We start from the raw sequence: 59,670 nt of genomic DNA, 5'->3' as shown, positions 1-59,670 counted from the left end.
GGTAGGGTGGGATTTTGGTCCAATACAAATTTTGGAATTAGGAATCCTTAGGATTCAAGAGTCCTAGGATTCTTGGTAGCCAAACAGACCAAGGATTCATGATTCCTACCAAATTCCACTTTTGATAGGATTCCTACTTTGGAATCCTGCAACCAAACACACCATTACTAATTTCCAAGTTGGTAAAACTGATCCATGAATGGAGCAACCCTAATTCAACCGATGGAGAAAGGTAGAGGCATAAGTTTTGTATTTAATTTCTGGATTAGTAGTGAAGAAATTCAACAGATTAACATATCTAACTTTAAATTTCTAGATGGAGCAACCCTAATTCAACAAAACAAATTAAAATCAAAGATACGCAACATAACAAATCAAAACCAGGAACATGAGAACATCTTCTTCCTATTTGTGTTCTCTCTCTCTCTGTTTAGAAATTTACAAAGTTTACATGTGTTGATGTGGTTGAACTTGTTGTTTCATCTTGAGAGAGATCCGATGTAGACATAGGAGATTTTTTAGAGTAAGGAGAAAGAAAGAGATTAGATCTCAGTTTTGCTTCAGAACAAAAATGGAGTTTGGTGGTGAATAAGAGATACGAGAGGAGAGAGAGCGCAACTTCAATTGAGGGTGAGAAATCAATTTTACCACCTATTTGGTAGTAAAATAATTAAGGTTATTTTCTTACCTCTTTTTTAATGGCAATCTACTTTCTCGCTCGTTAGGTCTAATCAAACAGCGGAAAATCGATTTTTTTATGAAGATTGTTCTTTATGAAATTTTTTCCTACTTGACTTTCTCACGTATCAAACAGACCCTTAGGTTTTGTTTGATATAACCTATTTTCACATAATGGGACACTACTACTTTTTGTTAAGGTATGGGACACTACTACTTCAAAGATAAAGATAATCATCTTTCAAGGTCCGGTCTCCTCGTTTCTATAAATTGTTTTTCCATATTAACTTTTTTGTGGTATTGGTGGTGAATCTAACAAGGAAAAAAAGTCTAATAAGCTTATACATGTAAAGTCGAGGGAGATGATAGTGTTGTTGTTGGTTGGTGACCATGGCAACCGTCGGTAATGACTACTAATGGTGAAGAAAATAAGATAAAAATGAATTTTTAGAAGCCCACTTCGGTTGTCTTGTCACATGGATAACATTCCACATGGATTATATGTATGTATACACGCAAAAAGCTCAAAGATCAATACGCCATACGTATGAAATGTGAATATATAATAGAATTGACTTCAATGAGAAAATTTGTTTTAATAGACAAAAGTTCGTATATATATGGTGTGTACCATACTACCATGTAACAAGAACAAGTAGTATTCATGCATATACGACCACGAAAGCTTCTATGTTGTTTTAATTTGATTATATGTCTTGTGGAACTACCTATTTTCTATTGTGTCGCGAGTTGTCCAACACTGATTGGGTAACAATCTTCGGAGAAACCAACCCCAAAGCTTCTATTAGCTACGATGGCGTTAACAGCTTGGGTTGGATGGAATGCGTCCCAGAATACGTATTTATCTCTGTTCAAACATGGCTTCTCCAAAGGAAGGCAAGTTAGTGCTCCACCATATCTTCCATTACCACAGCAAGCGTGGTTCACTACTTCAAACCCTAAAAATCAAAAAACAAAAATTCGAAGAAAATAGTTAGTCTCCAATTTTTTGTCCTTATAACTATTTTGATAATTTTTCGCATCTTCTACGTTTTTCAACAATATCTGTTTTGAGAAAAAGACATTCATAACTAATGTTTTCCCCATATGATGGTAATTTTGTCTGATAAAATAGTTGTATAAGATGATAGTTAAAAATATTAGTACTAACCGTATTTCGAAGGATTTTGAACCATCTCAGCTACCACGCCATAAACGTTATGATATACAAAGAAAGAGCCCGGGAGTGAATCGGTGAGAGTCTTCGTGAGTTGAAGGAGACGAGTGTTGAATAGTCTAACCATATCGTTAACTGACTCGATGCAACCATGGTTCCCACTTACCATGGCTAGTTGACTTGGTATGCACCCTAGTGGCCCTACTGCTACCAACACCACCTTTCTTGCACCCAAATCATACAATCTCTGCACCCACATAGTTCAATCCTTTTAACATAAGTCAAACCATGTCAATCGAAAATGTCAAATCGGCTTATTAGTATCTAAATTTTTTATTTTTAAAAAAATGATATAGTATTCTACCGACTCTCATATGGTCACGTTGCGTCGTTTGAAGACAGCATATCAGATACATATTATGCTGCATATTCGAGGGACGGTAGGCATGGGACACATGATATGCAGCAGACAGTAAATTGAAAGACTAAAAACTGCTTCAAGTTTCAATGAAGGAGATCCTGTCCTGTGTATAAGATAATGGTTGGTAGTAATTTCTTGCTTTTAGTGTAAGAAGCAATAAATATAACCCATGCATCCTCAACTATTATTAGTATATTTTTTCATATTTCATTATTTAAAAAGTCTTTTTTTCCGGAATATACAAAAGCAAAGCCACCTCTTTTAGTTGACTTTGTAGTATCATTCCATTGTCATCAATATAGAAAAATATTAGAATAAATTCTAACCAATCAACTTGAGAATCGGCTCGTTTATCTTTTGTTATTTAAAGTTAGACGTCTTAGAACGATAATTTTATACTTACAGAAAGTTGATTAGATAGACATCGAACGAGGAGATCCGCAAAGGCTTCGGGGGTGAAAGTTCGACTACTTGGGTAGAGATTAGGCATGAGATAATTGTTGATATAGTCATTGCTCCCGATAGTAATGTAGTATATTGATTTGGAGATATAGTTTGTGAGTTCTTCTTGGCTATTGAACATACTTGGTAATTGTAATCTTACTGTTTTCTCAAACAATAATATTTGTGCATTCATTGATGCCCTAGCTGCCTGCATTCAAAAACTAACAAGTAACTTTACGCTTGATTTTTTTCTCATATGTGAAGAAAAATCTGATTAATCGATTCATTAATGAAATCGTGGAGTATAATTTTTGAAGTCTTAATTTCCTATGCTCGCTAAGGGCCGAAAATCACGTAAGGCATCATTTCTGGGAGAAAAAAATATGTAAGTCCTTCATATGAAAATTTGCTAGAATATATAAATGTAAAGATATAGGAAAAGTCATAGAAAAATTACATAATTTCCTCCGGTTTCATCGAGGATCCCAGCGGCGGCAGATGCATAGTTGACACCATTCAAAATTTGTGCTCCTTTTGTCGTTGGATTTAGATAAGGCGGTATCAACGGTAGCCCCAACATTTGTGCTAATTAGACGGAAAAAATTAGGCAATTGAGGAAAGCATTGTCGAGCTAAAAGGAGAAGGAAAAAGTAAAAAAGAGTCGTATGGTGTATGGATATACCACATATATCATGTTGTTTGATACGAAAAGAACACATTTCTGTTTCGAGTTGAGAGGAAAATATAAAAGCCTAAGGTAAAATAATAAAGAGCTTACCACCATAATCCACAACGGTATAACCGTTGCAAAACCGACCAGTTGGATAACCGAAATCAATCCCATAAGGGAAATAATTTGCTCTAGCAATGGCTGGTATGTAGTTATTGTTTCCATTATCAATCAAGGAATCTCCAAAGATGAACATAGCAGGTACTAACTTTCTTGCATGGGCACCTTTATGAGTTACACAAATAAACATTGTTACTAAAATCCTAAAATACCCAAGATCCATTTTTAAAACCCTAATTTTCTCCATATAAAAAACTTTCACAAGAAGGTCTTATTTTTGTTCTTGTTCTTAGTTCTACATGAGTGCAAGATTTATAAAGAAAACAAGTACTCGAAGGGAATTGAAACTCAAGTTGAATTTAATGAAAAAAAGAGGTAAGGTAGGTAGGTGGAATTACTACAAGTTATTGTGATTTTTTACTATGTTGCCAAAATGCTTTCAGTTGTGGTAGTTTATAGGGTTGTACTTATGAAAGTTCATGTTTCTTTTATTGGGATTGTTGCTTTTATTGTGAGAGTTGAGGTTATGTTTTGAAAATTGATTGAGCACACATATCTCAAGGAATTTAAGTACCCATCACATCTATAGGCTGCTACTCTAGAAGAATTACTCAAAAGCTAACTAGATTAGTCTTGGCATAGATGGTTTTCTACATTGTCTTTTGGGCATAGGATCACATGTACCCTAACTTTTTATCACAATAAATATCTCTTCTTTCATAATTTGCAAATTTTTGGACGTGGATCAACAAACTTACAAGAAAAGCGGCGAGTGGCTAAAAGAGACAACTTTTGAACTCGACTCTATGGTAGTTTTTTGTCAATTAACCATGGTATGTCTGTTAGAGACTGAACGTGCGAGATCAATGTTGGATCCACTTAAAAGAGATGTATCCGATTAGAAAAAAAGACTATATCTTTTTACTTGAGCATCAAATTAATCGAAGAGTTGTTAAATTGTGCGATCACAAAAAAAAATGTACTTCCCATGAAAGCTCACACCTTGAAGATTGGTTGGTGGTTTTGCCCTTGTCCAATTCGGTTATGCCACATAGAAGTTTACTTCATGTACCCTAGTCAATTGTTTTACATGTGCAATAGTATTTTATGGGATTGAACATGTGCAATTGGTAATAAACTAATTTGAGTAAAATTTATCACTTCGCCAAAAAAGATGAGATATTGCTACTAGTGCAAAGTTTGGAAGAAGTAAGAATTCTCAAATGATTTGATTAAATACCTTACCCACAATCATCTTGTTTTTCATTAGTCTTTTCAAACAATAATACTTAAAAGTATTCGGTAAATTTGATCTTATATTGGTCTTGATTTTCCAATTCAACTATATGTATTTTCGTCTGCCATCTGCATTTTATTATCTCATGACCAATTCGAATGTTTAAAAATTGTGAATTAAACAATGTCTCACTCCCTTTATTCTTTTACTAATCAAACATACATAACATCAAATATGTCAACGAACTTTGTCTGAGTGGTAATTAACTAGATAAATTTTTTTCATATTAAGAATTTCTTCACACAGATTCAGCAAATAAATAGTCAAGAAAAGACACTATTATGGCAGAGTAATTCCACAACATGGACTATGAAAATGTGAGAACGAACTTGTCGGCCCCACAGAAAAGTTGACCAAGTTGGGTTTGAGTTCAAAAAAATATCCATATCCATTGACAGTGATCTTCAGACTTCCACTGAGAAGAGGAGAAGACTGTCGCATGATTTTGCAGATGCAGTAATTGTTAGGTTTCTATACTTTAATTGCAATGTTTTAAATCCACATCCATCTTCAACATTTTTTGTGGTTGGAAGTTGAATCTAAATATTAGAGTTTTTCATTTTTTACTACTTGGAGTACTGGTAATTAATTCTTTGTTACCACTTAAGAGCTTCCACAAAATAAATGCAGGTTACCAATATTATCCACACAAATAATGGTATAGGAAAAAAAAAATTCTACAGAGAGAGAGAGAGGAGAGAGAAAATAAAATTTTTTTTTTTTTTAATATTTGAAAGTCGTCGGCCGGAAATTTGGCCGGCCGACGACCACTGCCGGAGAAGATGATGATGTGGCGTGATAGGTGACTTGGCAGAGAGAGAAAATGAGATGGAGGAGAGAGAGTAACGGACAGTTAAAGATAACGAAAAAAAAGGGCCATACGAGAATATTTGCTAAAGTAGGGGGCCAGGCAGGAAACTGGTCACAAAGTTGGGGGTCATTTGAGAAATAACCCAAAAAGAAAAGAAAAAAAGCAAGTGTACCAGATGAAGAGATGATTGGAGATGTAGATCACTAGATGAATGAAAGGGGCCTAATCTAGCCGAGGTTTTTTCAGAGAAAGCAAAGTAAACTCATTGATGAAAGAAAAACAGAGGTGGTAGCTAAGGAAGCTACTACACCCTGTAACAAACAATAAATAAGAAGATAACATTACAAAAGGCGTATAGCGTGATTATGATACCTCAATATTTAACAAATTGACTAACATGTGTGTTGCTTATCCATTCCTGATTTGAGATCCAAAAGTAAATTGTGCTTGGGAAGTTTTATAGGGTGGTCATTCTTGTTAAAAGGGTCCTCCATGTGAATTCGGTACGAGTCCACCAGAATCAGAGTTCGGTACGAGTCCATGAATTTACAAAAATAGACTACTAGAGTGAATTTCGACGGGCTCAGTACCGAATATTATCTTATGAATTCGGCGGGCTCGTACCGAATATGCTCTTGTGAATTCGGTGGACTCGTAGTCTTGTACCAAATTCACAAGGAGTGACCCTTTTAACAATAATGGGGGCCCCTATAAAACTTCCCATTGTGCTTTGCACCTTGACTTACTATATTCTCCGTTGGTTATTCACTATCATCCAATAAGATGTGATTTCTCTCTAGCCAGATTATCTAGATGATGGCAGGAGGGGTACACAAATAAACAAAAGACTTTCAATCAATAATCTTTTTAACTTTTGGTTCCCTAAGAACTTGAGTAATGATGTGGACATTAATGGAGAGAGACAAATTAGAATAAATCGAATCTCACACTTTAGTTGTGAGTGGGCAAATCAGAAAAAGATGAGAAGAAGTCTCACAATTCAACTTACAAAGAGAGCGTTTGTTAAGAATAGTAAACCTAAGCTCAATTCAACTTACAAAGAGAGCGTCTGTTAAGAATAGTAAACCTAAGCTCTTTTTAATTATCATTCTATCCATTGTTGAGACTACATCTAGCATAATAGCCTATCCAGAGTTGCACGGTTTGTCGTTTTGAAGATTGTTCTAGGCTTAACATTTTGGAGGAGATAAAGGTTGTCCGGTGCAAGTTTTGTTAGTTCTTTTTTGTACTTTTATATAGTTAGAGACTAACAGAGTTGTAGGCTGGTTAGCCGAACACGCTTTATATTTAAATAGTAATTACATAGTTTTGATGGTATTTTTTTCATTCCTTGATGATGGATTTAGGAAAGCTAAAAAGTAGTTATTAGTGGTAATGGTATTGATATATTTGCTAATTGGCCAAAAAAAAATTTCAAAGTTTCAAAGTTACATTTTCCTAGTGATCATATCTAAGCCAACGCTGTAGGAAAATCAAAATAGTTTCTGCAGTGTGAAGACTTTGTCAAAAACTGGTCAACTTTAGTTATAAAGTTGACCAGTATATTTTCTAATTGTTGGGGGGAAAATAAATTTGTTGACCATTTCTTCTCCATTACGGCAAGGGTCGCCGGAATCCGGCCACCACCATCATCACCAGAATCCGGCCAACACCATCATCACCAAAATCCAGTCATCACATCTTTGATGTATCAATGCCAAATGTAACGACATACGTAGATCGTAGTCGACTTCCAAAAAAAAAAAAAAAAAAAATCCAGTCATCACCATCATCATTTGCATCTTTCTCTCTCCCTCTCTCTTTATCGTTCTCACTGCCTCTCTCTCACTATATCCCGTTCTCTCTCTCATTGTATCTCGGTTTCTCCGATCACCAAACCTTAATACTCTCTCTCTCTCTCTCTCTCTCTCTCTCTCTCTCTCTCTCTCTCTCTCTCTCTCTCTCTCTCTCTCTCTCTCTCTCTCTCTCTCTCTCTCTCTCTCTCTCTCTCTCTCTCTCTCTCTCTCTCTCTCTCTCTCGCAGTTTCAGAATTCGTGGTCAGTCGGCCCACAAAATGTCTCCGATCACCAAACCTTAATACTCTGTCTCACATGCACTAAAAGATAGAAGCATACAAAATTTGACAATGAACTGGACCGCTCTCTTACTTGAGTAAGTCATCATGTCTCAAATTAAGTAAAGATCTTTTGTAGACTTAACATTTCCCTCAATCATCGGCTACTCTACTTAGTTAGAAAGAGTGTCAAACCTGAATCCTCCCCTCTAGTTTACCATTTACACCTAATGTAAATGTCTAATGTGAAAGCAGTACAGAAAAAGCACTAGCAATGTCCTTTAATATTTGTTTATGTGGGGACTGGGGTTTCAAACTCATGGTTTAAAATAAGCATCAAAACCCTAGGTCACTTTAGGCCACCAAACATAACCCTCGTAGTTTGCATGCTGCATGGGTAATATACTACAGATACCTTAGCCTAATATTTTGAAGCCAACCCAAAAACACTAAATTCAAGTCTTGAATCTTTGAAATGTTTGTTCTTTTGAGTCTTTCTATGTCTTATTAACCCTAAAATAACTTGTAAAGAAAATGGTACAAGTACAGCATATATTGGAACCCTAGCTTTGACTTGGGTTTGGAATTCCTAACTAGCATTTATTCTATAAATTTCACTTCCTTGTTTCACTTCCCCATCTTAATTTCTTCTCTTCTCTTGTTAGTTGTCACTTAATTCTCATAAGAAAGATGATGAATACTCAAAAGCTTTTATGTCTTCTCCTATGGCTTCTCTTCACTGTTAATCTTGCATTAGGTATAAAACTCCATTGAATATACCAAATTAAACCAAACAACATTGTATATGTATCATGTATATAAATATGCTCTTGCTTCTTTTTCTTTTCACTTTTCGTTCGTTTAAGTATTCTCGTTGCAACTACACAAATGATTAATTAAATGTTCTTCATCTTTCTTTGCTTCCTGTCAAACAGATGCACATGCCACCAGCTTGGGAAATGGAGGAAGAAAACTATTAGTTCATAATGGCCATGTGATTCAGGTAACTCCACTATATGGGAGTAAAGATAGGGAACAAGAATAACTAGGCAGACTCTGAACAAAAATCTTAGGTGGCTTGTTGTGGTTCGTGTTTCCGATGATTTTGATAAATTAACCGGCGAATCACGACAAACCATATAAGATTTCTGTCCCGAGTTTCTCAAGTTTTTCTGGTTCCCTGTCATTACTCATATATATATATGGATGCTCTCTCTTCTCTCTCTCCATGCAAGACATGAAAGTTACATTTTCCTAGTGATCATATCTAACAGTTAACCCTTATTATCTATGCCAATAGAAACATCTTGCCATGTTGAAGCCAAGAAGTAAATCAGTTGATGATATCTCAAACACCAACCAACTTAACTATGATCAAGAGACCAAGGTTAACTCAGATAATAGCAACTTCAAAGTTTCCCATAGAGATCCTACTTCTCAAAAATTTGACTCACAAAAGATATCCCCAACTACCAATAAGTTTATGACCTTGATGCATAAAGATTACAATGGATTCCGTCAGCCACACCGAAAGCCTCCTATAAACAACCATGAACCCTTGGATGCAGACTATACCCCGATTCGCAAGCCTCCAACAAGCGACAACAATTACGAATCCTTAAACGACTATACACCTCCTCGCAAGCCTCGTCGTAAACCGCCCATTAACAATCATCAACCATTGGATGAAGACAATGGGAAACCCTAAAGGATATATATGTATGTATATATATATCACAATTTTGCTCTACAAGGAACTACAACTAGAACTAGTCCTACTACTTTGTAATTTCTTTTTTGTTTTTGTTTTTGTTTTTCTTCCTCTTAATATAGAGAGGGTAATCTACCAAGTGTTTGTTCTTGTTTTTTTTAACTATGTAAACTAGCTTTGTCTAGCAAGTAAGGTCAAGATATAAATCAAATATATGATTATATATATATATATATATATGTAAGTCCTTGTTTTCTTTGAATTATGTAACTAGATTTATCTATGGAAGTGTTTATCACTAGTACCATATGCTTCTCTGGCTATTACTACTATTTTTTTTCCCTTTTGACCTTTTTCGACCAACACACACTACTGGAAGTATTTTGAATATGGATCGACCTGATTTGTGACCAGCGAAACAACTTTCTAACCCATACACCAAATTTTTGGCCCGATCTTTTTAGCTTATGTTTGCCCTGGTCTAATATGTTTGCCCTGTCTTATTAGGGTAGTTATCAATGTAAGGTTACCATGTATTTTCGAAAATGGAGGAGAGACGATGAGGCAGGATTAGGATCTCCGGTGAACTATATAAACTGAATCCCTATAGATATCTTTGTAGGGAAATGATAGAGTGACTTAGAATTTGGTACAAAAGCGGTCCTCACCGTAGTCAAACTTGGAAAAAAAACCTTGTTTTTTAGTGAATTCCACGTCATTATGTCATCCTCTAAAGTCATCATCTAAGTAACTCTAGCATCTCCCATCTTTGTAACTTGTTCTTCTTTTATAGCGAAATCATTGCGCCATTGTTCGTCGTGGAAGAGGCCAAATAAACCGAACCCGGTACATTTCTTGTTTTCTATGTGATTGTTAACTTTGTTCATTTATTGGTTGCTTGTTCATCGTCGACATAACAAGCACAAACGAGAACAAGAGATAAACACGAAAGACTTGGATAACAAATTAGCAAAGCAGAGAACTAAAGAAAGGAAAAGAAACCTACTACTATTTTATTTGTTACATACAAGGAAACTTGCATAATTCAGCTCAGCCTAAGAACAAAAGTAGCTAAATCTAGATACACCAACAAACACCAATACTAATTAACATGATTTAGAAGATCATATACAGCATTAACCTCACAAGGGTTCTACAATTCTATTTTGATATACAATTGTTATTTCAATTTCCCATACATATTCAACTAATTAATTCTCAAAACAAAGTAACTTGGCTGTATGATTTGCTCAAGAAAAAGCTCACCTAACCTGGCAGTAAGGATCTTCTTCCTTCATATATACATAGAGTGATGCTGTCTTGCCTCCACTTACACCACCAGTTACACCTCCTTCGACCATCTCACTGTTCGTTCATTAATAATTTTTTGTTATAAAGATACGCGTGTCTATCTCGAGAAATCTTTTGAGAATTTCAAAACTAACACATAGGTACTGGACGGCAACGTATCATTTTCCATATATTTATGATCTTTACCACGCATCAAAAGCCCTTATAACATACAAATAGGAACATTTAAGGGTCAAAAATTGATGGGTCGTGCTTGAAGAAAGAGTGGGGTCATCGAGGCTCAACTTTCATGTGACTCGAGGACCCAAAACCTGCAATGAAGTTTTTGAACTTGAAAACTTGAGGTTTTGCACAAAAGATAAAAAAGTTCTTGAGCAAATCAAGTATGTTACCACTTACCATTTGAGTCTTGGCTGGCGAAAGACGGATTAGCACCTAAATTCATCACTGCATGATGGAGTTCATCGCCCCATGCATTTGGCATCTGTGATGATTCAATACCTCTTGTGAAATGGTGCAAAGTAAAGGAAAAAGAATAAATAGTAATTTTCTTTAAATCATTTCCTCTGAATTTTATAGAAGTCTTAGCCAAATTGGTACACCAAAAATATGTCACTAGACTGTAACGAGATAAGAAACCACAAAAGCAACTATAGAATATACTTTCCTATTTACACGGTATGTTTTTAGGCCCACCTATCAAAACCCAATTAGGAACTAGTCCCCTTTTCCAATACTTATAGTTTTAACTCAACCCGAGCTCCCCGATCTTAATGGGGTCGAGTTAACCATATTGAAGCAACTGGATTACTTTTCCAAAGCAGATTGAATAAGAAGGTTATTGGCATAAAATCCAAAGATAGGATCAAGGAATACAATTTTGGTTTTGATTGAAATTACATTCCGTCCGGAAATGGAAGAAGAAAAATCTCGGTTAGTGTGGAAATTTTTACAAATCCATGGAAATGATAGAAATATGACGAAATTGTATATAACAAGATTATTAAACCATAAAGAAGCATAAAAATGATGTATATAACGGATTAACAAAATCTATTAGTTTGAGGGGATATTAACAATTACACAGTTACGCCCGGGAGTAAACGGAATAACTTCTTGACAATTACACCCAAAAGATAGCATTCTTACTGATAATAGTTAATAGTTAACAAACTCTGTTACTTTGAAAAGGCATCGTCAATTACATAGTTGTATCAAGGGTGTTACTAAGATAAAATCAGTTTAGGTAGTTAAGTCAAAGGGTAAACCGATCAAACAGATTTAGAAAACATTGAAAACATAATATATGTCTTTAGTTTTAGTTTCTCTGAGTTTTTTTTGCTAGATTTCCTTTATGTCGGTCTAAATTTCCATCACATCGGTGAAAATTTCGAAATTTCCCCCATGTCGGTGGAAACTACGCACAAAATAGTTGTAAGTGCGATTTCGTGCACCTAATCTAAATTTCCGAAATATTTCGCGAATTTCCACCGAAATTTCCTTCCTTGGATAAGATCTATGTCCAGGAGTCATTATGACTTTGCTGACATACAACTATCACATAAGATCCTAAGTATCATACTGAGAAACTTTTAGAGGAGAAAGAATGTGAATGAGGCAAAAACTTGTACCTGATGAGTAAGTTCCTTGTATCCAACATTCAATGCTGTCAATTCAGAATTAATGGATCTCCTGAGCAGTTCTGACGGGTTACTAACATCGGTAATTCCTAACTGAACTAGTCCTTGTTGAGATGGATGTAGCTGAGGATGAGGGCCATAAGGCATATTCATATTTGATAAAAACCTCATTGTGGATGGACCACCTTTTGATTGAAGCATCTGTAACTAAGAAAGTAACAATAAGTTAAGAAAAGAAGAAAGAGGGAGAACTAATATATTTGTGCATGCCGGTATGGATCTCACTGACCTCTTTCGCGAGGAGACCTTCAAAATTGAATTCAAGCCGTGGATTGACAGCTGCAAACTTCATTGACAAAAACTGAAGCAAGAAAAGTTTTACGTTACATTAAGTTACCAACTTTGTAACATGTGTGTCTCTCCACTGTGGAGACCAGGCTTCCGATCTTACTGTACCAAAAAAACGATTGACTTTGTAAAAGGTAAAGAATGAGTTTTTATAGCTTCAACCAAACTAATCTGGTTTTTAGACCAATTTTGAAAACTGACCCCTGCCTTAAGCTCAAAACTTTGCCCATCTTGATCACATGTCGACCAGGGTCTAGATGGTATAAATGTCGAGTATCACGTCTTATGGTGTCATGATATGGTGGAGATGTGCTAGATAGTTTAAAGCAATTAATTTCAAGATAATGTGAATATGAATATCATATAAACCAATTAATAGTTGAGCCATGTGAGGATGGCTACTAATATTCAAGCCAAAATTGACCAAACTAGTGTCCACTAACTACATATTGGGTTAAATGTTTTCACTTTAACAGAGACAGAGCCAGACAATAACCTAGACTCCTAGATGGTACACGAGTATATGCAAAATTCACAGAATATCAACCAGAGCTTCAGTTTCCAGAACCGGTTAGATAAACACATGGAGAACTTGTCAAAAACATTGTTCTTGAAAAAACAGCTTTAAAACATGCTACTAAATCCTAATTGCTCCGAACGCTAAAATATGAAATTACTTACTAGTTATGAACTTATGATAATGTTAAAAAGACCTTCAGATATATCATATTTGTAGTTACCTCAACTTGCCGTTGCAGTGACTGCACATAGTTAATAATCTCATCGAGCATGACAGCCTTGCCAGTAACCTATAATGAGACGACAATAAATAAAACAAAGTCTGAATATTAATCTAGTTAGGATTCCTAAGACGTTAAAGAAAAACAATTACCTTGCTGCAACCAGGTACTAGTTCTTGAAGGAACTTCATCCTTTCACTTATCTTTTCCCTTCTTACCTGTTATAGATACCAATAAACGTGACACCTAAAAATCTTTATTTACAATAGAAGCTAAGATTTCTTGATACAAAAACGTACCCTTTCTGCAAGACTATGGCTGTTTGTAGCCTGACCTCTTCTTGCTCTGACATGAATATAATCCTCCTTGGGAGCATCCAAAGACTGACTTTTATCTTTAGTGTTTTTACCATTAGCCTTACCAGTAGATGAACTTGAACTTGGATCCAGTTTCTCTTTAGTTTCAGTTAAATCCTTAGCAGATTCGTCAGGAGGTGATGAGGTTACTTTCATTTGATCAAGCTCAGAATTCTGAAATATTTAAACACATTAAGATGGAAAGTAAGCATAATACTTGTTTGCTACTTACGTGACCCTTTTAGATGCATTTTCTACCTGAGCGCGTCTCTTCCTCTTTTTTGAGCCAAGAATCTCAACTGGAGACGGTCTCCCAGCATCTTCTGCCATGGGTGGCTCCTCTCGGCTACCACAGTCATCGAACTCAGTTTCATCAGCCTCAATTTTAGAAACCATTGCTAGGTTTTTTTCATCATTCTTCAGTGGAGACCCCTTGGAGGATCCATAATCAACAGAAAGAGAATTATCTCTCACAACTTCCTCCTCTTGTGGTCGCACTTCCAACCGGTTATCTAGAAGTACATCTTGGGGACCTTGAATTGATCCCCTGCTCTTAGAAGACCGATTCTGAGATTGAGAAATGCCAAAAGGGTTCAAGATATCACTAAAATTTTCACCATTAAAGCACGAAAATTTAGCAGCTCGCTCGATGAATGCTGAATCAGCTGGGAACTGGGATAAGTTCTGAGGATGGAAACCACCGTCTGGTTGTATGAAACTGGCAGTTCTCACTGTCGGAATTGGGTAGTTCCAATCCATCTCAAGTGGTTTATCAATACCCACTGAAGTTCCAGGAACTCCTTTTTCAATCAGAAATGTGGAAGAACTTGTGCATGGTTCAATGTTGTTGTTACAGGACCCCAAGTTTTGCGAATTTGGGTAATCCCAAAAACTTGAGCTAAACGAGTTCATCATGGAAATAGATGAAGTAGCAGAGGAACCACCGAGGCCCCCTCTGCAAATGTTGACAGAGTTGTTTGTACCACAAACCATAGGTTGAGTGGAGATATTAGCATTTCCATATTCCCAGTCTGACTTCAAATTAGGTGACTGGTGTTCCGAAGCAGCCATATTTCTCTTTTGCAGCTTCTTATCACCCAAGTCCATCTACTCTTGACGACAAAACAACTTTAAACAGTAAGAAGATTATTTCGCAATACCCTTAACAGTGGATATAATTGCCTCAAATTTTGAAAAGAAAAACAACCACAGATTGGCCTCTGAATTCCTAATAATCGAAACACTCTCACTTAAGACATTTCCAGATTGACTTCAACAACAGCACCTATTGTTTTCTCCAAAGGAGGAACTGTCTACTCAACTGAACACGAAGAACTCCACTAATTTCATTAGACGCATAAGAAATGTATTCACCACATCACCTAAAATTTGTCACCTTTAACATCCAAATCCATTCAACAGGATTTTCTCTTCAATAATCAAAACTCTTAAATTTACTGAGATATCGTTTGACTAAACAAAGTTAAGAGGGGGGCCTCGGTCCGGGAAGGGGACTTATTTGAGCAATGGGAAAGAAAAGATAGCTCGGTAGTGCAAGAACTTTCAACTTCGCTCAAGTCAAAATTTAACTTTCTTTTATAGTTATTGCCTTTTTTTCTTATGATTTTATAATTTAGTAACTTAAGCTCAACACTTAGAATGAGAATCATAGTCTTTCCAATTTATATTTGTCTTCTCCACCACCACCATCACAATGATACCATCACCTACATCACAATGACACCACCACCACCACCACCACCACCACCAGATGACCATCACCACCAGATGACCATCACCACCGCTATCACCACAACCATACCTCCTCCGGGACCACCACACCGCCTCCTTCACCAACAATGACAGTACCACCATCCCACCACCACCCACCACCATACCAAAACGACCCACTATGACCATACCTACACCACCACAATACCACCACACCGCAACCCACCACGACCACCATCACACTCCACCACCACCAAAACTTAAAATAAAAAATTAACAAGTACCAAAATGAAAAAGCAAAAACAAAATAAACAAGAGGATATGTTGCCAAACTAACTTTTTAACTTTTTGATTTGTAAGCAAAAGAATGTTTTTACAACTTCCTACTTTTTTTAAAGCAAAAGAACTTCTACTACAAGCAAAAACACTTGTACTTTGGCCTTGCAAATGACACCTAAAACATGCATATGAGTCTTTAGATGTTCAAAGTGATCACATGAAGGTGTTGTTTGACAACTCAAAGCAATAAATAGTTTTACTTGTAGTAGAAGTACTTTTGCTTTCAGAAAGAAGAAAATTATGGAAAGTTTCTTTGGTAAAATACTTATAAATCAAAAAGTCAAAAAGTTAGTTTGGTAGCATAATCTACTTTTTCTTTTTTTTTTGTTTTCCATTTACGTGCTTACGTTTATATAATTTATGTAAAATTTTGGTGATGGTGCTACCAGTATTGGTGATTATGGTGGTGATGACGATGATGGTAGTGAACATGTAATGATAGTGGTGGTATGGGATAGTGGTTGTGTCGTAGTCGTGAAGGTGGAATTTTGGTGTGGTGATGATGGCGAAGTTGTCGTAGTGGTGGTGGTAGTAGTAACATGGTTATAGTGGCATCATGGAGATAGTTGTGGTTGTGGAGGTATGGTGGTTTTGGTGGAGGTACTATGGTGATTTTGGTGGAGGTATGATGGTGTCGTGGCTGTGGTGGTTTGCGGTGATGGTATGATGGCAGCAAAGGTGTTGTGGTGGTGGTGGAGGAGCAATGGTTGTGTGGACATGTGGTGGTAGTGGTGGTGTTGGAGATGATGGTGTGATGGTGGTAAAAGTGTGCTGGTGGTGGTGGTGGTGGTGATGGAGGTGGAACATGTTAGAGTATAAAGATCGAGATGAATCGAGATCCGTAGAGATCCGTATCAACCGTCCAAGATATATGAAGATATTATTTGTACTTATCCTAGATAGAGTCCTAGGAAAATAAGATACCCGAATCACTCTATAAATAGAAGTGACCTCTATGTATTTTACATTGAATTGAGTTGCATTGAGTCTTCGAGTTTGTAACCAATCAATCCCACGATTGTGGAGATAATATAATATAGCCATTCATGGCTTTCTCCGTGGATGTAGGTCGTGATCCTCCGACTGAACCATGTAAACTATTGTGTTATTTATTTAGTTCGTATCTTCTATTCTAGCGACTAACATGAATTTTCACATGGTATCAAGAGCAGGTTTGTTAATCCTGTGGTTTCTTAGCTTCCGCGCTTTTCCGACGAACAACTCTCTCTACAACTTTGGACGATTCAATACTGTTCTAAAGTTTGTATCCCTCGAATAACTTGTTGTTCTCTCTCGGTTATCTCTACTTATTGGAACCGTACTTTTCGCCGATCGATTTTCCGGCTGCTCTACTCCCATCATGGAGTTAGTAATATTCTTCAATCACCTTTCTGTGATTCGAATAGCATATTTGTTGCTTCCAGTAATGCTGCTACTCGTTCTTCACTTTATGTTTTTCATCTTTCCTCGATGGGATTGAGATCAAGTGAAGGTTTGTTTCGCAGTAACAAAACAAGTCTCTTCGGTTGCAAGAATGGTGATTCAACCAACCAATTTTTCAGCAATTCGCCAATTCTTCTACACACATCCAGTACAGTTGGAAACATGTGTGTTTTCAGCACCTATTCTAATAAGGGGGGGGCACATTCATCTCCTTATGGCTATTCTATTCAACCTCCACTTCCCGTTGGATATTCAATGCTAGTGGGTCTAATATTAGCCAATATTGTGAGCAGTGCAAAGTATCAATGATCACCTTTGATTCAAGCAAAGACTTAAATCATACTTCCTTGGAAGCCCATCCTTATAGTTTACATCATGACTACTACTCAATCACATGGAGTATGTTTCTAAAGTACGTGGGCACCTTATATGAATGGCTATATTATATTATCTCCACAATCGTGGGATTGATTGGTTACAAACTCGAAGACTCAATGCAACTCAATTCAATGTAAAATACATAGAGGTCACTTCTATTTATAGAGTGATTCGGGTATCTTATTTTCCTAGGACTCTATCTAGGATAAGTACAAATAATATCTTCATATATCTTGGACGGTTGATACGGATCTCTACGGATCTCGATTCATCTCGATCTTTATACTCTAACAGAACATTGAAGGTGGTGGTTGTGGAGGTGGAAATTTGATGGTGCATGGTGGTGGTTTGATGGTTTGATGATTGTGGTGGTGGTTGTGTTGGAGATGATGGTTTGTTGGTGGTGGTGGAGGCTTGGTGTTTTGGCGGTGATAGTGGTGGCAGTGGAGGTACTGTGATGGTGGTGTTAATGTACTAGTGTAGAGTAGTAAAGGAAGAGATAAATTGAGTTGATTAAATCTATTTTATATGTCGAATTTAAGTTTACCTAACTTTAAAATCATAAGCTAAAAATTAAAACTCCAAAAAAGTTAAATTTTAACTTAAGCGAAGTCGAAAGTCTTCGCATTACCAAACTAACATTTCTAGTTAATCGAGTAGAAAAGTTACTCATTATTGTGTTGTCAAACAACACCTAAATCTCATTAATCAAAACTCCAGAATGGCGTACATTCTAACACGACTCTTAAACAAGAATATATACTTCAACATATTTTTGCAACATCATAAATCAACATTCCGAACTACAGAGAGATTAAAAATCATTAACATCCTAATTTGCTCATCATCACACTTTATCACAAAGAACCTAACTTTATGAAGCCCTAACTTAGTTTATAGTTGAAAATACCTATAGAAATGAACCAACAACCTCATGCAATTTTAACTGATTACTAATGTAAAGAAACTAGATATTTCAGTTTTAAAACCCTAGAATTCCCAAATTTAGTTCTACTTGAACAGAGAATCTCAAATCAAGTCTTTACTCAAACAACTAAATTATTCACACATTCATTAACAATCCAGAACTAAAACATTTACATTCTCTATATTTCATTAAAATCCAGGAAAAACCCAAAATTCTCGAAGTATGGTAGATGATCTCTATTTCAGTAAATGATTAAAATTTGTAAATTTACCTCCAAATTGATCAAAGGGTTTTATGTAAGCTCTTAGGCCACTTCTACAACTTCATCAAAGCTATTTCTACATGCAAGAAAGGATTTCATCAATGGAGATTTTCAAGCTAATTCTCCAACTTCCCTCTCTCTCTCTTTCCAGCAGTCCAACGTCCCTTTCCTCCGTTTCAGTTTCTATTTTAGTTTTACTTGATTGCTCTCCCTCTTTTATACTATATAAATCGAGGAGCCAGCCAGCCGGGAATCAAAATTAGCCAAGAATGTAAAATTTGATCCAAAATATACTCCAAAGGGCTAAAAACAATTCCACATTTTTGCATGGTGATTAAACACACTTTCCTAGAGTTTTTTTTACAAAAAATGGTGAGGTGGGGAAGTGTTTAACTAAATAATATTATCAAAATGTTTGCCTTCATAATTTCATTAGAGGTTGTGTCGTGGGCTAAAATCTTTATTATGATGTGGTATCGAAAATATATGTAGTAAAATAGTGGTAAAATTATGAAGATTGAAAGTGATATAGTGAACGATATAATTACTAGAAAATTCAGAAGTTCAACGACGGGTAAATTTCAGATATTTACACCTCCATATGGAATGTCAAGTTGTCAACCATCTATCTTCAACCATTTTTTTCTTTGGCAGACAACCCAAATAAATCTTTAATCACAATTTTTTCTTTTCCGGTTAACAAAATCTTGCATGGTCCACGATAACTCAGTCATTACATTATCTCTTCTAAAATGCGAAATATCAAATAATTTATGTAGATTTTGATTAAAATGACATGGCACTGTTTTAGCCATTCAAACATGGGTCTATGTACACCTTACAAAATTAAAGTGCAAACGAGTCCGTGCTAACTTCATCGAGAGGGTTCGAGCCTAAAAAGTCCATAGATTGTTTGATAGAAAATATTGAGTGAGAAGCTTTGGTTCATTAACCCTAATATTAAAGTAAAATATATTAATTATTTTCAAAGAAATAGTGGAATATTAAATTTATATGAAACCTAGAAAGTGTCGTAGCCAGCTCTGTAGAGACTAAAGATGATGCATTTTATTTTTTTAATTTGAAGTCTTTCACTTCCTTCTAAAACATTGGGAGTAGAGTGAGTTTGTTTGGTCAAGAATCCAACAAGTACTCTAAACACAATTTCTTAATTTATTGGGAGAAGAGAAGTTAAATATCATTTAAAAATTGGTAGGTTTTATTTTCACATGAAACACTTATATTTCATATAAAAATTGGTAGGTTTTATTTTCACATGAAACACTTATATTTCATTTAAAAATTGGTAGGTTTTAGAAAAAAGGTTGTAATAGTTTTTTTTTTTTTTTTTGTAACTTTTAAGTCTCTTGAAGGCTTTGAAATATTTAGCTCTAATATTTCACTTTATCCCTTTCTCCGAAGTTTAGTGGATTCCATTCGAAAAACAAATTAGTCATTGAAGAAATAACAACAAGCAAGTTAATTTACTTGATCAACACTTAAAACAAAGTTAATTAGTTAATCAACAATTTATTGTGTCAGTCTAATTTCAACTAAACGTTGAGCGTTGTAATTTACTAAACAACTCATACCCTCCTTCGTTCATAGAAATATTTTGTAAATTTTTTTTCTTTTGGAACTTCTTTTTTATCCCTAATGCCAAAAGATGTTATTCGGTAAAGTATGATTAGATCATAACTCTGATTTTAATCTGAATCGTATTTGGCATAACATCTCTTTAATCTTAAAAGACACCCATCACTTTCTGTATTTTCTTCTTTCTCGACTATTTCACAGGAAAGAGTTTGGAAACCACCATCATATGGAAGAATCAAAATAAATGTTGATGGAGCATTCACGGGAGATAAAGCAGCAGCAGCAGCGGTGGCGAGAAATTGGAGAGGAGAGATGATAGAAACAGAAGCACAAATATTCCCGCCGGTCTCATCTCTTCACAGTGAACTTAGAGGAATCGAGCTAGGGTTTCTGTTAGCAGAGAGAATGGGGCTACAAACTTTCGAAATGGAAACAGATTCATTAGTAATGATAAACCTAATTTTGGACGGCCGAGATGCAAGCCCGTGGCGCCTTGTGAACGATCTGGATAGGATACGTGGATATCTAGAACAGAGAGACGTGGCAATCACACATTGTTTTAGGGAAGCTAATTCAGCCCCTCACGAGTTGGCGAAATCAGTGTTAAGCCCCTAAATTAGTCTGTATTTTCATTTGATCCTTTTTTTGGATTTGTAAGCATGTATACTGTTCATCCTCTGGATGGTTTTAATGATAATCGCTTTTCCGTCAAAAAAAAAAAGAATAAAATGTAAAATCTATTATATAAAGAGGAACATATGCACTGACATGAGCAAAAAATGAAAAATTACAATGAGAAGAAATAAAGTAATTTAATATGTGCATCGTCATTTGTCGGATTTAGACGTACCTTTGACAATGCATAAACTATCAGTTCACGATATCTTGGTGATCTATCATACACCATTTTTTCCTTACGAAAGAATGGATTTTACAAGAAACATCACTAGGTTTCCCCCTACCCTATCTTAAGAATGAACTTAATCTCTGTTTAATATGGTGAGGAAACTGAACATGTATTTTGATAGGCTACGATAAATGGACACATTTATCGTACAATGTAGAACTAGAGGTAGTCTGTCCGATCAGTCATCTATCATCTTTTACCAAAAATTTTGTTGAAAAGATATATGGTTCGAATCATTATGTATCGCATCTTATGGCAGAACGAGGAGCTGGATGAAATTCAGACAATGAGGAACATACCTGATATCTTCAATAAACTTGTCGATAACGTTGCACTTAATGTTTTGGTCATCAAAATATAAAGCGAGCTATTGGGTGGAGTCCACATGTTTTCTCATGAAGGATCAACCTGAGAAGGGACATCAGTGTTTGGACTACTGGAGATCCATATCTTGTGGTATGTTTCTTATGTCTAAATTCCATTTAGATTTATCCAATGCCAAAACGAAATTGTGTTTGTGATTGATACACATGGAGATATAGTTCATTTTTAAGACCTTATGCGTAAATCGTAATTTTGATTCTTTCACTCAATAATGTTTGTGATTGATACACATGGAGATTTAGTTCATTTTAAAAACCTCTTGTGCGTATTTTTGATTTTTTCACTTTTGGTACAAGAGTAATACTTCCACTATACACTTTTCATTATATTTGTGATTGATTATACATGGAGATTTAGTTCATTTTTATCATATATCTTATCATAGGAGCCTTGCCAAGATCTTGATAATAAGTATGGGTTCATCCTTTTATAACTTTCTTATTGTTTTTTACTTCTCTCTGATGTCGGAAATCGGACAACAGATCCTCTACCTTCTCTTCTATGACATAATTTTTTTTAAGTTATCTGTGACATAACTTGGTAATAAAAACACATTTAGATATATAAAAATGATAATATATTAATTTATTTTTAATTAAGCTGATTTAGTAGTATCCTAGACGGAAGAAGTTTTTGTTCCTCTTACCTTTTCTTTATCCCAGACACAAATCGAGTTGTTTTTCGTTTTCTTTCGCATCCTTGCATTTTGTTAACTTTATTGCCTACTTACACACGTAATCTACATATGTATCCCAAGTGTATAATGAAAGTTTCACTCCTGAAGCCAAAATCCTCTTTGATACGCTCTTACCCGAATTGGAGCCCACCTGCTCCCGAATTTGTTGAAGAGGTTCTGAAACTTCACTATGGTGATATAATTAATGAAGCTATAATGAGTTTTGACGTTATAAATCAATATGGAGTTCAACCAGATGTTTGTTGCAGTTAGTTCTACTCAGGGCAGTTTGTAGAGAAGATTAGAAGACTTCAATGGCTCATACCTTTTTTTGAACGTCAAAGCAAATGTTTCTCTTGATGCAGATTTATGTGCATTTCTCTTAAAAGGTTTGGAGAAGGAAGTGAATGTTGCTCAAGCCAATAGCACTTTTGGATCCTACAAAACATGTCTGCCAATGTCAATGTTAAGGAGTCTTTGTTGTGACTATATGTCAATCCAGCAAAGAAAAGCGAGAATGATTTGGATACTATTTTCAACATTTTGTAAAAGAGTAAGGCTTGATTGTCACTCTCTACATGAACATGAGACCTTGTATGTGTTGGTTTTTTAATGTTAGTTCCTTTCATCAAAAAAACATTTTGTTATTATTATTATTTTTATTTCAATTTCATTATTCTAATTCAATTTTGTAGGAATAACTCCTTGTGACGTATAGTTTCACATTTTCGTTCAACATAATTGTCCGTGCCGGAGGCACGGGTCATACCTAGAGTTATTTGTTGCCATCTTTTTATGTTCTTTTCTTTTAGTAACTTGTGTTCTTCGTTTCTCTTATTTTCCACAGGTACATGATTTATCTTTAGGATTATTATTTATTCAACTGGACAACAATCGTAGCCAAGCTCCAAGGCCATTCCAAAAGAGTTGGCCAAGCTCCAAGGCCATTCCAAAAGAGTTTCAGGAATTTGTTGTTCAGTTTGTATTTTGTTAACATTTATACTTTCTCAATTGTCAATTAGTAAGGAGTTTGTATTGGATTTTTTTAATGAAAGTATTCAAACTCTTATTTTATTCTTTACATAATATGATTAATGATTTTATTCATAAGAAGTGTAGTATAGAAATGAACAAATGCAATATATGAGTGTGTCAGACCTTAGTACTTGCAAATTGAATAATGTATTTAGACAAGTTTAGCCGTGCCGGAGGCACGGGTTATACCTAGTAGATTACTAAAACCAGATCTCAAACATATAAACACACAACTGTTAATACACTGATGGAAGTCGTACTTTTAAGTGATTAAAAGATATGAGTCTGAATCAACATTAAAGTTTGTAACTGGATGATAAAAGTATAATGATTTTGTATTCTATCATTAAAATATTAGGATGCTAAATTATTGTATGATTTGTGTATTTTAGAAAAAAAAAACTATTTAAATATTTCTAAAAATATATTAAATTAAATTGATATCAAAGTTGGGAAAACAGTTACAACTTGTAACAGCTAACAGTCTGTTGTAAGTTAGCTAATAAATTAGTAAAAAAATGTGGATTAATTAAGAAATAACATAGAATTATTAGTTTTTTTGTTAATTTATAGTTAAACAAGTTCATTATTAGTACTGAAGTTTATTTTACTCAATTTTATTGTAATCTCACATTGGAACTTGCAAACACAAGATTTAGAATCTATTCTAAATTTTACTAGTACTTTTTTTAACAAATTCCTAGTGTCTAGATTAAGAAAATAAATGGGAGAACAAGAAATCATTTGCATTGATTGGGTGCAATTTACTAGATTAGGTTGATCAAAATGAAAAATGAAGTAGAAAGAAGATTTTCCTTCAAGTATCATTTTTAAGGTTGTGTCAAATATCACCTATTTTTATTAAAATAAGGAGGTGTTGTCAATCATTATTTTGATGAATTCTCATTAGGGAGCGTCTATAGGCGCTTCCCTAAATTATTGTAGGGGCCTCCCAAGTCCAAAGAGGATTGACTATATAGTGAATCCCATGATCAAGCCCGCCATCTATAGGCGCCTCGCTTCCCATTGAGATATTTTGGGAGGCGCCTACAGAAATTTTAGGAGCGCCTCTCTCCCCTCTTTCCTTATAGGCAAATAGAAAAACCTAGAGATCCTTATGTGCAAAAAACCCTAGAGATCCCAAAATTCGTATTCGACTCATAGATTCGCCGACCACCATTAAGATATTCCGACACTGACCGCCACCGAGATTTTCCAAAACTCTTCCTTGAATGACTTTTCAATATGTTTTGTACATCTATTTCATTTTTAGAAAAAGCTTGGTTTGGTCGGACCATATCAAACTGTTTTGATTGTTAACTAGTCGGTTCGACTCAGTGAGGAAAGTGAACCGTGCCAAATTTTTTAACATGTAAAAGATGAGCTATTACTAATCACTTAGATATGAGTAGCTTAGTGGTGTGGGGTTGTGTGCATGATAGGTTGATGGTCTCTTAGAGCAAGTCCAAATTTGGGAGTCCAGCCCCAGCCCGGGACTTCTCCAACCGGGGAGCCCCCCAACTCCCAAATCAGACCGCGGGGAGGGGACGACACAATTGGAGTAGATTCCCTATTTAAAGGGGATCCACCCCAATTAATTTTCATTCCTCTCCCTTTTTCTATCTTCAACTACTCTCTATCTTCTACCTATCTCAAGCTATCTTCTTTCTATTCAATCTATCTTCCCTCTTCATCTTTTTAATTACTTCAATGGATAGTTTAAACTCCCAATATAATAATCAAAGTTTTGTGGACATGTTAAATAATTGTGTGGAAGATGATTTATCGAATGATGGGATCGAATTTTTATTTATTTTAATGAAACGCCGAACTCATCGGTTTCTGCTAAGCGTTACAGTCATGTAGGTGATATTGTGCTCATTAATGCTTATTTACATATCGCTACCGATGCGATCATTGAAAATGATAAAAAAAAGCGAGTACTTTTTGGTACAATATTGCCGAACACTTCAACGAACGTACAAAACAAAATCGAGTTCCAAAGGGTCTTAAATGTCGTTGGAATGAGATTAACAAGCAATGCTCGAAGTTTTGTGGTCATTTGGCATTGTTGCAAAGGAATCCAAAAAGCGGAGAAAGTGATAACGATCAGGTAATTACTCTTTTTTTTTATGAGAAAACGATAACGATCAGGTAATTACTCTTGATATTACATTTTTATGCTAGTGTCTTTACTTTTTATTTTTGACAACATTATGAACTTAAATTTTTTTATTTTGCAGTTGAAGTCTGCATATGAAATGTTTAAACAAAACAACAGCGACAAAGTTTTTAAGTTCGAACATTGTTATAAATTTTTGAAAGACCATCCCAAATGGTCACCAAACAAAAGAAAACCTTCTTTCGACCAAGGCGACCCCCCCCCCCCCCCCCCCTACAACCCAAACAAACAACTTGTTTTTTTTTTTGAAACCAACAAACAACTTGTTATTCATATGAAATTGATGCAAGGCTGGATGAATGAGATTTAGACTAGTTTTAATTAATTAATTTATTTTAGTTGTTTTAATTATGTATGAATTTTAATATATTTTAATGAATTTTAACTACAATAATTCAAAAATTGAATTTGAGAGTTTATATTGGGAGTCTGACGTTGGAGTTAAAAAAAGTCAGGGTTTCTAAAATTCATGAGCTCTCCTTACAAGCTAGTCGGAGCTAGGTCTGGATCCTCATTCGCCTCGACAATTTTAAATGACTGGAGCCAGGATTTGAAAATACCTCATGGAGACGACTAGACGAGGGGTTATTACTCTACATAAGTTTTTATTTTTTTTTCTTGTTAGAAGATTACTCTGCGTAGGTAGAAGTGACAAAAACAAACTTTGACTGAAAGCCAGCAAAAAACCGATGGAACGATCCAAATAACTAAGCACGGTTGTCCTTTTGACCACTAAAACTGAATTTGACCTTAATGTTTGACCATAACGGGATCCGTTAAATCTATCTCCTCGAGATTTGTGCAAAACCTGGGATAAAAAGGTAACTCATTTTCTTTCATTATTATAATCAAATTTCACATCAGAGAATCTCATCTTCATTGAAATTCTCCCCCAAAATTTCATTGATTTTCCCCTACTAGTTTCTCTCTCTGTTCAAGAGCTGAGGAATATTCTCACAGGTATGAGTACGGACTCTTCAAATTTCTCCTCCATTTTCTTTAAATTATCTTCGAATCATCAGAAACAGCTTATCATTGTTAACACTAAAGTCTTGAATTGTGAATCTGAAATTTTGTTGAATTTTAGGGTTTCAAATCGGTATTGGTTTGTTAAGAAGCTACCTGGTAATTCTACTGCAATTCATACCTTAGGGATTCAGTAATGAAGATATGTTCTTTTTAGGTCTTGTGAATTATTTTTTTTTTTTTTTTTTTTTATGGAGTCCGTTTTTAGGTGAGGTTAGATTTTGGAAGTTTTCTTTGAATTGGTGCTGATTTGAAGACTTTTAGTAGTTCTTGGGGGTTTCAAGTTATATCTTGTTTGAAGTGTGAATTAAGGTAGCATTGAAATTGAATTTAGAAGTTGAATTGTACTAGGAAATGGCATGTGTTTGAGAAATTTGGGGATTAATTATATTTGGTGAAAAAGGAACTAGGGTTTTACTTTTACATGAGTTGGTGGGTTTCGCGCTTGTTCGCGATGAAATTTCAGAAAATTAGAGATTAGTAAGCTTTAGGTTTTTGTATTTTTAGAGGACATCAAATAAATATCGTTCGGTGAACCATTTGTCATTTCTGTCTGTATTCTTTATAGTTATACGATAACTTTTATCTCATGGGGTATATCTGCTGATTGCAGTAAGTGGATAATTTTCCATTGTATTACTAGGACTGATAACGGATGGTATGAAACTTTCGCTTCATCACCCTTTTACAGTTTAGAAGATCTTCTTTTAGGATTACTTGATCCATAATAGCACAACCATTCACACAGCTTGTGTAGTTATAACTAAAAGATGGTATTAGTCGAACATTGAATGTGGATGGGGTGGTGGTCACTTTCAAAGTGTGAGGGAAAGCCTCACCTGTTGAGCTAGCTTTTGCGCTGCTGAGATAGGCCCGAGTCAAGACAACTTTGGGGCAAGTAAGGCCCATGGACTACACCTACACTAACAAGATTTTGAGATGTTTGATCTCTTATGCTATTGCATATCCTTACTTATGCTTCATTACATTTCGAAGAGAACATTCTAAGGGTAGTAATTTGTCGATGATTCTTAAAATCAGAACCGATTTTCTTATTACTTGCATTGCTAAGAAAACGAACCAGTGTATGTTAAGTCGTAGACATGCTTTTCGGTGGCACTTCGGTGCCATTGAATTTCCTTGTGTCATCATCTACGACATCATCAACATTGTTGGCTGTGCATTGTTAAAATCAACATTGTCGAGTATTTGCTAGCTGGTACATAAGTTGAATTTGCAGCTCCATTACTTGATTAATTTGTAAGTTCATAAAACCATTGGAATATTGAATGTTGCTTTAAGGACTAAAGTAGATTTTTTGTTCTACCTTCTTAAGGGAGGTGCTTGTTTAAGATATATGGGTTCATTTTCTCCAACCATTTGATTCTAATGTTTTAAAACATAATCTTTTCAGGTCGTGTGGCGTATAAAACAAATTTGACCAGGGTTATGGACGAGATGAGTGGTGCCAATAGTACTGTTGACAGTATCGAAATTGATGATCAAGATGCTCAGTCAGGTACAAATTGGTTACAAGAAACGGCCTCATCGGCTGGAGAGGGAATGCAGGAATTAGGAAGTGCTGGTGAAGTTTTGACAAGATTAGAACTTGATTTAGCATATTCTTCGGAAAAGTTGTTAAATTTGGACAACATTTTGATGCATGTGGGTGCTAAAGAAAGCGATTATGAAGCTTTATCCAAAGAGAACGATGAGATCTGGGCTGACTATGCTGAGAAGGGACTGGAATACGTCCTGTTGTCTGGGATATTAGATTCAGAGGTAAGAGAGCTAGAAAGTTTCATGGCATCTCTTCAAACAGAGATATCAGATGCTCGCGGGAAAATATCTTCATTTGAACAGAGGACTGAATTTTTTATTAAGATGGACGAAAAATTGAAGGACTTAGAAAAATCCTTCAAGCAGTCACAAAATCTTCTCTCAGATATGAGGATGCAGTCTACCAAATTTCAGAGGACCTTATTGGCTTTCGGTGAGCAGGAGAACTGTAAGTTATTTTGAGTTTCAGTTCGAATCTAAATAACGTTTGTGTGATAGATTTAGAAAGCCGTTTTTTTTTTTTTAATTTTCCCTATGTTGAAATCATCTTGACAGGTAACAACAAAGACGCGTATTTTGCAGAAAATGGTCAGCATTCATACGTGAATACAAAATTAAAGATGCAGACTGCTGAACAACAAAGACATATTCTAAGAATGCTGGAGAAATCTCTGGCACGAGAGCTAGACATGGAAAAGAAATTGTCAGATTCAAGGAATAGTGAACAAGAACTGAAAAGAAAGCTAAGCTCAGCAGAACACGAATTATTCTGCATGGAGGAAGCATTGGATATTAGTTCTACGAGGTTATTTGAAGCAGAAAATTCTACCGTGACACTAACAGGCATTTCAAAAGAACTAATGGGACGACTTCAGATCGTTGAGTTCAATCTGAAAAGTTTGGCTCAACGAGAAGAACAGATGAGGAATAAGCTTGTTGATAGCCAAACCGAAGCAAGTGATTTGCAGAAGCTTAAAAGTAGCAGCTCAGAGCTTGACAAATCCCAAGCACGGATTCATTCGCTTGAGGAGAAACTGGAAGCATCTGAAACACAACTGCAAAATGCGAAGGCTTCCATAGAAGAAAATCAGGATCATAACAGTGTGATGTGTGCTGAAATCACTGAGATGGAAAACGTAATTCACCAACTAAAGGAAAATACCTCCAAATTAGAGAATAAGACTCAGAACTTAGAAACAAAGTGTAATTTGTTATCAGAAACTAATATGGAACTCAATGAAGAACTAGGTTTTCTGAAAAGTAGTGGTAATAACATAGAAAAGGTGAACTTGCTCGAGAAGCAGCTAGCAGAAACTGATATTCAGATCCAACATGCAAATGCGTCGGCTGAAGCAAATCTGGAGAAGCAGAATATGCTATATTCTGCAATTAGGGATATGGAAAATGTAATTGAGGATCTGAAGTCAAAAGTTTCAAAAGCTGAAACCAGGGCTGTGAGTGCAGAAGTTAAGTGTACTATGTTATCTGAAACTAATATGGAACTTAATGAAGAGTTAACTTTTCTAAGGGGTAGAACGGAATGTCTAGAGACGTCGTTGCATCAAGGCGACGAAGCAAAATCTGCAACGGCGAAAGATATTACTATCAGGACAAAGTTAATCACTGATCTTGTGCTGCAACTAGCAATGGAACGAGAGCGCCTCCAGAACCAGGTTTGACCTATCTGTTTTTCTTGTTTTCTTTTGTGCTTCCATGATCTTGTGGTTAAATTTAACTATTATGTTTTAGTTTCCTAACTTCACATGCATTTATGAAATAAAAGTTCCTCTATCTTTTACAAAATTTTTTGAAGTTCAAAGGTTTATAGAGTGTCCAGAAAGAACATATTTTTCCTATATTCGTCAAGTACGAAATTGTTGTACGAAAATGAAAATTCCAATATAGAGAAGTAGTATATTCACAAGTCATACTGGATCTTTACTGGACTTGTAACTCAAAGTTTTATACATGCAGATATCTTTATTGGTGAAGGCCAATAAAATTCTGGCTGAGAAGGTTTCAGTAAAACAGAATGACGCTTCTAATGCTACTGGGGATGTTAGAAGTGGTAAAAATAGAGAAGTCTCTCCTGTGGATAGTGCCACTGTAGATGCTACTGCAAAAACGTCCGATGAAGCAGAAACTGTTTCATCAACTGCCAATAATCAGGTAGGCTCTTGTTTTGATCTGATAGATTTCTCAACTCATTGTTAATAGATGGCAGATCCAGATATTGGCAATTATTAAAATGATGGGTTATTATAGATATAAGTAGACTCACAGTTCGGGTTACTTTCTCAACAAAGTTACATAGAAATCGTATTCAATGAAATTTGAGTGATTCTTTGAACAGCAGTGAGGGCCGCCATGTATAACACCAAATGAACTGTCCAAGGATATTAATATGATGATACTATGGAATTCTCATCAGAATGATGTATACACGTTAGAGTAGCTTCATCGGAGGTTTACAATTTGTGAACTAGAAAACAACTAGAATTCAGATGATATTCAAAGAATAATGTTGCTGAGAATTAAAGAACAATGACTCAAAACTCTCATCCTGAGTTTGGGGAGCCCCATTATCTAGGACCAGGAGTAGTAACATTTTTTGCTTATGGCTCATCAATGCGTATGAAATGTGATATTTAGTCTCTAAAAATTTAGTCAGTTGTTCAGCTTTTTTGAGGATATCTTTAGACGTTCTAAAAGTAAAAAAATTCAAATCCCAGAAAAAAGGTTCTCAATCATGCTAAAATTTGTCTGCGTACTTTCTTAGTTAAATCATTTAGTATCTGTGATGAGTCATTACGTTCTTACTTGACAATTTTGACTTACTTTTTTACTAATCAGGTGCAGTCATCAGTCTCTACTACTGAAGATGCTGTTATTGACACTGTGAGGACAATAGACCCTGGCCAGCTTAACTCGAAGTACTATCTACTGGCAATTATCATCTTGTCCATATCAGTCTTGGCTGTTTATCTGCTTCAACACGAAAAGTCCCCGTTTTGATATCTTCCGGACAACCACTCTTCAACGGGTATGCCTAGAACTCGCGGAACACCAGGATAGCATGAAACATCACGTGTGTGTATATCCCTTTTTGGTTTGACATTTTTGGCTTTTTGAAAATTTCCGTTGTAGACTTGGTTTAAGTTTCTAGGTATTTTTGCTTGACCAAATGGAAGTTGCAGAAGAAGGAAGGTAGGGGATAAGCAAATGACATACTTACTGATGTTTCGTAATCTTTGTAGTTGTAAAACTAATCAAATTTTCTTCTAAATGTGAGTTGCTTATAAAATTTAATCATCCAGCAATAGTTGCTTTATCCAAGTCTTTGATTGTTTTTTTGGACGCAATGCTACAATTGTCGACTATTATGAGAAGAATACAAGTTGATTCTGTAGTGTCTCTTCCTCGTCTTCCACTTCGTTAAGACGAAGATCTCGGTTTGGAACATACCCAACCCATTTCATCTCTTCTATTAACTCATTCAATCTTTCGTATATCTTCAACTGTTTCGGGTGAGATTTATCTCCAACAAGAAATGTATGAACCTCGCTTTTAACCTCTATCCAGCTACAACCAGGTTCTTTTTTCAACCCACTCTGTTTCATCATCTTCCTCATTCTCGAAACCTCATTCCACATTCCTGCTTCTGCATATACATTTGATAGAAGAACATAAGCGGCAGAATCTTCAGGATCTAATTCCAGAATTGAACTTGCTGCAACTTCTGCAACCTCAACATTTCCATGAATCTTGCATACACTCAAAAGGCTTCTCCATATTACAGCATCAGCTTCTAATGGCATCTCATTGATGATCTTCAAAGCTTCATTAACTCGTCCAGATCGTCCTACTATGTCAACCATACACGAATAATGCTCTAATTGAGGATCTAATCCACAATCATGGACCATAGAGTGAAAGTAACTCAATCCTTTCTCATACAAGCCGATATATCCACAAGCTCGAAGAACGGCCACAAATGTTGCATTATTTGGCTTCACATTTTCAAGTTTCATATTTTCGAACACATTTATCGCTTCCTCTGCGAGTCCATGTTGTGCATACCCACATATCATCGCGTTCCATGAAACAAAATCCCGTGTGGGCATCTTCTCAAACATTAGACGAGAATCTTGCATATTTCCACACTTCGAATACATATCGACCAGAGTGCTAGATATGTAAACATCTGACTGCAGTTCGTTCTTGATAATCTGAGCATGTATCTGTCTTCCAAGCCCAATCGTGGCCATATTTGCACAAGTGTCGAGAACCGTTGCATATGTAAAGTTATCAGGCCTTAATCCAATATCCAACATATTAGAAAACAATTTCTGAGCGTCCTCACTTTGTCTCTGCAATGAAAATCCAGATATAATTGAGTTCCAAGAAACAATTGTTTCTTTCCCTATTCTTTCATGGAGTTTCTCTGCTTCCTCCATCAAACCACATTTACAATACATATCGATGAGAGCAGTTCCCACAAATAAATCGAAACCTAATCCTGATTTAATAATTCTCTCGTGAATCTCCAGTCCAAATTTTATAGACTCGCGACCTGCACAAGCCTTTAGAACACTTCCATAAGTGAACTCATCTGGTTCAAGCCCCGATCTGAGCATAGATGAGAATAGTAAAAGTGTTTCCTCTTCATGTCCGTTTTGTTCATAAGCTGCGATAATTGCATTCCAAGATACAGCATCCCATCTACTCATTGAATCAAATACCCTTCGAGCTTCAACTAAAGCTCGACATTTCCCATACATATCCAAGATCGCATTTGCTACACAGATATTTGAATCGTAACTACTTTTAATCGCTAACCCATGAACTTGTAACCCCTCTAGATGCCCTTGTCCCACTGCACAAGCACTAAATACACCGGATAGACTAATTTCGTCTATACCAATACCAGATCTCTGCATAAGTTGAAACAGTTTTACAGCTTCAAATCCTTGATCATTTCGAGCATGACCAACGATAATGGCATTCCAAGACTGCAAATTATGTTGAGGCAATAAATTGAAAACCTTCTGAGCTTCCCTTAGACTATCACATTTTGCGTACATGTCTAAAGTAGCAGTTCCAACAATGACATCACATCCGAAGTTGTTCTTTAAAGCATGGGCATGAATTTGTGATCCCAATCTCAATGACGACAAACCGGCACATGATCTGAAAATACTAGCATATGTAGATTGGTTGACTCCAATTCCTTCTTGCTGCATCTCTTTGAACATCTCAATACTGTTCAAGAGCTGATCATTTTGAACATAGCCTGCAATAATTGCACTCCAAGAAACCCAATTTCTTTCTGGCATTTCACGAAAAACACGATTTGAATTGCTCAAATCCTTACACTTCGCATACATGTCTACAAGAGCACTACCCGTTACTACATCATAACCGAAACCCATTCGAACAATCAATCCATGAATCTGAATTCCTAAACAAACGTACTCCAAAGTAGAGCACGACTTAAGAACAACAGCAAAAGTAGTACGGTCGGGTTTCATATCCATTTGTCCCATTTGCAAAAATAGGTCAATGGATTTCAAGTAATTACCATTCTGCAAGTAACCCGAAATCAAAGAATTCCATGAGATGACATCTTTTATAGGCATCAAATCGAAAATAGACTGAGCAAGACTCATAGAACCACAACCAGCATAACCAAAAATCATAGCGTTCCAAGATACAACATCTCGTTCAGGCATTAAATCAAACACTTTAGAAGCGTAAGACAGAGCTGAACATTTGATATACATATGGATCAAACAGTTTGTAACAAAGACAGTTGGGATGAACCCAGATGTTATCATTTGAGCATGGGCTTGTTTCCCTATATCTAGCAATTTCCTGTTTGAGCATTCTTGAAAAATGTGAGAGAATGTTTTCTTGTTTGTGGGTTTTGTTTGATTTGATGAAAATGAAGAGAAGAAGGCAGATATGGAGATGGGGGTTATTTTGGGTGGTGGTTTTTGTTGGAAGGGGAAGATTTTGGTGATGAGTAATAAGGCCATTAGTCAAACAAGTCATGCTTTGCTATACTTACTGACAGTTGAGAAACGTTCAGATTTTGAATTTGGTGGGCTTTAATACGGTCCCTTGGTCAACCACTTTTCAAATTCCTCAAACCTAGAATTTTTGGTAAGGGTCCCAAAAATTTTAGCTGCTACTCTCGAGTTAATGATGGTGAATTGTGTGAAGATATTTGGGGGATATTGTTGTATTTTCTTTGTCAACAGAAGTCTTTCCCATAGGTATGTCTCTTATTTACGCAATGTTTTGTTTTACTTGTAAATCCTACTAGTATAAATATAATACAAGGGGATCGATATACAACCATTGTGTTTTACCCTATCTATTGATTACTTACATGGTATTAGAGCCGTGAAAACTTTTACCTAAGTATCACAGTTTTTTCTTTGATCTCTAATGTCGGTTGTCTTCTCCAATCGCTAATATCAGTTGTTCGTCTCGTTTTATTTGAAATTGGTGTTTGATATTGTTTTCATCGGTGTTCATATTACCCGTCTACTACTTCTTGGTACAACTACATTTGCTGAATCCACTGATATATCATCATCTCCTAACCCACTATGGCCTCCTTCCCTAAATCAACTCCACAATCAACCTTAAGTTATCATGCTACAAGTATCTCTTATGGAAACCACAACTATTGTCCTTACTGGAAAGTCAACAATTAGTGCCCTACATTGATAGCTTGGTTATTACCCTTTCTCTAAATATTCGAACAACCAACAGGTTGATAAGTCCGGATATTTAGAAGTTGATAAGTCCGGAGGCTATGACCGAAATCACGAGCACTACAAATGTAGCAGAGGTCCTGCCATTACCCCTCTCTATGAATTTTGGCAGAAGACGGATCAACTTCTGTACTCGATCCTTTACAAGTTGATAAGTCCGGAGGCTATGACCGAAATCATGAGCATTACAAATGTAGCGGAGGTCCGGTCTCACCTGGCTCAGACTTATGCTAATCTTAGTGTTACTCGTTCTCCTCATTCAAGAAAAAATTCAAAATCTATAAAAAGGTACTTATTCTATTACTAACTTCTCTCGCACCTTTCATACACACCTCATTCAAGAAAAAATTCAAAATCTATAAAAAGGTACTTCTTCTATTACTGAATTCTCTCGCACCTTTCATACACATATTGGATCTGTTGCGACGACCAGTATACCTTTTCAGACCCCAAGAAAGTTTTGTTTAATTTCTCTAATGGTTGGGGCCAATATGCCTCTCCTGTTGAACTTGTGCTGCTTGTATCCGTTCGCATGGCGGTGGTCAATCACGATTTTGTGGTGGTCATACACCAACTTAATGAAACCAAGTGGCTTGGCCGTTAATAGAGTATCTTTTATTATGATCATATGCAGGGAAGGAACCAAAAATTTTGTTAGGGAGGGCTAAACCATTCTAGCCATAAACTTTTGACAAATTTATACACAAATAAGCTATAGAGATTTAACGTAAATATCAACTCCAATCCATTCAAAACTACCACTTTAAAAAAAATATCAATCTGATACAAAATTACCACTTAAAAATATCAATTAAGTCACAAAGATTAACCAAAAATAAGAAAAATAACATGATACTACTACCCTGCTAGTTTTTTCTCTATAATGTATAAAATGAAGTCGTCGCTCCTTCAAATTTTTGATAAATTTATCTTCTTTCGAATTACGACTCGAGAGACAGTCGATTCTGAGTAATGAGAGATTAAAGTTTGGATGTCTTGAATTAATTTCTCTTTACAATTGGAATCAATATGAATTAATAACTAAAAAACCAATTGAAACTTGAAATAATAACAACTTGAAATAATATTAAAATAACTGAAACTTGGAATAACAATAAATTGAAATTTGAAACAACAATAAATTGAAATTTGAAATATAGAAACTTAAAATCTTGGGCAGTGAAAGTTAGGAAGTAAGATCAGGTCATTGGGTGGTAGGGGTTTAAAATTGGCGGTTGGGATTTAAATTGGGCTTAAGTTTGAGATTGAGTTTGGGTTGGACTGTTGGGTTCAGGCTTAAGATAGAAGGAGCCTATACAGTAAAAGATAGATTGGACATGGATGTTTTAGGTTGCAGTTGTTGGGAAAGTTTATGGGCCAAGGGGCCATGGCCCTTCCTGGCCCACAAATAGATACGTCCCCGGTCATATGATAGTATCTTTTGAGCTGATAGACATAAATTTACGCTATCTGGTCATTCGCGTATTTCAATCAGGCAAACTAAAGCTTACAGTGTCGAGCATTCATTTTCAGACGTCCCCAATCTAGGGATCAAGTTGCAGGGCTTACTCGGATCCACTTCTCTGCTTGCCTTCGTACGGTGACAGAATTGCAGGTGCTTAAGAGAATTGATGCTAACCTCCCAACAATTTCTCTGGATAGAGTTGGGCTTAGGTTTCAAAAGTCTTTCGAGTCCATTCCTACGTTAGCCTATCAGAGGTTTGCTCGTGCGTCGTGCAGGTATTCAACACGTAACACTCACGTCAATCTTTAAAACTTATTGACTTATCAAAGCTGACCAATTTTTGCAAATTGAGCCCACTTGATTTTACAAACCGAATTTGTTGTTGCAATTTGAGTTCGCACGATTTTGCAAAACTGGGTTTGTTCGATTTGTTAACCCAATTTGCATTTATAAATCTTGTTTGTAGGATTTGCAAACCGAAGTTACAAAAGATAATGTTCAATTTAGCGAAAACATCGATTTAGCAAATCAAGTTCTTTTAATGATTAAAAGTAATCTTGTTAGGAAAATAATGAAAACCTGTTTTGCTAAATCAAGTTGCAAAAGATAATGTTCGATTTTGCTTTCCCCAACCCTTTTCGATATAATTTTCGAAATCCGACATGTAATAAACAAATTTCTATTGACCAAGGTCAATTGCAGTCCTTCATCAAAAAAAAAAAAAAAAGGTCAATTGCAGTAGCTAGGTCAACGCTGTCGCATAATTCTTAACGACACTCACAAAATCTGAAGTCTTGAGGGGAACTGCCGGAGTGAATCCGAGTCTGTTTATTTATCCGTGCTCTATTTATATGAGAGAGACGAAGAGACAGAGGAACCATAGTTTCTTTCTAGAGAGAGAAACCAGAAGAGAAGAACTTGATTTTGTTCATCAATGGCGGCTAGGAATTTTGACCTTAATCTCCCACCGTTACACGAAGATGTTGAACTCACTGCCCTTAACGATCCCTGCCTTGGTATGAATATTTCTTCTTCTTCTTTACGTTCTATTGATTTAAATCAAGATTATATTCCTTTTCCCTTAACCCACCACCACCACCACCACCACCACCACCACTACCACCACCACCACCACCACCACCACGAGGCTTCCCATCAAAACCAACATCACGATGAAGTTTCTCAAAACAGTGAACTTAATGACTCCACTTCTGTTGCTACCCCTAGTTCACCAAGTCATGAAAATTCTCAGATTGGTAATGTTAATACAAGTCTAGGGTTAGGGTTTAGACAAGAGGAACCATGGTATGATGGTTTTTTTCCATCTAGTCATTATTCCTCTTTAAGAGCATATCTACGGTATGAGGAATTGGAATCTCGGATGACTACTAGAATGGAAGAGGATATTGATCCAAATAATGACTCATTCATTATATCAGACGACGAAATAATTATGGTAGAAGGAGACTTTGATTCAGAAATACAAGCAGTTGATTTAGAATCAAATCAAGGAGAGATTCAAGAAGACATATTCATCTCAGATTTACAAGAGTTGGTACAAATAGAATCATTCCAAGTAGTGTTTGGAGAAGATAATCCCAACAATCCCAACATTAGTAGACCTGCTGCTTCAACATTTATACGGAATCTTCCATCGATCGGATTAACTAAAGAAGATATTCATAAGAATAACATTTGTGCTGTTTGCACTGATGAATTCAACCTAATGGAAAAGGTGACATCTTTACCTTGCTCTCATTACTTTCATGGTAATTGCATCTTGCCATGGCTTAATATGCAAAATACTTGCCCGCTTTGTCGGTGTGAATTCGCAACCGATGATCTTATGTCTTAGTAGATACACTTTTTCTTGGAAAAAGTTGTACAAATTGTAGGATAGGTTTATTGTTTACAATCTCTTACATGTTTTCAATAGTTTTATAGGTTCACATTTGAATTCTAGGTTTTATTTGGGTTGCTAAAGGTATAGTTAACAGTATATGCTTTGCTTTTTTTTTGTTTTGTTGAAAAGTGTATGGTTTGCTTGTGATGCAACCTCTATTAAAATAATAATATGATTTTTGTTTTGTTGGATGGGTTGTTTATATTTAGTACCAATTGTGACACATTTTGTTTGTGATTCATCTTCCTTCATACAATGTTCTCTTCTTTATTTTGAGAGGAATTTGTGTTGTTAAGTAGTAGTGTAATTGATTTTTCTATCTTCTTCATGATGTGGCCGGTGGGATCAAATAATGATCAACTTTGACCAAGTCAATAAGTCAACCCGACGATTGAGAAATAAATTAGTCGAAATCCAAGTAATCAGGGAGGCGAATCCGAAAAAGCTTGGTCACCTAAGTCCAAAACTGGGGGAATTGGGCGGGTATGGGTGTCCATGGGCACTTGAAGCATCGGGCCGGGCGGGCCGGCCACCAAACTTCAATGGCTTAGGGTAAACGGGTTAATGGGCGGGCAATTTTGAAATTCGCTTTGCCCATTACTCGCCCATTAAGAAGCTCGGGTATGGGCGGCGGTAAGCTCATGACTTGAAAAAACTCACTTCCTCTTCTTTTATGAAGTTTCCAAACACCTTTCTGAATATTAAAGAGACAGTGTAGGATTAAAACTAGACGTTATTTGTGTCGTTCCTTTTAAGAATTTAATCTCACATTGAAAACTAATGAAGAATTCTCATGAGATATAATATAAACTTATCCATCTCCTTGCTCCCTCAAAGTCAAACCCTACTTCAGTAACCTACTAGGAATTCTCATGGACAATTGCAAAGCAGTGCATTGGGTTTGTGTGAGTGCCCTTAAACATATTGTTTACCATCTCAACTAGGCCTAGTAACATGGATGGTTGGGATGTAATTTGGTTGGTTATCATTGCGTGACGTTAAGTGGGTGCGGGCATGGACGGGTGTGCGAGTAGAGGTTTTAACCCATGCTCGCCCACCAAAACTTGGGGGGCTGGGCAGGTTGGGTTTGAGACAGGCGCGGGCGTCCATGATCCTCGTTGTGCTCGGGTGCCCGTGGGCGGGTTTGGACTTATGGGCAAAATTCTCAGCCCTCGGGGGAAGGGTCTGAAGGAGAATCATAGGCGTCTTAAGCCCTACCATGACTCTAAAACAAACGAGGTCACCACTGGTTAAGGCTCTGCTCTGGGTCTTAGAAAAGTAAGGGAGGTCTGCAGAAATCAGCTCGACCCATTAAGCCCGTCTTGCCTCAAGGTACGAGAAGGTGGATTAGAGTCACAGTTTACCTAACCTAAGCCCTGACCTGAATTGAGGTCTGTGACAGAGAAATCAACCAAGCAAACTCAGTTCATCTAAGTTCTAAGGAAAGCTTGAACAAAGCTAGGTGACGTGAAAAGCGAAAACTTGCCAAAAACCATATTTTTATATACGATTCGTGAATCACCAAGGAAGATTTATCAAATCCAAAAGATATGCAATCAAGGGAAGAATTCCTTTTGACGATCGTCAAAGCGTGGTTTCATCTACGCCGATGCTGCATAACCGCATCATCTCAGTCGATCATCTTAATGGCCAACCGAGCCTATATAAACATATCAGGTTCGCCTAATCAATCATCGAGGTTTCTACACTCCAACTTTGAGTTCAATTGTTTAAATGCAAAAATGCCCTACAGATTTGAGCATCTGAGAGGTTTTGAGTTTTTTTTGCAGCTTTGTCCCTCAAAATACAAGGGTTCATTGTTTGGTTGGTTAACTCTTCTTTATCTGAGTGATATCGTGAAACCATTTTTAGACATCACCAGTTTGGCGTTAGGAGGGTCTACTCTAGCAAAATATTCAACCTTCGATACCTCGAACCTTTCAACACAGATTCTTCGCGAAATATACCGCTCATTTCACCATGAGCTCAATGTCTGTAGAAGAAGATGAAGCGGCAGATATCACACACTTGAAAGAAGAGAAGAAGCGCGACATAGATAACATGTTGCTCATGTAGACCAATCTCTAAAATTGCGACCTATTGGAAAAGTCCAAAGAAACGGAAAAAGACGAGGGAATCCCTCCAACCCCTTGCGAAAAATCTATTTGCTAATGCAGTGTGTACATCTACTCTTTTTATCGAGAACAACAAGGATTTGCAAACCGAGTTTGTCATATTGGCAAACTGAATTTGCGAAAAATTCGAAACAACAAAAAGTTGGAGAAAAAGAAAAAACAATATTTTTTGAATTTGCAAAACCTGTAGCTTATAGCAAGTCGAAGAAAAAAGAGATACGTAGATTTGAATTTTGGCCCAAGTAGTTTTTTTTTGTTTGAAAGGCCCAAGTAGTTATTGACCAATTAAAAATCAATCTTTGATCGGCCCACTAAAGTGCTTCAATGGACTAGGCTTTGCATCTCTAGTAGCCTTTGGGTTTTCTTTTGGTTGTTCATGGTATACTTAAGATTATATGGTTTGCTTGAGACACCAACTTAATTTTATTAACGATATGATTTAGCTTTCTTGGATGGGTCCTTTTGTTTATTACGAATGGTTTAGTTCTATGGCCTTGCATATTTTATTTCTGCCCCAATTTTCGCTTCTTTATATCGAATATATTTGTCTTGTTGCGTACTCATTGATTGTTCTGTCCTCTCTGTTATATGGTTGAGGTTGTAGGGTTTTCTTATTGTTGTTCTACCTCCGAAAGAAAAGTTTCACGGTCTATTGTCAAGCATGAGATTCATATAGTTTGAATAACGTTTGTCCATAATCAAGTGTTTAAGACATCATTGACATTGTCATTGAAGTCTGCTTTCAATGTTTATTTGCGCAATAGGGATAAGACTTAAAGAGTTTAGTAAAACAATCTTTTGAGCTTGTGGTGTACTTTAGATTTCAATGAAGTCCTGTCTTGACTAAGTAGATGAGATAGGAGTGCTTGAATCATTTTAGTTAATGGTAAGCTTCAATTTTCATGAAGAATTCTAGCCAATCACTTAGGTTCTATAATATAAGCCATTTCCCTTGCGAACTCATTTTTCGAGTTTAGTTATGATGACCCAAGTCTTAGAGGTTCTCGATATTGTCGCTTCTTTTGACAAATAAGCCGAAGCCCAACATGTACATGGTTTTGTTAATTTATATATCCCTGACTCAAACACTCACCCACGTCATGTCAGATTATTAGTATTTCCATAAATTTCATTCTACCAAAATTTTTCTTTTTAATTTGAAATAAGATTTCCTGATTGGATTTCTTTACTTAACCACACAATTGAATAATCGATCTATTCATGTATCTGAACTATTTGTATCAGGTATTAATTGTTTATACATACGAATTCTTTCTGAAAGTCTCTGGTCTTATAATTTTGGCCAGCCCCTCTGGCTGGACTCTTGCTCTAGGCCCTCGATCAGGCCTTCACATGGCCGGGCCCTTGCTTCAAGCCTTCGGCCATGCCTTAACATGGCCTTGGTCGAATATGGGACGAGTCTAGCCCAACCCTTGGTTTGACCTTGTCAGGTCGGACTTGGGTCTAACCGAAGGCCAGGCCCACATGCCCGTGTCCTAATTGAGCGCTGGAGTGGTTTTTAAATTTTTTCACATGTTATGTTATTTCAATCACACAAGAGAAATTCACCATCTAACCATGGATCTTCGCCACGAAGAAGATAACCAAGAATACCACTTTTCGTCATCATCATTTAAGGTTAGAAGAAATTTCATAGATAAGAGAGGTGCATTAGCGTCACTGAAAAATGAGTCCCAATCAAAAATTGGATTTGAAGAGTATTTTGAAAAATTCGGTGGTGCCCAAAAACAAAATTTATTAACTTGTCTCTTCAACAAAACATAGAACTTTTAGATAAAGAAACAACGGATGATAAACGGGTTTGTTTAGAAATATACAAACATCACAATTACTCGACTCACTTGACTTGCATTGTCACAAACATCATAATATGAACAGTGTTTATGATAATCGAGTTGCTAAGCCCAACACTATCACTTGACTTGGCTATATATAGAACCTCCCGTATTCTTTATATTGATTGTTCACTTGTAGGATCAACTTATCAGCGTTCCCTGGAGCTCAAGGTCGAAACTGAGTTCAGGTTATACTGGCTGAAGGGTGGTTTGCTTCTCAAATCAAAGTGAAGCACTATACGTCTATCTGACTGAAAATCATACTTTCAGCAAAGGCAGGTCTGTGGCACAACCTCTCTTGTCAAGCCCAAACCAATCATCACTTTGGTGCGGCTGCTTGGACTCGGGCTCTAGCTTGCGCTTAGGACGTGGAAATTTGGATGGTGCCTATAGAACTTCCCATATTTAGCAATGTTATGTCCTCCAAGCCACTTCACACCCCTTGAGTCTTCATATCATATTTTTAATGATAAAATAACTCCTTTGGCGACTCCTTGGTGTATCTTTTCTTTGAGCAAAAAGACCACCTTGTCTTATTAGAAGACGGTCGTCGAGAGAGTCACCCGGGGGTTCTTCTATCACTGTTGTAGTTTTGGTTTTTTTACGCCGGTGAGAGTAAAATTATTTGAGATTTTCTGACGTGGTATTATAAATTAGTAAAAACTAAAATAGTTTGAGCTAGAATACATTATGTTCCAAAATTTATGTGGGAGGAGAACAAAGACAAATTGCTTGGGGGAAAAGTTGGGAAGGCAACCACACAAATTGCAGAAGAGAAGAGAGTGAGAAACAAAAAAAAAAATGTCCCTTTCATTAATGGGGTAAGGGAGGTATAAAAAGATTAAAAGACAAAAATTGAAAAAGTGGATCATGGCAATCAACCAAACACTCAATTTCCACTGCAGACTTTTTTTTCTTTCTTTCAGGTTTTGCTCTTTTCTTTTATTATCTTTGTTTGCTTTTTTGGTTCTTTTTTTTTACTTAAGGTGTTCAATTTGGCTTTCTTGACTTGGCTTGAAGCTCATTTGGGTTTTAAAAACTCTTTATTTGTTTTCTAATCTACATGAGGATAAGATAATTCTTTTTAAAATTCTTACAAGTACTCTTCTTCCTAAGTGGGATTTAGTATTATATTTGAACCTAAATGACCAAGTCAATTGTTAATCGACCACGATTCCTTTCTTTTTTTCCATTTTACTTTAGGGTAAGATGGAACTAAGCATTTTTTTCATTTAAATTTTGACTCTTGACAAGGCTAAGTGTTCTCATTTATTCTTACTTCAAATAAGTTGTAATCAACATTGAGCGAAATCACCATTTTGTACGAGGGTAATTTTTTAAAATGATAATGATATATTTAGTTTTTGAACACTTAAATCTTCTTTTAATAGTTTACCTAGAACTAGCTAGTAATATCATCTCTTACATAACATCCAAGTTGTGCTTACCTTCTCTTAACCTCTAACTTTCAAACAACTATTTTTTTCCACATCTCAATTAAAATGGCAACTAGAGTAAGCAATTTGCACCAAAAAGTGTTTATCTTTATGAGTAATTTATAAGAGGATTTACAATAATATAATTCTTGTAAAAGGCTGCATAGGTAAGCAACTTTGTTATCCTAAAAGTAGGCATATCCCCTTCAATATTTTAGACATATGATCAAATCCCAATGTATTATGCATATTTTAGTTCCACATTAGACTCAAGTAGGAACAACATAAGAGTATATATGTTGTGAGGATTTTTCCCTCACAAGTAATTTGCCCCATCTTAAATTTTATAATTCATTTATCGGCGGTCGAATATCAATCCCACTTGAGTGTTTAGTTTCGGGGTGTACTACATAAAAAGATGATTTCATCAACAAAAAAAGATTATGAACTTCTTGGAAACCTAGAATCATCTAGGTTCTATACACATTAATCTGGATGATTACTTTGTATGTCATCATTTATCCATATCGTTTATCATGAAATAGACCAAAAACCGGAAAACAATGGATATGTTAGATTATTGCGGGCTCAAGTTGAGTTTCTTTCATCCAAAGGTAATTTGCACTAGAAAGTATTAAATAGTTAATGACTTGAAGGAATAATTTATTTGTATTATATTTTTCTTCTTGTGCATGACACATCCTTCAGGTTATCATCTAGGCGATAATCGACAAATGAGGACATTTGATATGGTTTGATTGCATGAGATGACCCCACACGCCAATTCATAAATATATATACATGCAGGGGCTTGAGAGAAGGGGGTGCCTCGAATAACTAAATGTGCCATCTCAAACAACAAAAAATAATTGAACAATCGAGGTCCCTCAAATAACTAATTTAAGTATACTTGAGCAGTAAAAAGAAAAACTAATTTAGGTATACATGCTTGAAAGTATAAATCACCTCTAAGAATTTGTTTGTAGTTTAATTAGTTGGTAAACACTTTACTTTACAAGGTTGAGATCATGAGTTCAATACTCTATAGTTTCATTTTTTTTTCTAGATAGTCAATTACAAGTTCAATTAGTATGCTTCTAGGCCAATAGTTATGGAATTTGATATCCAATATTAACTATTTTTATAGTTCAACAAAAAAAAACTATTTTTATTCTCTAGAGAGGTCAAATGGCAAGGCAAGGCCATACGCCCGTTCGGCTCCTCCCGGAGTATAGCTCGCATCCAAACATTTGATCGGGGAACGGGGCAACGCCCATGAAGCTCCGACTGAAAGGGAAGGTGATGTAGACGCAGCGGAATTAAAATAAGAACAATAAAATAAACGAAGAACGGTAAAGAAAACGATAAATAAACTAAAACTTAATTAACTTCAATGGTTTTTCTCTTCAATCTGAATATCAAAATAGACTAGACCTCCTTTTATAGGATAATAGACTTTCTTAGATAGACTCAAACTAGGATTCCTAAATATTAAAGATACTTAAAACATAGAAACTCCTAAATAATAGAAATACCAACATAAGGTAATTTCCTAATCCTAAACTAACTAGGACCACTAACGTGGCCGACTAGGGCAAGGGCGCGTGGGTTTGCGGCCTTAACCCGTATGCGCCTGCATCAGCTCCCCTTTCCCTAGAAGGTTCGTCCCGAACCGTTTCGATGAAGGAAACAATGTGAGCCACCCGTATACTCTGAATTCTGCCATGGCGATCCGTAATTCCCACTTCGAACGAAATTTGCAGACAATTGGTAGAAGACAATGATGGACTAACGAACCCAATATAATCCGGACCCCTTGACACGACGAGATTCGTAAAATCCATAGTAGTGAAGAAACATCCAACAAATTGTGACATCGGCCGTCATCTTTTAGTGGGATGAAGAAGATTGCACATACCAAAATATCCTCTTTGAAAAATCGGACCTCCAAAATCATCTTCCAATAAATCACGATTTCGTGTTCACCAAAAGCTAAAAAGTGAACTGGTGGTGAGATACTTTTCTTTTTCTTCACATTACTCTTTTCTGTTAATTTAGCAAGTATCCCATTGATTTTTCTAAGGAGCATTTTCTCGAACACGTTAGAGACACCAATTAATATTACCATGTTTGGCCTCCCGTGTGGTAAGGTGAAGCTCCATCCACCTCCTTTCATTAATTCCCTGTTTCTCAAGAGACTTTCATGTAATGAAGCCATTGAAGATGATGATGATTCTCTGCCAATTACTTTGCATGTAGGCATCTTTGTAATAGTTTCAGTTGTTTTCCCCCCTCTCCACTGAATTTACAATTGACTTCTTAGTAATATACTGTGATGAAGAAATTGTTGATGGAGAAGATAACAAAACATAACTATCATTGGCATCAGTGTTCGTAATCAGATCTTTGAGCAGGAAACGTTTCGTCTTCATCCAGTAATCTTCAGACGACGATGATGTTGATAGATTGCTTTCATGATGAATTTGATTGAATTTAAACTGTCTACCGGAGAAGATTTCAGTAGGGTAAATATAAAATACAAAAGCTAATTCAAAGTCAACATCGCAAGTGGGATGATCTCCAGTCTTTGTGTTATGATCACTCGATGAAGGATCATAACGAAATTCTTCATTATCTGCTAACGTCTCAAGCCAAATTAGTTGATTATCTGCATATAGTTGAGCTCCCCAATACCTGTTATCTTGTGAAATTTTGCCTTTAAACCTCGTAAAAGTGGTAGCATTATCAAGTTGTGATCGTTTATTTGAAGACCTGAAGGAGTTGAAGGAGATGTCCTTCGACCAAGGTGACAATGCGAACAATTTTTCGGATAGGACAATTGATGTGGAAGATCATCAAGTCCGATTGATTTAGGGATCGTAGAGTTGTAGCTAGAGACCAACTATGATCGTCGAATTACGAAGTAATTCGCGGCTAACTTCGATCGGATCCTACAACGGGTTACACATAAGAGTGACAAATTGATCTAGGATATGACTAGTGGGAGTGAGATATAGTCATGGGAGTGTCCCATAAACATATCTCATAGGCCTAAAAGGAATTAGGCAAAGATAGTACAAAAAGGCCAAAAACAGGGTTTTTGGGCCTAGACCGGTTCGGGTACTTCTAGGACTCGGATTGGGCTGAATTTTGGAGGGTTAGTTGCTGATATAATAAACATTATATCTGCCAATTTTCGTGGTGTTTGGACACCTCCTCCTTAGGGAATTGAGAAAATACCAATAGTTGCTATTTTCGACTATTTCCCTAAATCTTATTCTAAAGGGTGTTTTAGGAAACCTAAAAGGAGGTGGATTCTTATTAGGGTTCTATATAAACACTCTTAGGGCAGAGAATAAGGTGTGGAATTTCTCTCTAAGCTTTCTTACTCTACCACATCAAGTAGAGAGGAGAAAGTGAGCTAATTCCCATTACTATCAATCTAGTCAAAGAAGAAGGTGTTCTTCTTTTCCAACCACCATTGGTGTGCTAGCTATACAACAAGGTGGGAGATCAAATTGATTGCTCGTGTCCCAAGTAGAGGAGCTACACTTGAAGCTCTTGGTCTTCTTCAATCAATTCAACTAATTCGAGGGAAAAGCGATTAAGGTAATCTACTATCTCCATTAGATTAATTACTAGTTTTGCATGTGATCCTGGGAATACTAGTGTAGACATTAGATGTCATATTTCCGCTATAAACACTAGTAGAAGGGTGTAAATCCCTACAGTGGTACCAGAGCCTCTTGCTATTAACTAGTTTTTGCTAAGAATCGAACTAATTTATATGCTTGATAGTTTGAAAATTGAGTTTATAAAAGTATTTTAAAAGGTGTTTTTAAAAAGGTATTTTTAACTCATAATTTGATGGGATTCAATAAATTTTCAAATTGAGAATCACATTGATGATTAAAAGTGTTTTAAAAGTCTCAATTTGATTGAATTTCAAACTAATCCATGCTTGATTAAATTGATAGTTATGTTTAAAAAGATTTTAAAACATAAAATTTGATTAATTTTGAATTGGATTCAAAGATTTTTCAAAATTGATTTCAAAATTGTTCTTTGAAAATTTCAAAAACCTAGATTTTGATCCAAAATTGGTTTGATTAAGAGTTGTTTTTAAGTTTTGGAAACTTTTGAAAAACAAAATTTTGGAATTTTAGAATTTTAGAAATGTTCTAAAAATAGTAGTTTTGACTTTAGGAAGCTCTCAAAACAAATTTGGAAAAATTTAAAAGTTTCTAAAAGTTTTAAAATTTTTTTAGAAGTGTTCTAAAAGGAATTTCAAAAATTTAAGAAAAGTTTTAAAAATTGAAAATAGCAACTTAGAGTTGCATAAGAAAAAAAAAAAAAAAAAATTTTTTCTTTTTGGAAACTAGGGTTTTGAAAAACCCTAGTGTCCGGCCAGGAAGCTTCCTGGCCGGACCAGAAGCTCCTGGATGCGACCTCTGGACGCGTCCAAAGCAGCTGCTGAGACGCGTCTTGAAGACGCGACCAGCAGCTGCGACAGAAGCTTCTGGACGCGTCTTTGAGACGCGTCCAGAGCAGCTACTAAGGACGCGTCTTGAAGACGCGACCAGCAGCTGCGAAGGAGCTTCCTGGACGCGTCTAGGACGCGTCCAGAGCACTCGACCAGACGCGTCTTGGAGATGCGTCTGGGAGGTTCTGGGAGAGTCCGAGACACCAAGTGCTGGTCCGGTCCAGTACCAGACACGTCTGTACATGGACTAGCGTCCTGGCTCCGGCCAGGACGAGACCAGGCCTTGATAGGCCTCGGCCAGGACATGCCGGCCCTATGGGCCGTGCTATGTCCGGACCTTGTCCGAGCCCTTTTTGGGCTTGGGCCGGGACTTGTCTAGGACTTGTCCCGGGCTTTTTCGAGGCTTTTCGGACCACGAAAAGGGACCATCATTCGAGTGGGAGTTTTTGCCAAAAATTTTTCCGATTCCAACCAAATAATTCCAAAATCAATCCGGGCCATCCAATAGCCCAAAACGGATTTCTCTTTAAATTGATTTATGAAATCATTAAGAATCGAACTAATATTTTTTCCGAAATTGACCCGGGCTTTCTCGAGCCCAAAACGGAGTTTTTCTTAAAGATGAGTTTAGAAATCATAAAAGATAAAACCGGAAAGCACCATTAGTAGAATTCTTCGAATTTAGACTTAAGGTCCGTAATGTGACATGTGATGTCAACAAAAGTATCTCCCAAGATAATCATGCATATATAATTCTTAGCCTTGATATATTATATGATTGCATGTGATGTGAATGCGGGAAACTAGTATGGCCATAGATTTATTTCTTTATTCTTGTTTTAAGCACGGATGGGTGCATGCTTTGTAATTAATTTTAATTTCAAGTTTATACGATCTGCGAATCGTTAGAGTCTTGTAATTAGAGTTTAGGGTCTATGAGTCCATTGAAGAAACTCGAGGATGAAATCCAAAGGCGAGTGGGAGAAATCAATGGAGGTTCAAAGATGGCGATCTAAGACGAACCAAAAGGCGAAACAAGAAGAAAACCAAGGGTGATTAGATCTTCTAGGTTAGGGGCCATACTAGGATCCATGTCTGCTTGATTTACTTTCTCGCGCGCATTTACTTACTTATTTACGCTTTATGTCGTGGATGTTAGTTAGGCTAAATAGTTCACTATAACAAACGCCAGACTAGCGTAAAAGTCCCCAAAAGTAATCTTGAGTAATCGCCTATCCAGATTAAGACACTCGTTGCGCCCTTGTTCGAGGAAGGTGGGTCGGCCTTCGCAGAGTACCTCCTCTACCTTGGGACAATGCGGGTAGGTCTATAGAAGAGGCCTACACGTCTAAATGGTTCTACTCAACGAGATCAGCAAGAGAGTCTTGGATACTCGAGGCAAAAGGATAGATTAGTCATTCATTAATGAAATCTATCAACCAAGAGTCATAAGGTATGATCAGTGAAGTAGTTCACTCACCCGGAACGACGGAGTCAAAGGGTAGGGCCTTCGTCCGCTTTACTCCGAAGAACTGGGGTCTTGGAATCACTTATTCAATCGGGGACGATTTTTATTGAATAATGTGGGAAAACTAAGTTTTTCAAAAAACGATAACGAGTTTTAAAACTTTGCCATTTCTTTATGTAGTTTTAAGATGACAAACGATTTCAACATTGAATCACACCTAAGGGAGGTGTTGATCCACTTCCTAGAATGGAAGAATGAATCCGAGAATAGTTCTCAGATTCAAAAGGAAGGTCACTAGAATACCCAATCCCAATGTTGACTCATACAAGAGAAGGTCAAAAGCCATTTGCAAGCAATCGTATAACATTCTCTTTGGAAGAGTAATGAATGCTAGCATAACCATTAAGACAAACTAAGGAAGAAATTCCTACAGAAGTCATAAATGGAGAGGTACGAGACCTTCAAGGCAATCTGAAAGTCATCCTAAGGGAAGACAATAGAATACATCTATCACCCAATTCAATATCGATTGAACAAAGATTGATAAAGACCTTAGATGAGTCACTCAGGTTGTTACAAACAAACTGAGCAGAACATACGGGAATATCCAGTCTAAGAAAAGTTCTTGAGATTTGGTACAAAGAATCTAAGAAAGAGATCTTGAGATTCAAAAGGGCAAAAGGATCAGTCAAGTGAGACAAACATTTGGTCAAAGAAAAGCAGTTGCCGAGTACATGATCAAGAGTATTCCTCATTACTGTGAATGTTTCTAAAATAATGGCTAGACCATTTAAAAGGAAACTACCTTTAGCACCTGGAGGACAAAAGGAATGGAATTATGAATTCCGGTTCCGTATCCTTGTTAACAAAGTTAAAAACAAGTATCGTAAAATTCCTTCATCAGGTATTTTAAACCGGATGTGCGGCTCCGTAAAGCTCAAGGAAATCACATACTTGACTAAAAGAAGTAAAGATCCAAGAGGGAGCAGAAGCAGTAATGCTAGGGATGCTGAAAGGGATCAAAGTCTTCTTTTAGACACTGATCTAGCTTATAACTTAATAGTGATTATTTTGTTCTTCTAGAAACATATGATGTTTTAAACCAGTGGTAAAATTAACTGAAGGTTAACATTGATAATGGCTAAAATCAAGAGATTCAAACTCATTAAACTTCAGCATTGTCAATTAGGTCTTAAGGACTGAATTGACAAAGTCACCCTTTTCAAAAGGCATAGAGACTGGTAATCTATTAGGACTCATACAGTGTTATGCAGACCTATAAGTTTACTTGCAGAAGCTAACGAGAGAAACTTCAAATACGTACTCTGACAACTTCATGAAGTATGGAAACGTACAAATCATAAAGTATAAGTCGGAATGTTTGAAAGGTTCAAACAAAGTACAAACCGAAGTAAAAGAATCATTTTGACAAGAGAGTTTAAGTCATCCGATTAAATTGGAGTGATGAAAACTTGAGTCAAATACTAAATAACCATCAAAGGAGTTGAGAAAACGTTTCCCAACTCGCTCCATGGAACACATCTGAGGGATGGTGGATTCAGTGGGAGTAATCGAACATTGCTATGCATAATTCGATCAAAGATGGGTTTAAGCCAGTCTTCCGAATATTTTGGGACATATTCTATAAACGATTGTTTTCACACTTACCAAAGTCCGTCTAACAGCTAAGCTTGTAAAAGCATTACAAAACTAGCTAATATCTGACGCAATTTCTTTTGAAAGAAATTTGGGCTTCTTCCACAACCAATCAAGAGAACAAAGTGTTTGTTGCTCATGATAGTATTCTTCTAATAATTAGCACACCTGGTCGTCTGGGAGAAAAACACTAATTATTACAAGAATAAGTGGGAGAAAAGTACAAGTAAATTTAATTCGATCATGAGAAAAATCATGGAGGGTCATGAAGAACAATCATGAAACTTGTACAAGACGATTAAAGTCGACCAAGAGCAACAAACTGCGGCTCCTCGGAAAAGCAAAGGTTAAAGACATGATCTTATAAACCCACCGCACAAAAGCGAATGTCATTCGCCGGAGAACTCTCAAAACAAGTGAAAGTGTCTCTAAAGGAATATCTTAAAGTAATTGAGAAAATTCCAAATTGTTGTTCAAAAGCCCTAAAAGGTCAAATCTCAAAGACACAGAAAATAAAGGTTATTTCTGAAGAGATAAAAGACCTGCGCAGAAACGGAAACTGACTTTAGATTTTGGCTAGAACCCAAAATCATCGTGGAATCCATCTCTCGTCAAGACATGAAGCTTGATAATTTAAGTCAACAAAAAACCTAAATTGGTTTTCCAAAATAGAAAACTGAGAAGGATGGAAACATTCGTGTTTCCCGAAACGAGACAAGAAGAATAAAGATTCTTCCAATCAAGTTATGTCCACAAGCATGCTTCAGAAATCTATCGACGGATTAAATGCACGCAAGAGTTAGAATCTTCGATTCAAAAGGCAATCAGAGAAATTTGATTCCTGGAGAATGAAGAAAATCTTGAATCACGAGTTTCAAGAAGGTAAGTGGGAGTAAACAAACCTTCCGGGTCCGTATGCAGAGTACATACAAAAGATTGAGTACGACATAAGGTGTTGTATAACAGTAACGAACTGACTCAATAAAGGACCACACACAAAAGGATAAAATGCCATTTTGGGCATCTGAAGATCTATAAGCATAGATCAAAAGGATGATAGGATTAGAGAGACTCAGTACGCTGAGATGCTTGAGATCCGAAACAGAAAATCTAAGACTCGGAAAGTCTAAAAGAATTTCGACCCAAAAACTCATGACAGAGGGCGTTGCAAAACTCGGAGTCTAAAAGACACCGATGAGCTAGCACGCATGAGAGAGACATTTATGTTCGAAAACATAAAGTCAATCATGTTGGACATGATTAGCATTTAAACATCCGAATTCGGATTGGAAAACCGAAACACTACTTAGTACATCCTAGAAGGCTAAAGGATGAAGTAGTACAAAGTTGAACATGTCATCGTAGCAAACTTCCAGACATGGAAGGAAAGTAGGCTAAAAGTGTTTTAAGCCGGGAACTGTTGCAAATACTACACAAAGAATAAAAGGCCTTAACTCTAGTAAAGATTACTAGATATTATCAAGGTTGAAGATAGTAATCTTCAAATTAATTGATAATAAGCAAAGTTTAAAACCGACTACCACGGTAGTCAAACTAAACTGTCACCTAAGACATAGTATGAGATTCATACACAGTCTAAGGCATGAGGTGTAATTTTAAACCTCGACAAGTAAAACTGAGTGGGTAAAAGAAGTTTTACGGAAGAGGCTCAGATTTACAACTCTCGTTATCAGAAATAATAAGAATTATTTCACCAGTCGTCTAAACTTGGTTTAGTGTTTAAACGACAGTCCATAGATAATAAAACGTTCCGAATAGGTTTGTCAGATGCGTGATCTGATGAATGAAACCCTATTAAGTGAACTTGGAATATTTATTATCAAAAATCCCTGGTCCAGGTCATTGCATGGACAACAATGACTCACGAAGACTAGCACGGGAGTCGATGGGTTAGCGCAGTTTCATGGGCTATAGGAATAGTATATTCTATTCGACTACGTGGGTGTATAAAAGGTTTATACACTGGATAACCCTCAAATGAGAAGTACATCATTCGTGATGAACGTCAATACTTCTCATAAAGACAATTGGAGAGATTCCTCAAAACATGAGTGCTCCACTCATCTTATGTAAGGAATGCCCGACTTTGGTTCCGTTAAACGCCGCGCCGTAAAAGGAGGTTATAAAGACGGATACTGGGAAGGACAGGATAGACATGAAGTTAAGTGGGAGCGCAAGAATGGATTGTGTCACCCTAATCACATTAGGTACAAAGTGTCTCAAGGCCACTTGATGAGTAGCAACTGAAAATGCGTGGCCGCGCTCAAACGGATTAAAAGTTAATCGTTTGTCTTTTACAGTTGTACTCGGATATCAAGAAAGTCTGAATGATGTGACGTATCAGATGGGATACTAAATTGGCACGGGAATCGAGGCATTGCACTTGTTCTAAGTCCAAGTGGGAGTCTGAAGGAGTTGAAGGAGATGTCCTTCGACCAAGGTGACAATGCGAACAATTTGTCGGATAGGACAATTGATGTGGAAGATCATCAAGTCCGATTGATTTAGGGATCGTAGAGTTGTAGCTAGAGACCAACTACGATCGTCGAATTACGAAGTAATTCGCGGCTAACTTCGATCGGATCCTACAACGGGTTACACATAAGAGTGACAAATTGATCTAGGATATGACTAGTGGGAGTGAGATATAATCATGGGAGTGTCCCATAAACATATCTCATAGGCCTAAAAGGAATTAGGCAAAGATAGTACAAAAAGGCCAAAAACAGGGTTTTTGGGCCTAGACCGGTTCGGGTACTTCTAGGACTCGGATTGGGCTGAATTTTGGAGGGTTAGTTGCTGATATAATAAACATTATATCTGCCAATTTTCGTGGTGTTTGGACACCTCCTCATTAGGGAATTGAGAAAATACCAATAGTTGCTATTTTCGACTATTTCCCTAAATCTTATTCTAAAGGGTGTTTTAGGAAACCTAAAAGGAGGTGGATTCTTATTAGGGTTCTATATAAACACTCTTAGGGCAGAGAATAAGGTGTGGAATTTCTCTCTAAGCTTTCTTACTCTACCACATCAAGTAGAGAGGAGAAAGTGAGCTAATTCCCATTACTATCAATCTAGTCAAAGAAGAAGGTGTTCTTCTTTTCCAACCACCATTGGTGTGCTAGCTATACAACAAGGTGGGAGATAAAATTGATTGCTCGTGTCCCAAGTAGAGGAGCTACACTTGAAGCTCTTGGTCTTCTTCAATCAATTCAACTAATTCGAGGGAAAAGCGATTAAGGTAATCTACTATCTCCATTAGATTAATTACTAGTTTTGCATGTGATCCTGGGAATACTAGTGTAGACATTAGATGTCATATTTCCGCTATAAACACTAGTAGAAGGGTGTAAATCCCTACAAGACCATGGGGTACTACTATTATTTGAATACGAAATAGGTCTCTCCCATGATAATGAATGAAGGTTTGTTTGATCATGGGGAGTCGACACTGTCAAAGCTCCTGGATCCCAAATAAAATCAAAATTATCTTCTTCTATTGCTGGGGAATATTCATCTTCATCTTCTTCAGTTTCAACTTTGTTGTGATCTTCATGTTTAATATCAATAGAATCATCCTCTGTTAGTACTTCTTTATAGTTGGAATCATCTTTTTCAACTTCTAGTTCTTCTTCTTCTTTAACTACAACTTCTTTGTAATCAACTTCGTCAACTTGTTCAAACTCTTCTTTTTCTTCTTTTAGTACTTCTTCATGGTTAATGGAAATAAGAGGTTGTGAATAATGATAGTACGGTGGTGGTGGTGTATAATAAGAAGATGGAGGTGATGGTGAATATGGTGGTGAGTACGGTGGTTGTGTATAAGAGTACGGAGGTGATGTGAGACATAATTGATGCGGTAAAATTTTATGATTCGAAACAAGGATGTCGTCTCCCGGAATGTCATATGAATCATAAAATTTGGTCAGACATTGATGTTTCATATCTCGACTAGGATTTAGATTTGATGAAGGAAAATTACTTCCTTCTTCCTCCTCCGCCATTGAATGAATTTTGTTCCTTTTTCCCTGAACTTCTCCTTCAATATCATCGATCTTAGTGATTGAAGTAACTTTGGAGAACTGTCTTCTCAATTCAATTTTTGTTTCTACACATGACAAACATTCATCGAGAGGAAGAAAACCATATCTGAAAATACTTTTCAATGTATCCCAATCATCAATGATCATTTTCCTTGATCAATAAGTCTCCATTGCAGGGCATTATATTGTTCATAGATTCTTTCAGACATATGTTGCTCAACCAAAAAAACCTTATCTTCGTCGGGAGCGTCTTGATTTCTGAACCAATCTTCCATGTGTTGAATCCAGAAATTTATATGAAATTGACCTTCGAAGAGTGGAATTTTAGAAATTTGATGAATTTTTCTTTCATCTTCTCGATCAATATAAAATTGAGTTGTATCTCGAATAGGATCCCAAGATAAACGTGGAAAAAATTTCCAACATTCAAGAGGAGATGTATCCATATATATATATATATATATATATATATATATATATATATATTTTTTTTGTAAAAAAAAATCCAGAATTTTGATGGCTCTGAATACCACTTGATGTAGACGCAGCGGAATTAAAATAAGAACAATAAAATAAACGAAGAACGGTAAAGAAAACGATAAATAAACTAAAACTTAATTAACTTCAATGGTTTTTCTCTTCAATCTGAATATCAAAATAGACTAGACCTCCTTTTATAGGATAATAGACTTTCTTAGATAGACTCAAACTAGGATTCCTAAATATTAAAGATACTTAAAACATAGAAACTCCTAAATAATAGAAATATCAACATAAGGTAATTTCCTAATCCTAAACTAACTAAGACCACTAACGTGGCCGACTAGGGCAAGGGCGCGTGGGTTTGCGGCCTTGACCCGTATGCGCCTGCATCAGAAGGCCTGCCAGGCCATATGCCCATGGGTGCAGGATTCTTCGAAAAAGCGCGGGCTGACTCGGAGACCTGGGACCTTGGCTCAACAACGAATGAAGGGAAGCTCGAAGAGCTTTCTCCGCCAGCGGCTTATGTAGTGGTCAGCCAACAAAAGCTCGTGTTTTAGATAAAAATTTCTGAATGTGTTTATACCGAAGTAACATAAAAAAAATTGTGGAAGAATGTAATTCGGTTAGTTAGCTTTTTTGTCACAAGTAGTTTGAAGGACAAAAGACACAATTGTTTATATTACTTGTCGGAAATTATTACATCTTATATTATCGAGCTCCTAATAAAATCCCCGGTACCTCATTTTCCCACCCATGCCGTAGACACATTTTACGTGATACAGAGGTAGCTCCCATTATCAAACTCTTTCCAAAGCCAAAAGGAACGAGCAAAGGGAAAACATGTTAAATTGCTGAGTCATTTTACGTCAAAATAGCAAGAACAATAACACAATCAACGAAGTCTCTGCTCGTCTACACGTGAGGCTTCCTCAAACACCTTATGTCCTTATTACTTGAGCAGGGACGACCCTGGCACAAAGCGACCAAAGCGGTCGCTTTGGGCCCCAAATTTGGAAGGGCCAACTGGGCACGGATCCAAAATTATCACTTAGGGGGTGCGGATTTATTTTGCAAATACAGTAATTAATAAAAATACATATATACAATAACTATATTAATACATCAACGATTACAAACGCAATTGACCTCTATGAGAATTCCTGTTTTGAAATGTTCGCATAATCGACTCATTGTCAATTTCACTAAAAACTTCTTTTTTCAATAAAGACTACTAAACTATATATTCAGCCACGCAGCACTCATCTTGTTTCTTAAGTGTGTTTTAACTAGCATCATAGCTGAAAAAACTCTTTCAACAGAGGTAGTTGCAACCGACAAAGTTAGTGCTAAAGTGATAAGCAAATAAACTAAATGATATGCTTTATCCCCCTTAGTTTCCACCAATGTTCTAGCAAGAGCTCCAATCTCATCTTAATTTGAGAAATCATCATTCTGCCTCATATCGTAAATGTAATTATCAAGCTGAGAACTAAGTAGTATAATGTCAAGACTACTAAAATCTGACGGATAAAATTCAGCAAGACGCCTCAACTTACTTTTGTCGAAAAGGACAAAACCTCTAGATGGACTCAAACATGCCATACAACGGAGCAACTCAGTATTCTTCTCAGTGAAACGAGTATTTAATTCTTGAAGTTGCATATCAATAACGATATTAAAAATCTCCATTTGATAGTGATAAAACTTTGTAATTTGTTGTGCATTCCTCCTGCTTCTCCGTTGAACTATGTACAAACCATTAAGATCAACAACTTCAATATTATGTTTTTCACAAAATGTAGAAACATTCCAAATCAATGATGACCACTCATGGTCTCGTACATATTGGATTCTAACTTTTGACGATTCAACAAAATTCATGGCAGTCACAATATGTTGGCATTTTCTTTGTAGTACTTGTGATAATTCATTTGTCATTCCCAACAATAGCTTAATGAACCCAAAGATAATTCATTTGTTATTCCTGGTGTTGGAATGGAAACTAACGTTAGAGTCGAGTCCGGAACTTCCGGTGTTGAACTTAATGAACACGGAGATAGTTTTCTTTTAAAATATCTTTCTGTAGTTGCTAGTTGAACTTGAATACTTGATTAGATGAATAAGAAGAAGAAGTAGTAGTAGTATAGGAGAAGTGATTTTGGTCTGGTTTGAGATTAAGAAATGGGAGATATATATAGAGGTAGAGAATTGTGTAGTTGAATGGTTGGGTTTATAGATTGAAGTTTATAGGTTTTATGGTAGATGAATTGAAGTTTGTAGGGGCTTAGGGTAGATGAATTGAATTTTATAGGGTTTAGGTAAATGAGTTGAAGTTTGTACGGTTTATGGTAAATGAGTTAAAGTTTGTAGGGGTTCAGGGTAGATGAATTGAAATTTGTAAGGGTTTATGGTAGGTGAATTGAAGTTTGTATATTTTATGGTAGATGAGTTGAAGTTTGTAGGGGTTCAGGGTAGATGAATTAAAGTTTGTAGGGGTTTATGGTAGATGAATTGAAGTTTGAGGTTTTATGGTAAATGAGTTGAAGTTTGTAGGGTTTATGGTAGATGAATTGAAGTTTGTAGGGGTCTAAGGTAGATGAATTAGAGTTTGTAGGGGTTTAGGGTAGTTGAATTGATTTTATAGGTTTTAGGGTAGTTGAATTGATTTTATATGAATTTAGGATAGTTAAATTTAATAATTTCAAAAATAAAATTAAGAATGTGTGAAGGTAGATTCATACCCACAACCTTAAAATCACTCGCGCATAAAACCACAACACCAGACCACTAAGCTAGGCTCCAACTTTTGTAATCTTTACACATGCACAGTTTGATATACAGTTAAAAACACATATATAGAAAAACAAATTAAAATGCTTGAGGGACTCAAACTCAAGACCTTACACTCGTAACACATTGCAACCGGGCCTTAACCACTAAACCAAGGCCTTCTTCATGTTGCTTTTATACATAATTATATATACTTATACATATATATAATATTACTACTACTATTTATTTTTTCCGAGAGGATTCAGGGGGGCCGCACCCCCTCGCAACCCCATGGATCTGCCCCTGGGGCCAACCACCAATGTGCTAGCAGTAAATCTATACATATAAGCGCAGGTCTACCTTTGAATGTTAAGAAGTTATAAGCGCAGGTGTATGTCTGAGTGACATATATTATTCTTTCTCAAACACATTTTTCTACAAATGTTTTAGAAATATGTTTTTCATTTTTTCTTTTAGGAATTGGATTTTTTTATAAGTTGTTTTCTCAAAATACGTTTTTCAGGAACAATTTTTTTTTCAGGAATAATTTTTTTTCCAAAAATATTTTCTCAGAAATCGTTGTTTCCAGAAACCGTTTGTATTTTCAAAAACTATTTTTATAGTAACGCTTTTATAGTAACAATTATTTCCCAAAAACTGTTTGTTCACAAATTCATTTTTCACAAACCGTTGTTTATTAATACCGTTACTCTATACAAACACACATCCATACCCATACCCATACATATATATATATATATATATATATATATATATATATATATAGTTCATCATGTGAAAACATTGACATCTAATATTATTGTTTTTGTTGAGTAGTATTAATGTCTATTTTGGTACGAGGGTTAGCCACTTAGGCTTATTTTGTTGAAGGGAGATCAAAGTACTGGGATCGAGTC

The 59,670-nt window shown here is 36.2% G+C and overlaps 5 protein-coding genes and 1 long non-coding RNA gene across 19 annotated transcripts; 3 read left to right on the top strand and 3 right to left on the bottom strand.

Moving 5' to 3' along the window:
• Nucleotides 1-1,224: 1,224 nt before the first annotated feature.
• Nucleotides 1,225-4,012, bottom strand: GLIP7 (GDSL-motif lipase 7). Its single transcript, XM_086634240.1, has 5 exons — nucleotides 3,499-4,012; nucleotides 3,178-3,305; nucleotides 2,680-2,928; nucleotides 1,850-2,102; nucleotides 1,225-1,637 (listed from the first exon to the last, which is right to left on the bottom strand). The coding sequence occupies exons 1-5, from the start codon at nucleotides 3,755-3,757 to the stop codon at nucleotides 1,414-1,416; spliced, it is 1,113 nt and encodes a 370-aa protein (XP_086490366.1). The 5' UTR covers nucleotides 3,758-4,012; the 3' UTR covers nucleotides 1,225-1,413.
• A 6,359-nt stretch (nucleotides 4,013-10,371) lies between these two features.
• On the bottom strand, nucleotides 10,372-19,208 carry LOC147543318 (transcription factor bHLH49-like). Of its 4 annotated transcripts, none has more exons than XM_086634767.1 (9): nucleotides 18,889-19,208; nucleotides 14,057-14,905; nucleotides 13,742-13,972; nucleotides 13,595-13,660; nucleotides 13,443-13,511; nucleotides 12,644-12,715; nucleotides 12,346-12,555; nucleotides 11,114-11,198; nucleotides 10,372-11,025 (listed from the first exon to the last, which is right to left on the bottom strand). In XM_086634767.1, exons 2-9 carry the CDS (start codon nucleotides 14,903-14,905, stop codon nucleotides 10,985-10,987), a joined length of 1,623 nt encoding a protein of 540 aa, XP_086490893.1. In that variant the 5' UTR covers nucleotides 18,889-19,208; the 3' UTR covers nucleotides 10,372-10,984. The 4 variants fall into 4 exon arrangements, with proteins under 4 accessions (XP_086490893.1, XP_086490892.1, XP_086490895.1 ...); XM_086634766.1 differs by having other exon boundaries at nucleotides 12,346-12,561; nucleotides 18,889-19,176; XM_086634769.1 differs by having other exon boundaries at nucleotides 10,372-10,768; nucleotides 18,889-19,069.
• A 2,052-nt stretch (nucleotides 19,209-21,260) lies between these two features.
• On the top strand, nucleotides 21,261-23,465 carry LOC147543317 (uncharacterized). Its single transcript, XR_015223811.1, has 3 exons — nucleotides 21,261-21,838; nucleotides 22,808-22,995; nucleotides 23,290-23,465. It is a non-coding gene; the product is annotated as an uncharacterized LOC147543317 (long non-coding RNA).
• Nucleotides 23,466-25,908: 2,443 nt separating this feature from the next.
• WIT1 (WPP domain-interacting protein 1) lies at nucleotides 25,909-31,557 on the top strand. Of its 11 annotated transcripts, XM_086632840.1 has the most exons (8): nucleotides 26,503-26,619; nucleotides 26,747-26,784; nucleotides 27,299-27,343; nucleotides 27,781-27,945; nucleotides 28,100-28,693; nucleotides 28,801-29,918; nucleotides 30,220-30,414; nucleotides 31,099-31,557. In XM_086632840.1, exons 5-8 carry the CDS (start codon nucleotides 28,135-28,137, stop codon nucleotides 31,258-31,260), a joined length of 2,034 nt encoding a protein of 677 aa, XP_086488966.1. In that variant the 5' UTR covers nucleotides 26,503-26,619; nucleotides 26,747-26,784; nucleotides 27,299-27,343; nucleotides 27,781-27,945; nucleotides 28,100-28,134; the 3' UTR covers nucleotides 31,261-31,557. The 11 variants fall into 11 exon arrangements, with proteins under 11 accessions (XP_086488970.1, XP_086488965.1, XP_086488971.1 ...); XM_086632848.1 differs by lacking the exon at nucleotides 27,781-27,945 and having other exon boundaries at nucleotides 28,100-28,678; XM_086632844.1 differs by lacking the exons at nucleotides 27,299-27,343; nucleotides 27,781-27,945 and having other exon boundaries at nucleotides 25,909-26,619; nucleotides 31,105-31,557.
• LOC147543315 (Pentatricopeptide repeat (PPR) superfamily protein) lies at nucleotides 31,520-34,283 on the bottom strand. Its single transcript, XM_086632837.1, has one exon. The coding sequence runs from the start codon at nucleotides 34,281-34,283 to the stop codon at nucleotides 31,626-31,628; it is 2,658 nt and encodes an 885-aa protein (XP_086488963.1). The 3' UTR covers nucleotides 31,520-31,625.
• A 3,014-nt stretch (nucleotides 34,284-37,297) lies between these two features.
• Nucleotides 37,298-38,589, top strand: LOC147543314 (uncharacterized). Its single transcript, XM_086636371.1, has one exon. The coding sequence runs from the start codon at nucleotides 37,430-37,432 to the stop codon at nucleotides 38,348-38,350; it is 921 nt and encodes a 306-aa protein (XP_086492497.1). The 5' UTR covers nucleotides 37,298-37,429; the 3' UTR covers nucleotides 38,351-38,589.
• The last annotated feature ends 21,081 nt before the right edge of the window (nucleotides 38,590-59,670 follow it).

Source organism: Eschscholzia californica, unplaced genomic scaffold, assembly GCF_041429995.1.
Source record: "Eschscholzia californica isolate CP2 unplaced genomic scaffold, dmEscCali1.0.p SCAF_4, whole genome shotgun sequence".
Classification (NCBI taxonomy): domain Eukaryota; kingdom Viridiplantae; phylum Streptophyta; class Magnoliopsida; order Ranunculales; family Papaveraceae; genus Eschscholzia; species Eschscholzia californica.
Note: the sequence above shows the minus strand (reverse complement) of the source record. Positions and strands in the feature narration are given on the sequence as shown.

Excerpts from the sequence above, each read along its gene's own strand:
- GLIP7 (XM_086634240.1), bottom strand. The coding sequence starts at position 3,757 with ATGGAGAAAATTAGGGTTTTAAAAATGGATCTTGGGTATTTTAGGATT. Across the intron at positions 2,929-3,177 it reads ATGAAACCGGAGGAAATTAT|GCAGCTAGGGCATCAATGAA; the intron begins GTAATTTTTCTA and ends TTTTGAATGCAG. Across the intron at positions 2,103-2,679 it reads GTCTATCTAATCAACTTTCT|AGATTGTATGATTTGGGTGC; the intron begins GTAAGTATAAAA and ends ATGTGGGTGCAG.
- LOC147543318 (XM_086634766.1), bottom strand. The coding sequence starts at position 14,905 with ATGGACTTGGGTGATAAGAAGCTGCAAAAGAGAAATATGGCTGCTTCG. Across the intron at positions 13,512-13,594 it reads TAGTACCTGGTTGCAGCAAG|GTTACTGGCAAGGCTGTCAT; the intron begins GTAATTGTTTTT and ends GTCTCATTATAG. Across the intron at positions 11,026-11,113 it reads CGCCAGCCAAGACTCAAATG|GTTTTGGGTCCTCGAGTCAC; the intron begins GTAAGTGGTAAC and ends ACTTCATTGCAG.
- WIT1 (XM_086632839.1), top strand. The coding sequence starts at position 28,135 with ATGGACGAGATGAGTGGTGCCAATAGTACTGTTGACAGTATCGAAATT. Across the intron at positions 28,694-28,800 it reads TTTCGGTGAGCAGGAGAACT|GTAACAACAAAGACGCGTAT; the intron begins GTAAGTTATTTT and ends TCATCTTGACAG. Across the intron at positions 29,919-30,219 it reads GAGAGCGCCTCCAGAACCAG|ATATCTTTATTGGTGAAGGC; the intron begins GTTTGACCTATC and ends TTATACATGCAG.
- LOC147543315 (XM_086632837.1), bottom strand. The coding sequence starts at position 34,283 with ATGGCCTTATTACTCATCACCAAAATCTTCCCCTTCCAACAAAAACCA.
- LOC147543314 (XM_086636371.1), top strand. The coding sequence starts at position 37,430 with ATGGCGGCTAGGAATTTTGACCTTAATCTCCCACCGTTACACGAAGAT.